Genomic DNA, 72,089 nt, shown 5'->3' with positions numbered 1-72,089 from the left:
TTCTCTGCTGGGTTTGCATATCTGGAGGGTGAGCGTGTTAATAATATTGTATGGGCTTTGGAACGGTTTCGAGGTCTATTTTTAAGAAACGATCGTCTCCCTGTTGTTATTGTCACTGATAGAGACCTATCACTGATGAATGCAGTGAAAACTGTGTTCCCGGAGTGTACAAACTTGTTGTGCAGGTTTCACATCGATAAGAATGTCAAGGCGAAGTGCAAATCTTTAATCGATCAAAAAAATGCCTGGGACTATGTGATGGATAACTGGGGTACTTTGGTTGATTGTCCGTCCGAACAACAATTCGCTGAGTCCCTTCAGAAGTTTCAAATTGCTTGTTCACCTTGGCCAATGTTCGTTGACTATGTTAACGACACATGAATTATCCCCCACAAGGAAAAATTTATTACAGCCTGGACGAATAAGGTCATACACCTAGACAACACAACAACAAACAAGTATTAAAATCTTATTTTTTTTCTAGTAAGGATTATTAATAAATGGTATTTAATTGTTGTATATTTTTCATGTTTGTTGTGTATTTTAAATGTAAGGTTGAATCAACTCATTGGGCTCTAAAAAAAGTATTATAAAATAGCCTTGGAGACCTGTGTAGTGTTTGGGATGCCATGAACAACATGATCATGTTGTAACACGTTGAAATTAAAGCATCCTTTGAAACCAGTACGCATGTGGTTGGACATGTATTTAAAAAAATCTTATACAAGAGGCTTGTTGGAATGGTTTCAAGGAACACTTTAAATGAGATTGCTGCTGAGGTTGAGCGTCTACGTTATCTCGACAACGATCCCTCTTCTTGTGGTTGTGTGATGAGAAGCACGCTCGGTCTTCCTTGTGCATGTGAGCTTTCTAGGTATACTGCTGGCAGCATCCCAATGGATTCAGTCCATATGTTTTGGAGGAGACTTTGCTTTTTAGACCAAGGGTTATGTGAGGCCGAAGTCAGCATCAAGAAAGAGATTGAGACCATATCTAAAAGATTTGAGGAACTTGATGTGTGTGGCAAACTAATTCTCAAGAGATATTGCATACCCTGATCATAACTCTATGTGCTCTCCTCCGTCAAAGGTCAACACTGAAGGTGCACCGAAGAAATCGATGAAAAGAAGTCAAAGATCCACAAAGCGTGATCCATCTTACTGGGAGTATGTTGATGCTTTTCATTCTATTCAAAGCAGCAACTCTTCAGTGAAACGTACTGCATCATCTTCTGAACCGCCGAAGCCAACAAGGATCATCCCGATGTTGGATTAATTTGCGCCATTTATACAAGATTTCATTCACAACGTTGTGGATGTGAAAGTGGACGGTAACTGTGGATATCGGTCCATTGTCACTTTATTAGGTATGGGGGAAGATTCTTGGTCGTTGGTGCGCAACGAATTGATTAAAGAACTTGTTGATGGGTGGCACAGAGAGATTTGAATAATTAAGGCTGTCCCTACTTGTTGATGGGTTTTCCAAGGCATGTTTTTAGGTTTTTTTTTTTAAGAACAAACTTTAAATAACTTAGATGTGTATGTTTTCTTGATTCAGGTTAGTGTGGACAAGTGGATGGATATAACGGAGATGGGATATGTCATTGCATCACGGTATAACGTAATCCTTGTGTCGTTGTCCCGAAAACAAAGCATGACATTTTTTCCTCTTAGAAGTCAACCACCACCTGATTCTTCTGTGCACCGCATGATATGTGTCGGTCACGTGTTTGGAAATCATTTTGTTCAGGTACATTGAAGGTAGTTAGTCTAAGAATTATGTAATCACTTCCCTGGTTCATTTGAGTTAATAATGTTTGTTCACACACAACAGGTTTATTTGAAAGACCGTTGTCCTTTACCGCCTCTAGCGTTGTTGTGGTCAACCAATTATTATTCTTAGGCAAAGCAGTGGCCAACTCCATATATTAGTAGAATGCAACAGTACACAAGCTTCATGTCATTCAAAAGAGACTATGTCGACCTAAATGAAGACTGAACATGCATTGTTTATCTAATTGTATTCATTATGCAATATAATTTGTTGTAAGCCATTAAAGGATAATTATTAAGTACTCGTTACGTTAAGAAAAAAATTAGTTGGTGCAACCAAAATCAATTACGCATGTATGATACATTGTTGTCATAATTGACAACACATAATGATATGCATGCGTATTAAATTTTGAGCGTGACATGACATTGACTTAGTAGGAAACATAAACACGAAACATGTTCATGTGTGTTCTTTTGTAAAAAAAAGTGAAGCAATCTATCGATGAGAACCATGTATATATATGAGACATGGCAAACGCTAATAAATCACACATTATCTTGCTTTCACGTACTCTCCCAATTGATACACAAAGTATGACATTTTTAGGAGAAACTAGCAGTCAGACAATTGTCAACTCAAGGTTGGGTTTCATTTTTCCAAATGGATCGATTATTCACAATGATAATGGGGTTTACTTCCAAACTTTCACTCCGGTACCCATTTGAGTACCAAAAAGTTGTGATTTTGCAAGCCTAAAAACCAGAATACACAATACCCTTCAGCTAACCGACAAACAATTTTTGGATGAAATTCACTATCACCAGCCATTCACCCATACAGGTAACCGAATTCGCTTTCAATGTATGCAATTGATAAATGATGATGATATCAACACAATGTTAATGTGTAATGATCAATTTTCGTGTGTTGGTCCGATTGAATTATTATGCACCGTTGGAAGAACACCAGATGAAGTAATAAACTTACTTGAACGCACTAGGACCCCTACTCATGACGTGCTCTTGTATTATAATGGGAGATGGAACATGCCACCCCAGAACAAATTTGTAGGATGCGCGTTCACATGAAAAAATCCAAAGAAATTTGAAATTCCTTTAGGATGTATCCTCGATGAACTGAAGGATTTGATAAAGCAAGTTGCACCTAAAGGGATTCCCCCTCATGGAATTCACGAAACACAAGCGGTAAGACGATTGTTTTTTCGACAACCAGGACATTTTGAGTATTCAGATAAAGTTATAAAATATGAAATTAATGAGCTGAAAACCAACGATGAAGTGCTGAAGGTGTTAGTACAGTCTAACTACTTGAAAAAATATGGGCCAATAAAAATTTTAGCTGTTTTTACTAAACATGGTATGAAATTCGAAGACGATGTGGATGCCACATCGCTAAACGACTGAATGCAACATTTCTTTTTTTGTTTTTAATGTAACTTTTATCTGTTTGTTTACAACATGTTTGAATTCCATAATAAAATTGAATGTGTTGTTTGAATGGTCCAAATTTAATTTATTTTAATGTTCCACCTTCAGACCTTAGGTATACTTTGAAGGGTGGAAATCCTGTTTTTTTTTTTTTTTAATTTCGTGCTTGTTTTTTGAGGTGTTATTCGGTGGAATCGGTTGATGATATTATTATTTTTGGCTTCTTTGACATCCAAACATGAGAAATAGCGCCCCTTGAATGTCTTAGGCGACTCGCGCATAATTTTAAAAAACCCTCGAACATGGGTACTTGAACATGTTTGAAGGCTCCAAATCCTATTTTTTTTTTAATTTCGTGCTTGTTTTCTGAGGTGTTATTCGGTGGAAACGACTGACGATATTATTGCTTTTGGCTTCTTTGATGTCCAAACATGAGAAATAGCACCCCTCAAATGTCTTAGGTGACTCGCGCATAATTTTAAAAAACCCCCGAACATGGGTACTTGAACATGTTTGAAGGCTCCAAATCCTTTTTTTTTTTAAATTCCGTGCTTGTTTTTTGAGGTGTTATTCGATGGAACCTGCTTACGATATTATTTTTTTTGGCTTCTTTGACGTCCAAACATGAGAAATATCGCCCCTTGAATGTCTTAGGCGACTCGCGCATAATTTTGAAAAACCCCCGAACATGGGTACTTGAACATGTTTGAAGGCTCCAGATCCTTTTTTTTTTAATTTCGTGCTTGTTTTTTGAGGTGTTATTCGGTGGAACCGGCTGACGATATTATTTTTTTTGGCTTCTTTGATGTCCAAGCATGAGAAATAGCGCCCCTCGAATGTCTTAGGCGACTCACGCATAATTTTAAAAAATCCCGAACATGGGTACTTGAACGTGTTTGAAGGCTCCAAATCCTATTTTTTTTTTTAAATTTTGCGTATGTTTTTTGAGGTGTTATTCGGTGGAACCAGCTGACGATATTATTTTTTTTGGCTTCTTTGATGTCCAAACATGATAAATAGCGCCCCTCGAATGTCTTAGGCGACTCGCGCATAATTTAAAAAAAACCCCGAACATGAGTACTTGAACATGTGTGAAGGCTCCAAATCCTATTTAAAAAAAAAATAGCTAACTTACGTTAAAACATAAACATTTAGCTATCTTATTTTTAAAAATTTATAATTTTAATCTCATTCTTATGAAGGAAAGTCATCATTTTCGGAATCGGAATCGGAATGTCAGTTAATCGAAATCGGAATCGGTGTGTCATATAGAGTGCACAAAAAGTAAAGTAAACTATATTAAACAAAAAAGTGTAACAAATACAAAAAATGATGTCAACTACAAAACATAAAAAAACATCATCAATGCTCTGTGCGCTGTCTTTGTCGAGCCCTAATACTTCCATCTGCGCTGGCACCCCCCTGACGATCCTCAGGCAATCTTGCATGATATCATGTAACTCTGTCCCTGCAGTGACCATCCTAAGGTTGAGCACACACTCCAACCTTTCTGCGATCGCCTCATAGCCTTCGTAATCATCCAGTGACAATCATAAAAAACATTTATTACAAAATTTAAAATAAATAAAAATTCATCAAACATTAAACGCGCAAACAATAATCCTGCCTAGGGTAGCTTTGCTATTCTTAGCCGGTCCCAAGCCCGGATAAAAGGAGAGGGTTGTGTTAGGCTTTCGATAGCCAACGTTAAACTTTGTCGAATCTCTATGACATGGATCAATTACGTAATAATGTGAATGCTAGGTCGTTGCCCGGAAGCAACGCGCTGTATGGCTCGAGTACAGTGTCAAAAGAGCAAGGGCCGCTGCATCGCCGCCCGGATGTAGTGAAAAGTAAGCAAGGGTTCCCACATTTTCGTGAACGGGTGTGGGTAAAGAAGCTAGTTCATGACAGGAGGATTCGCTTTGGTACATGGAATATAGGCACACTTACTGGAAAATCTATGGAAATAGTGGATGTTATGGTGAGGAGGAAGATCAATTTTATGTGCCTACAAGAAACTAAGTGGACAGGTGAAAAAGCGAAAGAATTAGACAACTCGGGATTTAAGTTGTGGTATACGGGAAAAATCAGATCAAGAAATGGGGTAGGGATTATTGTGGACAAGGAGTGGAAGAAGGATGTCGTGGATGTAAGAAGGGTAGGAGATCGTATCATAGTCTTAAAATTGGTAGTGGGACAGGACACCTTTAATGTTATCAGTGGGTACGCACCTCAGGTTGGGTTAGCAGAACACGTTAAGGTAAAATTTTGGGAGGATCTAGAAGGGGTACTGCAGGATATACCCCAAGGAGAGAAAGTTTTCCTAGGAGGGGATCTCAATGGACATGTAGGTAGCGTGGCTAGAGGTTTTGAGGGGGTGCATGGGGGTTTTGGCCTAGGGGAGATGAATGGGGAGGGTAAATCCATCTTGGAGTTTTCGGAGGCTTTGGATCTTTCTATAGCCAATACATGGTTTAAGAAAAGAGAGGAACATCTTATCACTTACAAAAGTGGAGGGACATGTTCTCAGATAGATTTCTTCCTTATCAGGAAGTCTGATAGGAAGTATTGCTTGAACTGTAAAGTTATCCCGGGAGAGAGCTTGACTACCCAACATAGAGTGTTGGTTATGGATGTAAGAATTAGAGATAGGGCAAAGAGAAGAAGTCCTATGGTAGCACCAAGGATCAAATGGTGGCACTTGAAGGGTGAGAAACAAGGAATCTTCCAACAAAAGATATGGGAGGGTTGGTGTGGACAATCACAAGGAAGTGCAAATGATATGTGGAACAAGATGTCCCAAGAGATTATTAAAGTGGCTAAAGAGATGTTGGGTGAATCTAGAGGTTTTGGACCTAGGGGTAAAGAATCGTGGTGGTGGAATGAAAATGTTCAGAGCAAAGTTAGAGTAAAAAAGGAGTGTTTCAAGGAGTGGTCTAGGTGTAGAAATTCTGAAACTTGGGATAAGTATAAGATAGCTAGAAATGAAACCAAAAAGGCGGTGAGTGAGGCAAGAGCCCAAGCTTTTGATGGACTATACCAAGCTCTAGGAACCAGGGACGGAGAAAGATCTATATATAGGCTTGCTAAGGGTAGAGAGAGGAAGACTAGAGATTTGGATCAAGTAAAGTGTGTTAAGGATGAAGAAGGCAAAGTCTTAGTGCATGAAAAAGATATCAAGGAAAGGTGGAAGGCGTATTTCCACAACTTATTTAATGATGGATATGGATATGACTCTAGCAGTCTAGACACAAGAGAAGAGGACCGGAACTATAAGTACTATCGTCGGATTCAGAAACAGGAAGTAAAGGAAGCGTTGAAAAGATTGAGTAATGGTAAGGCGGTGGGGCCAGACAACATACCTATTGAAGTGTGGAAAACTCTTGGAGATAGAGGTCTTGAGTGGCTCACCGAACTCTTTAACGAAATTATGAGGTCAAAACGCATGCCGGAGGAATGGAGGAGAAGCACGTTAGTGCCAATCTATAAGAACAAAGGGGATATACAAAATTGTGCAAATTATAGGGGAATCAAGCTCATGAGTCATACCATGAAATTATGGGAAAGAGTGATCGAACGGAGATTAAGAAAGGAGACTCAAGTTACTGAGAATCAATTTGGTTTCATGCCGGGAAGGTCGACCATGGAAGCGATTTATTTATTACGGCGGGTGATGGAGCAATATCGCATGGCCCAACAAGACTTGCACTTGATTTTTATTGACTTGGAGAAAGCGTATGATAGAGTGCCTAGAGAGATTTTGTGGAAAGCTCTAGAGAAGAAAGGGGTTAGGGTTGCATATATTCGAGCTATCCAAGATATGTATGATAGGGTATCGACTAGTGTTAGGACACAGGGTGGAGAGTCAGACGATTTTCCCATCACAATTGGTTTACATCAAGGGTCAACCCTTAGCCCCTACCTTTTTACCTTAATTCTGGATGTCCTCACGGAACAAATCCAAGAGATAGCGCCGAGATGCATGCTTTTTGCAGATGACATAGTCCTCCTTGGAGAGTCGAGGGAGGAGTTGAATGAGAGGTTGGAAACTTGGAGACGAGCTCTAGAAACACATGGCTTTCGCCTAAGCAGAAGCAAATCGGAGTATATGGAATGTAAGTTCAACAAAAGAAGGAGGGTTTCTAACTCAGAGGTGAAAATAGGAGACCATATTATCCCTCAAGTCACACGGTTTAAATATCTTGGGTCTGTAATACAGGATGATGGGGAAATTGAAGGGGATGTGAATCATCGCATTCAAGCGGGATGGATGAAATGGAGAAAAGCATCGGGGGTGTTATGTGATGCAAAGGTACCGATCAAGCTAAAGGGAAAGTTTTATCGGACTGCGGTAAGACCGGCGATTTTGTACGGAACAGAATGCTGGGCGGTCAAGAGCCAACATGAGAATAAAGTAGGTGTAGCGGAGATGAGGATGCTGCGGTGGATGTGTGGTAAGACTCGATAGGATAAAATTAGAAACGAAGCTATTAGAGAGAGGGTTGGAGTAGCGCCGATTGTAGAGAAGATGGTGGAAAATAGACTTAGGTGGTTTGGGCATGTAGAGAGAAGACCGGTAGACTCTGTAGTAAGGAGAGTAGACCAGATGGAGAGAAGACAAACAATTCGAGGCAGAGGAAGACCCAAAAAGACTATAAGAGAGGTTATCAAAAAGGATCTCGAACTCAATGGTTTGGATAGAAGTATGGTACTTGATAGAACATTATGGCGGAAGTTGATCCATGTAGCCGGCCCCACCTAGTGGGATAAGGCGTTGTTGTTGTTGTTGTTGTATTAAACGCGCAAACAATCTTACCACTGCATGTCGAGCGGGGTCAAATGCCACTGGAACTGTGGGATGTCCGGCTGCATGTAGTCCTCATGGTCTGGGGCAGGTGCATGTCTGGGCTGTTCACCTGCCTGGGTCGGTATCATGAATGAGTGAGATATCTGAGAAAACCACTCCATGTAATCCGCCGATACCTGCCCAGGCACTACACAAAGGTCACCCACAGCTACTACATTGTCCGAGAAATGCATCCACCTGTAATCTATATCATCATATGACAATGAAGCGCTAACAGACGGCGGAGGGATGCTTTGAATGTATCCAAACTGGCAAAGCACCCTCTCTGGTCGAACTGTGACCACCATAGGACCCCATCTGAGCTGACCCTAGAACGATGAAATCAGCTCAAACCCCCTAACCCCTCGATGGTCACTGTGAGGCAACCAGCACATGTCTGTGACCGTCAAAGCATCACAACGTGCCTGGTACGACGCTCCTGTAATTCCCTTTGTATGAGCCTTCATCGTCAGCCACCAGGAGGAACGAGGGGACGTCTCCTCATACGCATCATCGATGACGTACTGATGCACACTCGGAAAATGCTCATAGATCCAACACTACAAAAAAAAAATTAGGTTAACATAACATAAAAACATGTTTACATCATAATCCAATGTAACATTACGAACACAAAATTTACCTGTAATAAAGTAAAGTACCCCCCAATCTACCATGTTGTGGTCCTAGAAGCTTCATCTAACTGGTCATACATATGAACCAGGGCCGCAGCTCTCCAGGCATAGCCCCCACTCTGACCCAGGTCGCGAAAAGCCTCTAGATGCACCACATGAATAGTTGTTGCACTCTTGTTAGAAAAAAGAGTGCAACCGACTAGGTGCAGGAGATAAGCACGAGTTGCTACAATCCATCGTCATGCCTGGCATCTCATCTCATAGATCTCCCGAACCCATGAGAGGCATACATATGCCCCGCGCCCTCGTACTGTCTCGGCTCTAGCCTCCTCACCGGACACCTCAAGCAACTCCATCAACAAAAATACCGCCTCGTCCACGGAAAGAGCCTCGAAGCTGTGGAAGGTGCCACTGATAGGGAGATGGAAGAGTGACGACACATCATCTAGTGTGATCATCAACTCTCTATTGGAAGGTGGAAGGTGCTGGTCTCCCTGTGCCACCTCTCCACAAATGCGGATATAAGTCCAGGATCGTCGATTACAACTGAACACTCGATCAATGGACTTAATCATGTGGCGACAACCAACCCTTCAATCGCAGGCACTGGCCTCCCAATTAACGCCACCTTCCTCTCGTGCGATACCAACTTCAACTCAGGACACTCCTGAATTGAAGTACAAATCATTCGAAATACACAAATATTAAAAAAAATTAATGACAAACAAATCAAGAAGAAAAAAGTAAGAAATTATAATACTTGTCCAGTCCAAATGGCCTGTGCGACATGCTCCGCAAATGAAGTCAGAACTCATGGGTCACGGGGCCCACTAGGGAATCCCTCATCAGCATGTGACCCCTCAACACCATCATGATCTAAGTCCTTTGCAATAGTCGCATCTACGTCCGCAATCATCTGAAGCGCATCTTCACTCATCTGAGCAACATCGTCAGCCATATGAGGGACATTCTCAATCACCTGAGGAACATCCTCCGCCATATGAGGAACATCCTCAGTCACTTGCGGAACACCCTCATCAACCGTAATATGTACTCGTCACCTATGGACAGATGCAGTAGGCCTACGCCTCTAGGGAATATCGACTGCATCATCCTCATCCTGTCTAACTCTGCCTATAACCCTAGCTAAAGCATGACCAAAACCTCGTGTTCTAATCATGATCTGCAAATCATGAAGAACACATATTTTTTTGGGTCAAATAAACTATTCATATAATTAAAAACCTACATATATTTACATAAATCTTCAGCCTTACTTTATAAACCCTAATCACACTACCCTAAGCATTGTTGACTACCCTAAACTAAACCCTACACACTCAACCACTAAACATATATCTTACACTCAACTAGGTCCTAACCCTAATACCAAATTTTTTATGCAAATACAAAAAAACAAAAATTTAACCTAATATATAATATTTAATTAATTTTTTTACTTACCACCATGAAAGCATAAATATTTGAATTATTATAAAACAAAATTTATATAAAAAAACAACTTCATTTATATAAAAAAACAAAACTTATTTTGGAAAAAATAATTCCTTCTTTCGGAAGAACCTTCTTTCGAAGAAGCTACCGGAAGAAGGTTCTTCTAGAAGAACTAATTTGTTCTACCGGAAGAAGGTTCTTCCGGAGAAGCTATCGAAAAAAGGTTCTTCCGGAAGAAAAAATTGTTCTACCGGAAGAAGTTCTTTCGGGAGTATCGGAACGGTTGCTCTTCACCATTTTCAGGCGATTTCCATGTCTTCTACCCTAAAGCCATCATCTCCTAAACTAACTAAACAGTTAACCTACGAGGGGAGGGGAGATAGGGGTTACTAACCTCGACGGCAGAAATGCAGCAACGGCACCACGAAAGCTTCGTAGCAACACAACAATGGCAGCTTCAGGCGCGAAGGAAGAAGGAACGAAGAAAAGAAGAAAGAAGCAAGAAAGGTGGGGAAGAAAAGAAAGGCAACGCATTTTGTTTTTAAATTTTAAGTTAAGGAAAATTTTTCCCATTCAAAAAATTGTTGGGTGCACTAGCAACATTGCTGGGTGCACCTAGCATGTCCCAAATTCAATACATAATGCAAAGCAGCATCCTTCATGTCAACATTGATCCTAGTTTTAGACCATTGATCCCACACACATTAATATTTCTTTTGATAAATGACTTATTTGATTATTTTTAAATCAATTCATTATCTTTTTTAAAAAGTTTAATTTGTTCTTTTGTCTTATTTTTTTTCAGTTTAGTTTTTATATCTTTTTAAAATATTTATTTGGTTATTTATATTATCTTTCCTTTTTAATTTAGTCATTTATCTTATTTTTTATTTAATTCGATCTATTTAAAATTGACTTCATTAATCATTTAAAAATAATTTTTTTATTTAATTTTCTACTATTTTCCTCCACTTCATTTTTTACAAAAAAAAATCATTCTTAAATGATTAATGACATTAATATTAAATGAACCAAAAGATTAAACTAAAAAATAAAATAAAATAAATGATCAAAAATAAGGTTTTTAAAAGATAAACGCCTAAATTAGAAAAATAAGATAAATAATTAAATTCAGTTTTTGAAAGATAAATAACAAAGTTAAATCAAAAAAATAAGATAAAAGACTAATTTATTTATTTTTTAATTTACTCTTTTATGTCACTATAATCGAATCTAATAAATGCACACTAATGTGTTAAAAGCTGCATTAATTTATTTCTCTCTCAATATCTTTTGTGTCACTATAATAGAATCTAATAAATGCACACTAATGTGTTAAAAGCTACATTATTTTTTTTCTTAATAATCTTAACAATTAGTATATACACATGCAAATAGCCTATCAAATATCATTCGGCTTGTGGATCAAACGATATGGAATGATTTAGATATTTTCAATTTCAATCCTAAATAGTATGCAAAACTCTGTTAAATAATCGGTTGAAAATTTTTGTTGCTTATAATTTTTTTTTTTGTTGATGGTGGTTTGATATAAAGTAATTTCCACTTAAGGTGGTGTCTAATCTTTGTTGGATACCTAAATATATATATATATATATATATATATATATATATATATATATATATATATATATATAAAAGGTAAATATTTTCTTTTTAATACGATTTGTTTCATATCTAAGTTAGAATTTAAATCTTAAATCATTAGTTAAGAGATATAAGTTATTATTAGTTATATTAACCATTATTGATCATAAAGATCCTACTTATAATAATGATAATTGACTCGAAAATAATGTTTTATCGAGAAAAATACTTGTGATGCAAAAAAGGAATCTTAAAAAAAGCTAACAAACCACATTTTATATGGAATCAAATATTATGCAAATTGCATGAATATTTCACTTTTCAATAGAATAAGAAAAATTGGAAAGACGACAAAAAACTCCAGAGACAACCCACTAAATATTAATCAATGAATGGAATAAAAACCTAAGAAGATGACGTATTTAGTGAGAGTAGTTTTTTACAGGAGAGGAACAAGTGAATTTGAATCCTACAGTTATGTATAGATAATCGAAGTTTAATATCATCGGACTATCTAAATTAATTATTTTAATTGTGTCGGGAAAAATATTATAATTATAAAAAAATGTTAAAGATAGCATAATTATATATATTTCTAAAAATACTTCAAAAATTAAAAATGAATCGGATAATAACTTTCTTAAATATTTATTTTGGGTATAAAATACGGTTATTTTTTTTTTATTGGAGGTCATATTGTTATGTAAGTATTTAATATAAAGTATATCTGATACTTGAATTTGATATCACTAATTCTATGCAAACATAATCCTATAACAGTTGATCGACATGCTTAGTAATAATTTTTATAAACAAATAATAAAATTAATTTCTTAGCTAGTACTGTAACATAAAGTTAAAAATGAAGGTAATTATATGAATTTTTCATTATTTATTACTAAAAAATTATTTTAAGCAAGAAAATGAATGTGTTGCAAATTTGTTATTGGAGAATTTTCATTAGCACAAGACATTCTAATGAAATTCGTTGTATATATAAAATGTTTTAATATAAACATTGTAAATTTTATGTCTAGAAAAATAAGACTTAACATAATTTTTAATATATGCAAGAATTACATTTTCACAAAGTATAATATTTTTAATTAATATATCATTGCTTTGAGTGGAATTGAAATTGAATTCCTTAAATATGATATTAAGTTTGAGTTTTATTAAAAGTGAGACACTCTGAAAGGGGTTGATCAATCAAATTTTTTGGAAAAGTTTTTTAGATACTTCACACCAATAATGCTTTTAGAATGTGGATTTGATCTAATTCAACCATAGAATTGTTCCTTACTTATATATTTTATTTTATCTCGACATTTATGTTTAACCAATGTGAGACTTCAACATACTCTTCTTTTATTCACGACTACCCGCCACAACTAAGGTGGGTTAGAAATGATCACAATAGAAGTGACTTTCCAACAAATACAATGACCCAAAAAAGTATTATGTTTTTAAATTCTTTAAAAAAAAAACTAATATAGCAAAGTAAATATACTTCTCTATATGTAAATATTCAAGACTATATGCCATCTTAAACCTCCACTCTCCTCACTCTCATTCACATTCACTTTCATTTGAATATTTTTTTTCTAGCATGCATTTGTATACTCTATTGTGCTTTGAATATAAGAAAATATATCAAAGACCAACTATGCATGTGTGTGTGCATGGGTTTGTCGTAGTGCAAATTCATCGATATTCAGCCCATGCGCCTGCGATAAACGAATGGCAAATTTCCTGCATGGGGTTACTTTTAGAAACATATTCCCGAAATGGGTCTGTTTCTAAAGTAATTCCTACATGGTGTCCTTTTTTACGTGGAACACATGCAACTCGCAGGAGCCATTGGTAAGTTTGGCGACGAGGTGACAGTTGGCACTGGTCTCGCCAGTGGTGTTAGCGCTTTCAGGTAGGTTGGACTCGCCAGTCAAACTGGCGAGTTGAGGGTAAGGGAGTTCCGAGGGTTGCAGGCAGCAGAGGCCATTTTCGAGGGTGCAGTCTGCAACGCGCAGAGGGTGCAGGGAGTCGCCAGGCTCAATGGCGAGTTGGTTGGGAAAAATCGCCATCCCCAACAGCAATTTCAATTGCTTGAGGTGCTTAAATCCCCCCTCCCCCGTAGACCATTCACACGAAAGAAAAAAAAACGCAGAAAAGAAGAAGCTTTTGTTGCTGCCTTCGTGTAGACCATCCACGCAGGAGAAAGAAGAAGGGAGTTGTTGCTAGTGTTTGTGTTTGAGCAAGCTTTGCTTCATTTGTAGTTTTTTCAGTAAGTTTGTTTAATTATTTTTTTATTTTATTTGTATTCTGATGATAATTAGTAATATATGTTAATAGTTTTTTTTTTATCTTAAGTTAGTTTTAGTTAGAAATGATAAATTAAATTTAATTTGATAATTATAGTTTTATACAGTACATTTATTTTTAGATTTAGTTTTAAATAATATCAGGTTTAGTTTTAGTATGTTATTATTTGTGTTATAAGATACATTAGATTTAGTTGATTTGTTAATATTATTAGTTTCATTTGTTAATATTATTAGTTAGAGTTCTAAATTTTATATAGTAGATTAGAATTAGTTTAAATTTTTTATATGGTAGATTAGGAATAGTTTTAGTTTTAGGAAATGTAAGTTATTAATTTTATATGATAGATTAGGAATACTTTAAATTTTTATATGGTAAGTTAGGTTTAGTTAAAAAAATTTATATAGTAGATTAAGAATAGTTTGACGTTTTGTAACTTATTAATTTTAGATTAGGTTTAGTTTAAATTTTGTATATGCTACATTACATTTAGTTTAAATATTTTATATGATAAATTTAGAATAGTTTAAATTTTTATATGGTAGATTAGGTTTGATTAAATTTTTTTATATATTACATTAAAAATAGTTTTAGGTTCCATAAGTTATTAATTTTAGATTAGAATTAGTTTAAATTTTTTATATGGTACATTACATTTAGTTTAAATATTTAATATGATAAATTAGAAATAGTTTTAATTTTTATGTGGTAGATTAGGTTTAATTAAAAAAATTTATATAGTAGATTAAAAATAGTTTTAGGTTCCGTAACTTATTAATTTTAGATTAGGTTTAGTTTAAATTTTTTATATGCTACGTTACATTTAGTTTAAATATTTTATATGAAAAATTAGGAATAGTTTTAGATACTGTAAATTATAAATTTTAAATTAGATAACAATTAAATTTTTTATATTGCGTAAGTTGTAGTTATTATGAGTTTCATATAATATGTTAAAATTAAAATAGTTTAACGTATTTGAAATAATTAATTTTGTATGTTAAATTATTTTACTCGTAAGTATTTTAAGTTATTAATTTTGTATATATATATATATTGTTTTAATTTTTAGCCGCAAATATAAAAATTATGTTATATATTAAAATTTATATTTGTATGTAATTTAATTTATTTGTAGAATATATATGAATTAGGTTATTTGTATAATATATTTTGTTATTAAAATTAAAAAAATAATTTTTTATTTATGTAAAGTTGTGTTTGGATGTGATTTAATTTATTTGTAGAATATATTTAAATTTCGTTGATTGTGTAATATATTTTGTTATTGAAATATTTGAAATTTGAAATTTGAAAAATATTATTTGTTATTTATTTGAAATTTGGAGAGTATGTGTAAATTTTATTATTCATTTTATTGTATTATATTTTATTTTGCAGGATCAATGACATCTTCGTCGTCATGCTCATCAAGTATACAAACGAGGTCTGGTCCAATTGAGGGTGACGTTTTGTGGATGCAACCCAAGCATGTTTCAGAACATGTTTGGAATGGGGAACCAGACAGAAAACTACACATCAGACGAGCAATCCCGACGTATCAAGGTGAAGAACAAATACCAGAGGAAATTGTTCCTCTGCTTCGGCAATGTGGGTTTTATTGGATAATTAAGATGGGATACCTAAAGATAAATGCGGCCTTAATTAGTGCGTTCATTGAAAGATGGAGGCCCGAAACCCACACGTTTCACCTGAGATGCGGAGAGGCTACCATTACTCTCCAAGATGCGTCAGTTTTATTAGGTCTTCGTAACGACGGGGCACCACTAATTGGTTCAACAAATCTTGATTGGGCCGACTTATGTGAAGAATTATTAGGAGTCAGACCACATGAAGGCGAACTTGAAGGCAGTGTGGTCAAATTAAGTTGGTTGGCTCACCATTTTTCTCACATAAATATTGATGAGGGTAACGTTGAACAATTACAAAGGTTTACCCATGCGTGGATCCTTCGATTCATAGGAGGTGTCCTCTTTGTTAACAAAAGTAGTAGCAGAGTTTCCTTAAGATACCTACAATTTTTACGTGACTTTGAACAGTGCAGCACATATGCGTGGGGACCTGCCGTGCTTGCGTATTTATATAGAGAGATGTGCAACGCCACCGATTACAAAGTTAAATCAATCGGAGGTATGTGCATCTTAATCCAAATGTGGGCATGGGAACGATGCACGACTTTAGCTCCAAAGAGGACGCCTCCCGTTATAGAAAATAAACCACTCGGACACAAGTTTGTCGTTTAAAAAATTAGATTTGAATTAAAAATATTTAATGATGGAACGTGTTGAAAATGATGATTTCATTTTTATTGTAGGTAGCTGCGACGTGGAAATCAGCATATTGGCAATGATGATCTTAGAGTTTTCCGTCGCAAATTGGATCTGATGAAACGACATGAGGTAAGAACATTGTAATGTAATGGTTAAATGAAATTTTAATATGTTATGTTTGACTGAAAATTGACAAGTGTGTTGTTATATGCAGTTTGTCTGGGAGCCATACACAACAACTGTGATGGCAGCGCTGCCTCCAATTTGTGTGGTTGGAAGTGTAGCCTAGTTCGCGGTGGTGCCACTGATTTGTTTCCATGTTGTTGAGTGGCACCAACCCGATAGAGTTTTACGACAATTTGGATTGCAACAACCTATTCCCGGGTTTCCTTCGCAACCGCAGAATCTCCATGGCATAACGCTCAAAGGCAAACAAGATGAGAATTGGTTCCACCTGTTGGACCCAATCATTAGTCAGTGGAACAATTCAGCTGAGTTTAGGGTCGACGTTTATCCTCGATAGGAGGGCCTACTGGGTTTTAACTCGGACTACATGGTATGGTATAGGCATAAAACAAAGATGTTTGTCGACCCAAACAATGCAAACACAGCTGCATTGGTATTTATTTGTTTTTCAATGTTTAACTTCTAATTATTTTCTTAAGCATGAGCATTAATTTCTTGACGCTAATAATTGCAGGGTGAAGTTGTGGAGACTTTACAGTATATGGTGTCACCACAAGGGAGGAACACATGGACAGTTGATGATCTCGTGCCTTACGTGGATAAGTTAGCGATTATATCAAAAAAGCAAGAGAGAATCATTGAGCCAGTGTCACATGGTCCAACATCAGAGCGTGAATTCCCAGCACAAGAGTTTAACATTCTTCAGTCAAGTGTTGAAAATCGGGGCATAGGAAAACGAAGGGAGCCTGTTGAAGCGGAACAATATTCCCAACAAATGATGGAGCGTGGTCATGGAATGTATTACACGCCAGTAACATTTTTCGAATATCCTTCACAGATGTATCAGTATCCTTTTGTAGGTCATCATACTGATACTTCTGAGAGCTCACATTCGTTCGGTGGTGTTGCGAAAACACAACCTCATTTTTCATGGCCCACTATGACTCCTTCACAGCAGCACGATGCCCCCATGGCAACACCTAACGCCCCATTTGCTCCGCAATGGAATGTACCCAGAGCAATACCTAATATGGGCGACTTATTAGGTGTTGATTTGCGTCAGGAGTTTTCTGCAGAGGCTGAGCAAGCAGAAGTGGGGAGACAACGCAGCGGCAGAAGAAATCCTGATCGTCAAGCGCGAAGATGGGATCAACCATGTGGCATATCCTCACGACATCACGGACACCATAATGACTGATTTTGATGTCTCTGTGTAAATTTGTTGTTGTTTGTAAGACATTTGATTTTGACAATTAATCTATCGCATCTCATTTATTATGCCTTACTAATGTATAGAGTTTATGTGGCGCATCAAACTATAATAATAAACTAAGTTTACAAATAAAACTAAAATAGACAAACGAAAAATAAGTAGTTTTAGTAACTAAAGCTGAACACCAACGCCATATGTTCTCTTTTACGGTTAGGGGTTTAGGGATTAGGGATTAGACTTAGGGGTTACGGTTTAGGGATTATGGATGTGGCTTAGGGCTTGGGGTTAGGGTTTAGGGGTTTGGGGTAGGCTTAGGGTTATGGTTAGGGCTTAGGGTTTAAGGCTTATGGTTTTGGATTAGGGGTAACGGTAAGGTTTTAGGGTTATGGTTGGTGCTTAGGTTTTGGATTAGGGGCTGGGGTTAGGTTTTATGGATTAGGGTTATGTTTTAGGGTTAAGTTTTATGGATTAAGGATGTTTCCTAGGGCTTGGGGTTAGGGTTTAGGTGTTTGGGTTAGGGTTAGGGTTAGAGCTTAGGGGTTTAAGGGATAGCTTTTGGATTAGGGGTTAAGGCTAAGTTTTATGGATTAGGGATGTTTCCTAGGGCTTGGAGTTAGGGTTTAGGTGTTTGGGTTAGGGTTAGGGTTAGAGCTTAGGGGTTTAAAGGATAGCTTTTGGATTAGGGGTTAGGGTTAGGTTTTATGGATTAGGGATGTTTCCTAGGGCTTGGGGTTAGGGTTTAGGTGTTTGGGTTAGGGTTAGGGTTAGAGCTTAGGGGTTTAAGGGATAACTTTTGGATTAGGGGTTAGGGTTAGGTTTTAAGGTTAGTGTGGCCTAGGGCTTGGGGGTAGGGTTAGGTGGTTGGGTGAGGGTTAGGGTTAGGGTTAGGGTTGATGGGTTTAAGGGATAGCTTTTGGATTAGAGGTTAGGGTTAGGTTTTAGGGTTAGTGTGGCCTAGGGCTTGGGGTTAGGGTTATGTGTTTGGGGGAGGGTTAGGGTTAGGTTTAGGGGTTTAAGGGATAGCTTCTGGATTAGGGATTAGGGTTAGGGTTTAGGGTTTAGTGATTAGGGTTAGATTTTGTGGATTATGGATGTGGCCTAGGGCTTGGGGTTAGGGTTTACGTGTTTGGGGGAGGGTTAGGGTTAGGGCTTAGGGTTTAAGGCTTGGGGTTAGGGTGGAGGTCTTTGGGGTAGTGTGAGGGTTAGGGTTAGGGCTAAGGGGTTAAGGCTTAGTGTTTTGGATTATGGGTTATGGGTTTGGGTTAGGATTAGGGTTAGAGCTTAGGGGTTTAGGGATTAGGGATTAGGATTAGGGGTTAGTGTTAGGATTAGGATTAGGGATTAGGGTTTAGGGATGTGGCTTAGGGCTTGGGGTTAACGGTTAGGGGTTAGGGTTAGGGTTTAAGGCCTAGGGTTTTGGATTAGGGGTTATGAGTAGGGTTTATGGTTACGTTTTTAACTAATGAATTCATGGAACCCCACAAATAACTAATGTACACAAACCAAAATAAGTAATGTTTTTAACTGACAAATTGATTCAACCCCAGAAATTCAATACATTCAAGAGAACTTAAACAAACACTTATCACTCGACTAACATACATAAATCAATGATTTGAACAACTCCCACGCTCAGATTGCATTGGACAGCGACGCCTATTATGCCCTTCGACTCCACATCTACTGCATTTTTGTCGGTGCTCAGATGGTTCGACCCAATCCATCTCATTCCTTATCCTTGTTGATTTTCGCCAACCTTTTGGACGAATTGTAGTTGGGTCAGGGATAAGTGTCCATGCGTCGTTAGAAGGAGGAATAGCCGCTTCATTCCCAAGAGGCCACCATTGTGGGGAGTAAGCTTTTAAGATGTGCTCATTTGTATAAACATCTATATATTGGTAGTAGTTCAGGCTCACGTAACCATAAGCTGCAATAATATGTGAACATGCATAGTGAAACGCTGAATACCTTCCGCATTGACAATAATGACCATTCAAGTTAACTGCCCACTTTTGTCCGCCACGTTGCGTAATAGGATTGAAGGTCTCCTCTACTTCAAACCTTGTGGAGTGGATGTCATACACGCGAATGATGTGTGAACAAGCTTGTTCTTGATTTTTTCTAAGTTCTTTAACAAGCTTTGAACAATATACTTGCCCTTCATTTAACTGTCTCTGGGCTTGGTGGCCACGCTCAACAAAGTACTTTCGACACCTACTGTACGTTGATTTGACCAATGCTGTTATGGGAATGTTGCGACAATCCTTCAAAACCTTATTGATACATTCTGAGAGGTTGGTTGTCATGTGGCCATATCGACGTCCTTCTCTATCATAAGCCATCGTCCATTTTTCCTTTGAAATGCGATCAATCCATGTTGCTATGGCTGGACTCAGTTCACGAAATTTTTCTAAATTTTGATAAAAAAATGTGCTTGCAAGGAGTGTAGGCTACATAAAATTAGTTATGAATAACAATTTTAAGTATATATGAAAGTTAAATAAACGTGACCATCAAATATGAAATCTTACCCAATTTCTTCAACATTTCTTTTTGTTTTGCATTATTGAATTTCCGATTGAAGTTTCTTGCTATGTGTCGCATGCAGTAGACATGATAACCGTGGGGAGGTTGCCAACCAAGTGCTTTGTTAGCGACAACGGACTTTATACTCGCGTGTCGATCAGATATCAGACAAATACCATTTTTATCTGTGACGTGTTCACGCAAGTGTGCCAAAAACCATGACCACGCTGTCAACGTCTCACCTTCAACAACCGCGAATGCTAGAGGAAGGACACCACCATTTCCATCTTGTGATGTGGCCATTAAGAGGGTCCCACGATATTTGTTGTACAAATGTGTGCCGTCAACTTGTATGATTGGCTTACAGTACTTGAAAAGCCTCTTTACATTGGCCAAAAGTCCAAAAAACTCTATGAAACTGACGCTGTTCGCGACTAACCGTATTCCCAACGATAAAATCGTCATGTAGTACTTGAAAATATGATCCAGGAGAATGATTTTGCATGTGTGTTAGCCACGACGAAAGTTTCGCATATGACTCATCCCAATCGCCATATTCAATTGCAATGGCTTTCTGTTTCGCCAACCACACTTTTTTGTACGACACCTTGTACGCAAATTCACTGTTAATTCTCTCTTGAATCAAAGAAATTTTTATTGATGGATCTTCTCTGACCATGCCTGTCAATAACATAACAAAATTTAAATGACAATTAACAAAAAATGAACATAAAATACGTACCTACTACACAAGTGGCAATTAAATCTGAATCAAGTTTCTCGTGATCTTGTGTCATGGTCATATTCAGACATGTGTGTGGTCCACCCCTTTGTGTGACTTTCCACGTATCTGTTTTTTTAGATAAAATTGCCCTCATATAGAAAGGGCAAGGACACTCTGCATTTTTATTCAAGCAACAAACCACATACTTGTTCGATTTGCTTTCAACAACTTTGAAACTTTGATGCACCTTCATAACATATTGTTTGACTGCATTTTTGACCACATCTTTACTATCAAATTCCATGCCAACATATAATTCTTGGCCAACATTAAAGGTCGACGGCATCTCCAAACCGCAAATGTCCTCCTCATCAGGATAACTCCAGTTGATATTGTTATAATGTAAAGCATAATTCCAAAATGGATTTTTAATTCGTTGTGCACCTAACAGTTCAAAATAAAAATTCAAATATTACTTATTTAGCATTAAATTCAATTGTCATCAAATAATAAATGTATTGTCTAATTTTTTAATTCAGCAAATTATACCTTCTGCTGGGTGAACAATTCTTACTGGTTGAGGAATGTTGGTGACTTCATCGTCTGTATCAGATATACCGTCAACATTGTCATCTTCGTCTAAAGACTCTTCAACGTATGAGTTAGACACAAGATAATCATCATCATCATCATCATCATCGTCTTCGTCAATATTTAAATTGCTCATATTTGTTGGCGGTTGTGTCTCATCATTAGATATATAATTTCCACATGATGTAAGCGAATTTGCAGAATGAAACATTGAACCACCAGCCACATCCTTTTCTATGTACAATTCCAGAACTCACATTTGGTCTTGTTGTTTAAAAATTTCCAGCATCGTTTCAACGTCTTCGTCATCACAAATTTGCAAGGCAATATATTTTCCTGACACTAAAAATCTACAACTGATAGCAGAAATAATTTCATTATTTTGTAACTTTACCTTATCTCCAATTTTTTTCTTCAAAGCATTGAAACTAATTCCACGTTTAATTTGAATCGCTTTTTTACTGCCTTCAAATATTACACCATCATTATCTTCATATACCCTTCCATTGAAATACAACACTGTTATAACCGAATTCATCGTGTACCTACAAAAATAATATTTTAACACGTCAAATAAATTATAAAATGGGTATCACAAAAAGTCATTACTGGAACTTCAAAATAAAACTTTATTTTAAAAAAATTAACTTCAAATCAATTTCACATTAAGACACTTTAAAAAAAATTAACGATTTCAATGTAGTAATTTTGAACTAATCAAGATGTAATCAAAATTATTAACTTTAAATAAATTTCACATCAACACACTTAAATAACACAAACAATTTTATAAGAATTTAAATCCAAACTAATAAAATGTAATCACAAAAGGTCCCTTTATTGGAACTTCACATTCAATTTTTCTTTTAAAATAATTTAATTAACTTCAAATTAATTTCATGGGACACACTTAAAAAAAATGAATAATTTCAAGATAGTAATTTTAAAGACAAAATAAAAAAAATTCATGAACGAAGTTAATAATATAAATAATTAATCTTAACAATAATAACTTCAAAATGAAAATAGGTAATTACAAAATTACTACAAATATATTAAAATAAATATGATACGAGAAACAACAAAGCATAATCAAATAAGTTATTATGGTGTCTTTCGTTATATGATTTGACGGAAAAAAATATAACAAAAAATTAGACGTATTGTTATGGTGTCTGTAATTTGTAAGTGTCTAAATATCAATAACATGAATCATTTGTACAATATCTCAATTAGGCGGGCATATAAATAATTAATCTTCACAATAATAACTTCAAAATGAAAATAGGTAATTACAAAATTACTACAAATATATTAAAATAAATAACACTTTCAACTTGAACGCTTATAAATTTTTAACACACCAACAAATGAACCTAATCTAATTAAAAAAATACTATAACTTCATATTAAAAAAACACCAACATAAACACACTTCAAAGAAGACTCATAAATTTTTAAGATAGTAATACAACATAAACACCAACACCAACTTAATATAATTATAAAATAACTATAAACTTCATATTCAAAACAATTTTTTTACTCTACATATTTTCTTCAAATAAATATGATGATATAATTGTTTTTTTAAAACAAACTTTTATTTTAACCCTCACAAATTTAATTCAAAAAAATACAACTTAATTACAAAAAATTATAATAAACATTTCACATTCATACTTTTTTCCAGCATCAAAGAAATTACTTCATAAAAATAACTTTCATGCAATACACATTTGAACTTTATACCTTAAAGTTGTACCTTAAACCTGGCTTTAACAACGTTTTTAGGAATGAAAACAAATTAGGATAGTAAGCAATTTGAAACTCAGTATTTTTTAAAAAACGCACATAAAATATCGACGGAGCTGCGCTTTATAAAGGAGATCAACTCGCCAGTAGCACTTGAAACTCAGTATTTTTTTAAAAACGCACATCAAATATCGACGGAGCTGCGCTTTATAAAGGAGATCAACTCGCCATTGGGAATGGCTACTTGAAGCTCAACTCGCCAGTGCTACTGGCTACTCCAACTGCAGCGCAAATCGCCAGTAGCACTGGCGTTTTCAACTGCTTAAAGCTGCCACCCTTCCTGCAACGCTTCCTGCAACCTACTCTGAGCAAACAGGAACCCTAGCTCAACTCGCCAGTTTGACTGGCGAGTCCAACCTACCTGAAAGCGCTAACACCACTGGCGAGACCAGTGCCAGCTGTCACCTTGTCCCCGAACTCGCCAATGGCTCCTGCGAGTTGCATGTCTTCTACGTAAAAAAGAACACCATGTAGGAATTACTTTAGAAACAGACCCATTTCGGGAATATGTTTCTAAAAGTAACCCATTTCGGGAAATTTTCCTAAACGAACCATGCAATTTTTTTTACATTTGATTTATTTAAATTCTTTTCATAAATTACTTTGAATTTCAAAAACTTACCGGAACAATTACAAAATTTTGGGATTTTGCTTTTCACTATGTTACTGTTTTTTCAATTATGGGATTTCTGACATTAATGTTTTTGACTGTTGTATCAATTACGTTTTAACTCCCTTATCAATTATTTTAATTACATTCTAATTAGCATTAGTTCCAAAAGATCATAAGGTGTAGACGAGCACTATACATACCACCCTTTCTGACCAAGTTTTGCACACTCAAGAAAAACATCTCTCTTATTTTCATTGTTCCTTCTTTATTCCTGGATTTGAATTTTTGCTATTGCCAGTTCTGTAGCATCAACACCTTTGGCATAGGAGACTTGCGTGTGATACTACAGATAAGTCTTGTAGGACAGTTCTCATACACACCTTAGGAAGATATTATTTATGACTTTCAACATTGTTTCCAACATATATAAGGTTTAAAGAAGTTTTTTATACCTATAAAATAAGGTGTTTTTAACTTCAGTCCCATAAATATTTTTGTTGAGTTTGATCCTTTAAAGATATTTTTGTTGGACAAGTGGCCTTAGAAATTTTAAGAGGAGGGGGGGGGGTTGAATTAAGATTTCATTGACTATTCCTAATTGAAAATTTCCTTTACTTAGATATTCCCTAGATTCAATTATTTCTTTAATTATAAGTTACTCGAATAATAAATAAGGAGAAGTAACCTTAAAGAAATATAAACACAACAGAAAGTAAAAGAGATTAAGGGAAGAGAGAATGCAAAACCGGATTTATACTGGTTCGGCCACAACCCATGCCTACGTCCAGTCCTCAAGCAAATTCCACTTGAGCGTTTCCACTAACCTTGTAAAATCCCTTTACAAGCAATGAACCACAAAGGACTTTCCTCCTTTGTGTTCAGTGTTTACACCAAGAAGCAAATTCAACTTCTTGCAATGAACCCCAAAGGACCTTCCTCCTTTGTGTTCAGTGATTACACCAAGAGGCAATCCCACCTCTTGTAATGAACCCCAAAGGACGTTACTCCTTTATGTCTAGTGATTCAATGAAGTAGACCCTCTCTTGAAAACTTTTACAACCAAGAGTCGGTCTCTTGAAAAGCTTTTTGTAAGAATGGAGGAGAGGAAGAAAATAGAGTAGCACAAGTTTTTGCCCAATGAATTTTTCTTGACAAAGCAAGTGTTGAACAAAAACTCTTATAAAGATGTTGAGAATAATCATATTGAAATTTGTGTCATGGTCACATATTTATAGCCATTTGATGGCCCTTGAAGAAACCATGTTAAAAGTTATGACTTTTGGCAATTTTTTCAAAACCAGTCACTTTAAAAAAATTGTGACTCTTGGGAATTTCTTCAAAACCCAGTCACTTTAAAAGTTGTGACTCTTGGAAAATTTTCAAAACCAGTCACTGGTAATCGATTACCATAAACATTACACAATTTATTTTATCAAAAGTTATGACTCTTCATGTTGAGGTTTGAAATCCAACGTTCAAAAACCACTGGTAATCGATTACACTATTTTGAAAATATTTTTGAACGTTACAAGACAATGGTAATCGATTACATGCCCATGGTAATCGATTACTACTTTGAAAATCAGTTATAAAATGTTTTGGGCTTCTGGTAATCGATTACTACCTTTTGGCAATCGATTACCATAGAGTAAAAACTCTGGTAAAAGATATTTCTTGAAAAATTCTCTTGGACAATTTTGTGTTGTTCAATTTTTTCTTTGAAAAATTCTTTTTAACTTACCTTGATGCTTTTCTTGAGGCTCTTGCATATCTTGAGTCTTCACTTGAATCTTCTTGATTCTTTAATCTTGTTTGAATGGATCTTTAATAATCTTTGGCATCATCAAAATAATCTTGGAAGCTTTGCTTCTACAATCTCCCCTTTTTTGATGATGACAAATCCTGAAATCAAGAGAATATATACAATATTTGATCTATTGTTCATTCATCTCATCCCTTTCTCCCCCTTTCTTTTTGAATTTGTGCTTGATTTAAAACTCAGTAAATAATTTTATGTCTTGATTTCTAAAATACCCATTTTCTCTCCCCCTTTGGCAACCTCAAAAAGCCAAAGTGCGTGGAAATGAAATAAAATAACAAACATCTATCATATGCTAACAGACATAGCAGCAAGACAAAAAGCTCAATGAACACCTATTTATATAAGTCACTAACATCTAAAAGGCCAAGTTCTCTTCTAATAGCAAAGAATGTTTCCTTTTGGAGAGGTTTGGTGAAGATGTCAGCAAGTTGATCTTTAGTATCTACAAATTCTAAAACGCAATCGCCTTTAAGAACATGATCCCTTAAAAAATGATGCCTAATCTCTATATGTTTGTTCTAGAGTGTAGTACTGGATTTTTGGATAGATTAATGGCACTGGTATTGTCACACTTAATGGGTATGTGATCAAGAATAATCCCATAATCAGACAATTGTTGCTTCATCCATAAGATTTGTGCACAACAAGTGCCAACAGAAATATATTTTGCTTCGGTAGTGGATAAAGCAACACTATTTTGCTTCTTGTTGTGCCATGAGACAAGAGCAGATCCTATAAATTGGCAAGTTCCACTAGTGCTTTTTCTATCGGTTTTGGATCCGACAAAATCTGAATCAGAATAACCTATTAAGTTGCATGTAGAGTTTTTAGGATACCATAATCCTAGGTTAATAGTTCCCAAGAGATATCTGATAATCCTTTTTGCTGCACTCAAGTATGATTGTTTGGGATTGAATTGGAATCTAGCACACATGCATACACTAAACATGATGTCTGGTCTACTGGCAAATAAATACAAAAGAGATCCAATCATACCTCGATATTGTTTCATGTCTATAGATTGACCAGATTCATCTTTATCTAAGTAACATCCAGTGCTCATGGGTGTGGCCATGTGCTTTGAATTTTCCATCCCAAATCTTTTGATCAGTTCTTTACAGTACTTGGCTTGGTTGACAAATATTCCTTCGTTGGTTTGCTTAATTTGTAACCCAAGGAAGTAGTTTAAATCTCCTATCAATGACATCTCAAATTCGCTTTGCATATCAAGAGAAAATTCCTTGCATAAAGAATCATTAGTGGATCCAAAAATAATATCATCAACATATATTTGAACTAATAGAATATCATCATCCTTTTTCTTTATGAACAGAGTGGTATCCACTTTTCCTATAGAAAAGTTTTTCTCTATGAGAAATTTGGTTAGTCGTTCATACCATGCCTTAGGGGCTTGTTTTAAACCATATAGTGCCTTTTTCAATCTATAAACATGACTTGGCTTATCTGAATTTTCAAAACCTGGGGGTTGTTCTACATATACTTCTTCTTGAATTAGACCATTTAAAAAGGAACTTTTAACATCCATTTGATAAATTTTTAAATTCATAATGGATGCATAAGCTAAGAGCATTCTAATGGCTTCTAGTCTTGCAACAGGAGCATAAGTTTCTTCATAATCTATTCCTTCTTCTTGATTATATCCTTTTGCAACTAACCTAGCCTTATCTCTAATGACTATGCCATGTTCATCTAACTTATTCCTAAATACCCATTTTGTTCCTATAATAGGGTAGTTATGAGGTTTCTCAACTAGTTCCCAAACATTATTTCTCTCAAATTGATTTAATTCTTCTTGCATAGCAACTATCCATTGATCATCTATTATGGCTTCTTTTAAGTTTTTAGGTTCTATCATAGAAACAAATGTCATGTTATTGCATAAATCTTTGAGAGAGTGTCTAGTTGTTACCCCTTTAGGGATATCACCAATAATACTGTCAAGAGGATGATTTCTGGAAGCTTTCCACTTCTTTGGAAGATCATTGTTTGCTTTAGTTTCAGAGTCTTGAGAATTCTCATTGCTTTCATCTCTTTTCCTTTTAGAATCCTTTTCATGAGTTTGCATCTCTTCTAAGAAATCTGAAACATCATCTAACACATCCTTTCTTTGAGAAATAACATTAGACTCATCAAAGGAAACATGAATGGATTCTTCAATAGTCATAGTTCTCTTATTGTATATTCTATATGCTTTACTATGCAAGGAATAACCAAGGAAGATTCCTTCATCCGACTTGGCATCAAACTTTCCTAAGTTTTCCTTTCCATTATTTAATACAAAACATTTGCAACCAAAGACATGCAGATGTGAAATGTTTGGCTTTCTACCATTGAATAATTCATAAGGAGTTTTCTTTAAGAATGGTCTTATTAAATGTTGGACAAGTAGCCTTAGAAATTTTAAGAAGGGGGGGGGGGGGGATTGAATTAAGATTTCATTGACTATTCCTAATTGAAAATTTCCCTTACTTTTCTTAACAAAACAAATGTTGAACAAAAACTCTTACAAAGATGTTGAGAAATTGGTTGTTTGAAATTTGTGCCATGATTACATATTTATAGCCATTTGATGGCTCCTGAAGAAGCCATGTTAAAAGTTGTGACTTTTGGCAATTTCTTCAAAACCAATCACTTTAAAAAGTTGTGACTCTTGGAAATTTCTTCAAAACCAGTCACTTTAAAAGTTGTGACTCTAGGTAATTTTTTCAAAACCAGTCACTTTAAAAGTTGTGACTCTTGACAATTTCTTCAAAATCAGGCACTGGTAATCGATTACCAGAATGGTGTAATCGATTACACAGTTTATTTTATCAAAAGTTGTGACTCTTCATGTTGAGGTTTGAAATCCAGCATTCAAAAACCACTGGTAATCGATTACAAATATTGTCTAATCGATTACACTATTTTGAAAATATTTTTGAACGTTACAAGACAATGGTAATCGATTACATGCCCATGGTAATCGATTACTACTTTGTAAATCAGTTATAAAATGTTTTGGGCTTCTGGTAATCGATTACTATATGGTAATCGATTACCAGAGAGTGAAAACTCTGGTAAAAGATATTTCTTGAAAAATTCTCTTGAACAATTTTGTGTTGTTCAATCTTTTCTTTGAAAAATTCTTTTTAACTTACCTTGATGCTTTTCTTGAGGCTCTTGCATATCTTGAGTCTTCTCTTGAATCTTCACTTGAATCTTCTTGATTCTTTAATCTTATTTGAATGGATCTTTAATAATCTTTGGCACCATCAAAATAATCTTGGAAGCTTTGCTTCTACAATTTTTTATTTATTTTAGTCTCTACTATCAAGTAAATGATGATGTCACAATGATGTTGACAAAGTCTATTTACTAGTCATGTCATCATTGTATCTTACAAAACAGTCTTGTGTAATTTTTTTGTTTGTTAAATTATGCTTTTAAGTTCGTGTAAATTGAAAATAGTTGATGATGTCACACAAGTTAATAAAAAATTTAAGAACACATTTTACCAAAAAAATTACATGTGATTATCGATTTTTTTTTCAGAATGTACAAGAAAAACAAATTACCCAAACATACAACTCCCCCAAATATTTACACAAACATACATAAATACTATTCACAGTGTAAATTCGGGTTGGGGGAACCTAAATTTACACTGATTTGTAATTTTTTTTTGAAAAACTAGTTGAGAATTCAAGTCCCCCAACTCAAATTCTCAACATGGTATTTTGTTTTTGATTTTTTTAAATATTTTTTAAAAATATTTTAAAAAATATCTTTTAGAAATATAAATAAAGGAAAATAATAAAATTAGAGAAGATTATGGAGTTAAAGAAAATTAGTTAAAAATAGTACAATGTAAATTAGTTTTGAAGATCTACATTAGTTAAAAATAGTACAATTGAAGAATGTTTTTGAATTTATGAATGATGTAAAATGAAATACATTGATAGTAAAAAAAATTAATTTGCTTGACTGGAACTTCTAGGACGGTGGGGTCACCAATTTTTTGAATGACCAACTAGCCCACAGATCGAACAACATTTTGGTTGACCTCTTTCTCTCTCATCCATATTAGTTCATATTCTTGTAGATTTTTGTCGACCTTTTTTTGTTTCTCCTCATGGCTGGATTGGCACATAAGTGTGGTCCTTCATATGGTGGCCAGTAATCATGATGATACATGCCTGCTAACGAGACTTTGTAGGCACTTGACACGTAATCCAATGTGTACACTGGACTAACATATTGCAAGTAATCTATATTGATGTACTTACATGCAGTAATGACATGTGCACATGAAATATGTAGCTTTTGAGGCTTCCCACAATCACATGTTCTTTGATCAAGCCTGACAGTGAATTTCCCCATTCGACGCCTCTTTCTCGTATTCACTCTTTCCTCAACTTGAAATTGAAATCTTTGACAATCAAACTGTTGAACGAAGTGAGTGTTGGACTTAGTTTCTTCTTCGGTGATGAACTTGGCTGCAATGAGTGTGTAAACTTGTCTGGAGGCGATCATTGCATAAGCCTGAGTCCCACGGTTAACAAAATAATTTTTTAACTTCTCATACGTGGCTTTGACCAAGGAAATGATTGGAAAATTTTGAATTTTTTTTAGCACAGAGTTCAATGACTCTGCTAAATTAGTGGTCATGTGTCCCCACTGTTTTCCCTTATACAATGCCAAGGTTCATTTCTCCCTTGGTATTTGATCAAGCTAGACAGTGTCGTGTGGGTTGTCTTCTTGTAACACTCAATAATGACGAAAAAAACTCTGGTTGAGTCATGGTATACCCTGTAGTTTGAAAAAAAATGTAAGTCTGAATGTTAGTTTAATGTTAAATAATAAAATATTGTTAATAAACAAAATATCTTACCCATACTCAAGACGCTTTTTATTTCGTCCTCATTTTTGAAATGTTTTTTGTAATTTTGACCAATGTGTCAAATACAGAACACATGTGACAAGTTGTCTGTTGTCCACTCACTGTTAGGTTGTTTGTATGCACTTTTGATTTACTCGTTCCTATCAGAGATTAAGCATATACCATGTTGTGGTGTCACGTGTGTTCTCAAGTTTTGTAAAGAAAAGTGTCAACCATCTACTGTCTCACCCTCGACAATGGCAAATGCCAATGGAAATATGTTGTTAGCCCCATCTTGTGCAACTGCAATTAATAGTGTCCCTTTGTATCTTCCATATAGCCATGTTCCATCGATTTGCACAATGGGTTTACAACATGCAAACACATCAATGTATGCCTTAAATGACCAAAAAAATCGATGGAATATGACCTTGTTTGGAATTGGTTCAACTTGTCCAGTGTAAGAATAGTTTGAATCCTAACAATTGTGCCAAGGACAAAAAGTTTCAAAGCTTGTAGGTATTTGGGAAGTATGTTGTATAACTCTTCCCAATTACCATATACCTTCTCAAGGGCCAATTGTTTTGCTAGCCATGCATTATGATATGTAATGGTGTATCCGAACTCTTGTCTAATGAATGCGATGAATGTAGAAATGGTTAGTTGCTCGTTTTGTTCAACCATCACAAGGATATTTCTGCCTATAAGTTTTGAATCCATCTTGTTGTGTGTAATGGTTGGCATGATGCACATGTGAGGCCCTTCTATCATTCTAATTTCCCAAACTTTTAGATTTTTTCTTTTAGACGCTCTAAGTTTCCATTGGCACCCCTCAATTTGGCAACATAAGACCCATGTATCCTTCGCACACCTCTTGTGTTTGAAAGTGACATGGTTCTTAATGTGCCACATTTTTGCTGTGTGTTTGAGGTCCTCCAATTGACGAAATCACTGACCAACATATAGCTCACCATCTTGCGAGTCAGATTGTTGTTGTTGGTCCAAAAAATGCCTATAGTCGGGGTTGTCAGCCACTTGGTTGTCACCAACATTAGCATTATTAGGATATGGACGATAGAAATTTTCAGTTGATGTTGGTTGGAAAAGAAATTATATGCCATTATCGTCATTGATGTTGTTGTTGTCCGCTAAAATTTCATCTTCGTTGTCACTGAAGTCACCAACTACTTCATCTGGCAACCCATTTTGAGCATGATAGTCATGTAAAATTTCGTTGCTTTGAGACTAAGCAACATGGATATCAGTAGTTGGGTTAGTATTTAGGTGGGAGGGCTCATTTAGTTGGGGAGTCATCTCACAATAGTTTGACGATCCATTAAGAAGTTGTGTGTATGAGCTAATGTGGGTATCAAATTCGGTGGGTTCAAAATGAGGGATGTAATAATCATTTGTGGGTATGTATGAGATTGGTGTGTAAGAAGATCGACCTTCATGGTAGGTTTGAGTATGGTAGTCAGTGTATGGCATTTCGTGAATTTGTGGTGATTGAATGGTTGTTTCGACATTGGTGGTAGAAGAAAGTTGTTGTTTGTATTGTATAAGCAATTGAAAGCCACTTAAGCATTGATGTCGGTTATAGACATCGAACATGCCATCAATATCCTCATCATCACTGATGGTAACAACCTGGTAATTGAACATGTCGGACCCAACAGAAACGAAGTATCGATAAATGACTGCGGTTATGGTTTGACCTTGGTTTAGGCCCATCTTACGCTGGATTTTTGTTTTCAAGGCATTGAAGGTCATGCCTTTCTTAATTGAAACAAGTACATTATTTCTGCCCTTAAACTCTACACCATCATCATAATCGGCTACATAGGCTACGACAGGGACGTTTTCATTTCTGCTTGCCATGGTGATAATATGGTGTGTTATATGTGAATAAGATTTGGAGATTAAGAGTGATTTGAAACTTTTGTTGTGAATTTTTTTCTATGTGTAGAAGAATACGTTTGGAGACTAATTTATAGTGTCGTGGTATGAGAATTTGTTATCGATAGATCCAACGGTCGTCATCGCACCAAAAATTCTAACGGTCAAGATTGCCTCTATAGTGACATGAGCAGTGTATCGATAGTTTTTGCGGTCAAAATTGCATCTACATTAATGTGAATAGTAATTGAATAGTATACTAACGCACACAGTGACGTGAACAATGTCTCTGCAGGATTCCTGATGTGCAGAGTGACATGAACAATAATTGAACAGTATACTAACACGCACAATGACATAAACTGTGTGTCTACAGGATTCCTGATGCACACAGTGATGTGAACAGTATTACTTACGCATATAGTGACATGTACATTGACGTTGCAGGATTCCTGACGTGAACAGTACCATGAATAGTACCATGAACAGTGACATAGTTTTTTCACACCTATAAAAACCATCTCAAACGGCTTATTCCATATAGCTTATTACACACATATGTTCTTTTTGAATATCAACAACTAAATTTTCAATCTTTTGATTATGCAAAGGGAGAATGGAGGCAACGACATTGTTATGGAAACAAGATTGTCACAAAGCTTCAAAGATACAAAACATGGTAAGTACTAATTAAATGATATTATAAACTTTTATTGTCATGACAATTATAAAAATGTAACTTTTGTTTTATAGGGACAACCACCAATAATCATTTCCTATTGTCATTCGATGCCCCCTCCTCATCCTTTAATTGAGTTATTGCTTACTCATATTGGGTTTGTTGATGTTGCAAAATTACATCACTTCAAAATTGATCAACATCTAGTGACTGCAATTGTTTAGCGATGGAGACCAGAGACTCACACTTTTCATCTTCCTGTTAGAGAATGCACAATTACATTGGAGGATGTAGCACCAAAGCTTGGCATAAGGGTGGATAGTAGGCTAGTCATTGGTGCAACGCACTATGAATAGGAGGGGTTTTAATGCCAGACAAGACGGGAAATTGGGTTCATTTGATGTACCTCACTATGTTGGCTAATCTTGAACAAGTCAGGCACTATAGTTGGGGCTCTGCTTGTCTAGCAACACTATACAGGGAAATGTGTAGGGTCACTGACCCTGATGCCAAAACCATGGGCAGTTGTGCATCATTGTTGCAATCTTAGGCATGGTATCACATGCCCTTCAATGCAGTAAGAGTTAATCGGACACCATCGTATCCGTTGGTTACGAGGTAATATAAATCTCAAATTCATTGTTATATGATTAGGATAGTATGTATTAAATTAATAATTTTTCATTTATTAGATGGAGTGACGGTGGATTAAGCTTTGTTGGTACACCACATGGAGATGTCATCGGTTATAGAATGAGATTAGACCACATGATAGCCGAAAAGATAATAAATAAACTATGGGTTACGTAAAAATCATGTTGAGTTTTATGTTTATAATAATTAACTAATTATTCCTTTTGTATTATTTCAGTTCTTGTGGAATCCATATCTCCACTTTTTGGATGCTTTGAAGTCGATAACTTTCATAGACTCCTCCATATGGACAGCTTGCATCCCTCTAATTTGTTTCTCGATAGTAGAATGACAATAAGTGGATAAAGTTAAACTTCAATTCAGCCTCCAACAAGGCATACCAGATCCCCAAAAAACCATGGACAAACTTCACAAAATTGACATGCGAGGTCGAACTGACACAAATTGTGTTGAAAAACATACAAAGTGGATAAGGTATTGGCAACAACATCAATCAATGGTTTTACAGGGACATCTGATTATAGGGTATGCAAAGCATTCTTAGGAATACATGGCGAGGTATCAAAGTAATATTTTTTTTTAAAATATGCAACCACCAAGTGGATCGTCAATGAATTTCGAAACTGGTCAATCCTCAAGGGCAACAATCATCGTGCAACCACAATGTAATCCTGCATACACACCAATTCCCCCCATGACAGATTATGTTCCACCCACATACACACCAATTCCCTTCATGACAAATTACATTTTTCCTAGTCCTTCGAACATGGACTACACTCCATCAATTGTCCAACTAGATGATTTCTTGAGCAATGTTTATGGAATTGATTATGGCACGCCAACATCAACTTGTGAATGCATTCATAGCCTACAGAATGAAGTGGGTAACTTTACTCCACCAAGTTTCAATTTGATGTTTAGCTAAGATGTTGAAGAGAATAATCCATCATTTCATGATATACCAGATCAACGCCCATGTCAGAATCCAGGACGTAATAGGAGACACCCTCTATATGGAACAAGACCCAATTATGGGGATTAAGTAGTAAAATTTGTTGTATGATGAAAATATCAATCTCCAATTAACTTATGTTGAACTTTTCGCTTACAATATGTTTATGTTCCTTTAATTTTACAATTTATTTAAGTACCTTCATGACAAACGAAAATGACAACTAAACATCATACCAACACTTCAAAAAAATTCCAAATACATAATAAAAACTAAGAAGTAATTAAAAACAATACAACAACAACATATGTTAAATAGTTTATTCTAATTTCATGGAACTATTCAACTTTTGCTCCATCTCCATCCAAATTAGGTCATTAGCGTGAGATAGTGATAAAGTATGAACTTCAACTCTAAGTTCCATACATATTACACTTAACATGTTTGTGAATGTATTAAAAATACACCAAACGTCTTCTTCATCAGTAATTGGACATGTTGTATACTCAACATGTCCATTCATTTCATGTATAGGACAATGATACCAAATTAAAGTAATTGTAGACGAAACATCAACATCTATAATTGATGATTGTATTACACTGGTTATGTCAGCCATCATCATTGTTGCATACAACAACATAGATTTTGTGTTGTCACTGGTGAAAACTGTGTTTCCACTTGAATTGCGGGTGATCTCGCCATTGACATAAAAGAATACACAATTGGGGCTGAACTCATTTTTGTTGCACTATTCTTTTTTGGCTCAGTGACACTTTGATGTAACTATGCAAAGTATAGGGTGATATCATGCAGTTAAATATATAATCAATCACAGGGTAATGGTAGGTGTGCTTTGGAAGCTAGAGGCATGACAATAAAACAATCGTGTAGAGGAGTTTTGGAATCTCAAGGCATTACAGTAAGGCTGTCATTTTAATGGCAATTGGAATCACGAGGCATGACAGTAAGATGGTTTTTTAATGGCCTTTGGAATCTCGAGGCCTCACATTCTGACCAAAGCCATGTGCAAGACAGGCTCGCATTCCATTTATCAGGTTCACATGCCAAGTATCATTGCATGTGACTGTATAGTGAACAACTGCACACAACCGATGAACCCTATGTGATCGATTAAAGGTGTTTTTTTTTATTAATGTGGGTCACCGCACATTATCAGTGCATGTGACTGAACAATAAATGCCTACACACAATGGATAAAATCCCAATTAATTATGATTTGGACCCTTGAAACAATATTTAAGTGGCCATATTATGCAAACTTTTAAAATTATGTCCAATACATTACTAATATTCGTGACACATTTTTTCCTTAGTTTAAATGTCAAAAAATCCAAAAAAATATTGTGCACGAGTGTCATGAACAACGACCTCAAATTAAGAGAACAAAATAAAAAAAATTATGTTTTGGACCCTTGAAACAATGTTTAAGTGACCATGTTATGCATTTTTTTAAATTATGTCCAATACATTACTAATATTAGTGACACATTTTTTACATAGTTTAAACATCAAAGAATCCAAAAAAAAAATATTGTGCACTAGTTTCATGGACAATGACCTCAAATTAAGAGAACAAAATCAAACAAAAAAAACTATGCGTTGTACCCTTGAAACAATTTTTAAGTGGCCATGTTATGTATTTTTTTAAAATTATGTCCAATACATTACTAATATCCGTGACACATTTTTTCCTTATTTTAAACGTCAAAGAATAAAAAAGAAATATTGTGCACCAGTTTAATGGACAACGACCTCAAATTAAGAGAACAAAAAAATAAAAACTATGATTTGTACCCTTCAAACAACGTACTCACCCTTATCACATCTCTAGGCCATTTACTAGTTCATCTAAATGCACATTTAACATTAGTGAGTCACCTAATTATAAAAAAATTCTATAAATACCACTACAGCTAAAGACATTCATAGAACTTTCAAATATTCATCTCAACCCCTACCACAATGTGTCACCCAACTGCATACGTTTGTGTTTGCTACAACCAAATCTACAACACTAATGAAGGCACCACCTTCATTAGTAACAACACAAAAACTTTCATGGTCAACAAGGTCATAACCTTTACACAATTGCTTGAACTTCACCAAAAACTAAACATTGAACCACACTAACATATCCGACATCTCCACTTTTGATGCCCCATATTTGAGTCAGGACAACCTTATATGTACACATCTTTTATTTTGCGAGATGATTTTGATGTTCGACAAATGTTCAACATTTTTTTACAACAACCCACCACTACCATTTGTGGAGTTATTTGCCATAATTTGTGAAAACAATAACCCACCAAGCAACCAACATGACTCAACCTCCAATTTTGAGGACCTAACAGATTATTATGGGAGTTGTTGGGTGAAAAACCATGGTAATGATAATTACTCCTCTTTCGAGCCCGAAGGAAGTAACATGTCTTCATCCCACGAAAAAATGTTCAAACGAGATTGGTAATCTGGGGATGATTCATGTCTTAGTTTTTTATGCTTTGAGGTTTTCCCGTGGTGTCCTATGTCAGTGTTCAGTGATCACTTTACGTAATGAAATAAATAATTTGTTTAAGTTTACGTTAATAATTTCCAGTTTACCCACTTCTACTGCAATAGGTACCATGGAAAAATGATAGTCGAAATTGACAACACTTTGCAATTTGCACACGTCTCTTAAAAAACTAAATGTTTCACTGACAGAACTGACATAAAATTGACAACTCAATGTTTTTTTAGTCTTAAAGTTGTATTGGACGCCTGCTGCATCAGGTACTAGGGAAAAATCATACTCGAAATTGACAACACTTTGCAATTTGCACACGTCTCTTAAAAAAATAAATGCTTCACCAACAGAACTGACATAAAATTGACAACTCATTTTTGTTTAGTTTGAAAGTTATATTGGACGTCTGCTTCATTAGGTACCAGGAAAAAATCACACTCGAAATTGACAACACTTTGCAATTTGCACACGTCTCTTAAAAAAATAAATGCTTCACCAATAGAACTGACATAAAATTGACAACTCAATTTTTTTAAAGTCTGAAAGTTATTTTGGATGTCTGTTGCAGCATGTACCATGGAAAAATGACACTCGAAATTGACAATACTTTGCAAATTGCACACGTATATTAAAAAAATAAATGCTTCACTAATATAACTGACATAAAATTGACAACTCAAATATTTTTGTTTGTCTGAAAGTTATTTTGGACATCTGTTGCATCAGGTACCATGGAAAAATGATATTCGACATTGACAACACTTTACAATTTGCACACATTTCTTAAAAAAATAAATGCTTCATGAACAAAAACTGACATCAAATTGACAACTTATTTTTTTAGTCTAAAAGTTATATTGGATGTTTGCTGCATTAGGTACCTCACACTAGAAATTGACAATACTTTGCAATTTGCACACGTCTCTTAAAAAAATAAATGCTTCACCAACAAAACTGACTTAAAATTGACAACTCAATTTTTTTTAATCTGAAAGTTATATTGGTCGTCTGCTGCATTAGGTACTGAGGAAAAATCAATATTGGATTCAAAAGAAGCCTCTAGCAGGAACACAATTCTAACCTTATGAGATTCCAATACACATCAACGGGGAAAAATGTTCATACAACTATAAATAACACTAAACACCCTTAATACAACCACACAATTCCACACAACATACCTTCACAAACCAAATTCAATCTCAATACTATGGCATTCTTGGGAGAAACAAGCAGTCAGACCATTGCTAACTCGAGATTAGCCTTCAAAGATCAATTAGTGGATGAAATCTACTACTGACAGCCATTCAAAGATGCAGGTCAACAATATTTTTTTCAATCTCTACAATTGAAAAATGATGATGATGTTTACACAATGTTAATGTGCAATGAGCAATACTCGTGTGTTGGCCCTATAGAATTATTATGTACCATCAATAGAACACCGGATGGTATACTCAACCTACTTCATTGCACTATTACTCCTACTCATGATGCAATGTTGTATTACAATGGGAAGTGGATCATACCATGTCAAGGCGGGTTTTTGGGTTATTCCTTCACTAGAACAAACCCAATAAGATTTGGCATTCCTTCAAACTCAAGGATATCATCAAGCAAGTTGCATATTTAGGGATTCCTCCTTATGGAATTCATGAATCACAGGTGGTTAGAAGATTCTTCTTTCTACAGCCAGATCATGCTAAATATTCAAAAAAATTAATCAAATATGAAATAACAAAGTTGAGAAATGACGAAGACGTGTTAAAGGTGTTAGTAGAATCCAACTATCGAAAACAATTCTATCCAATAGAAATTTTAGCTATTTTTAGCAAACCAGTAACTCAAATGGAAGGAGACATGTCTCCTGCACAACATCTTTCAGAATATCATTAGTTTCGTCATATTTGCGTTGCAATTGTATTTTTTTAGTATGTTTTGTTATTCTCGTCCCTCATCTCAATCACCATAATGTTTAATTTTATGTGTATTATATAACATAGATGTAGTAATTATTTATTCATTGTGTTTTTTAATTTATTTTAATACTACTAATTAATTTTCTTATTTTTAATTAACATACATAACAAAACAAAACCGCCAATGACACATAAATTTAGCTTTACAACAATTTACAACATGTTCAAATATCTTAAACTTGTAATTTATTTAAATACCTATATCTTAACTAAAAAATTGTATCATAATCTTCTCTAATTTTATTAATTTCCTTTATTTATATTTCTAAAAAATATTTTAAAAAAATTATTTTTTTGAAAAAAAAACAAAAAACCACGTTGAGAATTCGGGTTGGGGGGACCCAAATTCTTAATTGTTTTTTCAAACAAAATTTACAAATCACAGTGCAAATTCAAGTCCCCCCAACCCGAATTTACATTGTGAATAGTGTTTATGTATGTTTGTGTAAATATTAAGGAGAATTGTATGTTTTGATAAATTGTTTTTAGTTATATGTTACGGAAAAAAATTTGTGATTATCTTGTCAAATTCATTGATGATGTGACAAGTCAATGGGTTGTTAACATTGTTGTTACATCATCAATGTTACTTGACAACATGACTAAAACAAAAAAAACTAAATCTTCAAATGATCAAATCCAAAAATTAAAGGACTAAAATAATAAAAATAACCTATTTTATAAGAATCAAAATCTTATTTATGCCAAAAATAAATACTATCTTTGTAAATATATTGTGTAAATAAAAATATAAAAGATAATATTTAGATTTGACTCCTTTATACAAAATTGAATAGAGCTTAAGTACATGAATAAGTCTTTTACTATTTCCACCTCCCTTATTTGCTAAATACACTACTCCCTTCTTATCCCCCCCACCCCCCCCTAAAATATCCTGGGAAATACACTTAAGTTTCATTTCTTGCCCCTACCCCTCCAATAGGGGTGTTCACGGGTACGAGTCACCTGCAAACTTGAATTGATCCAAACCAATCCAAACATTTTGGGTTGGATATTTTTTGTGTTTGGGTCAAACCTGATCCAACCCATTCAAACCCGTTGAGTTTTGGGTCAAATCATAAGTTTTAATATTTGGACCCAGTGACTCTTTGACCTGACTCATTATTGTTGTTGTTATTATAAATTTTTTAATTAAAAAAATCAATTACTATTATTACAAGACTTAGCAACTAAGAGTGAGACCATCTCTTCTTTTCTCAGTTCTCATGATTTCACTCAATCACTCACAAAATTAGGATTTCGACTCCTAATTGGTTATGGAACACCTACTTTGCTTTTTAATTTGTTTCAAACTATTTTAGATTAGTTGAAGTTTCAATTGCACTACTATTTGACTATTTAAGAACATTAGAATTTTTAAACTATGTTGTAATAGTTTTAGTTTTTGGGTTTTAAGGCTTCTTAGGTGTGGTGCTTGAACTTGTTTATTATTTTTTAACTTTTAAATCATGTTTAACATAGCATGTTAGTCTATATGGTGATGATAACAACAATATGATTTCTCCACTAATCTTTTTCATTTCCACCGCTATTTGACTACACATAACAATTATAACACTACCACAAAAATGGTATTCTACGACGCAGGTTTTATGATGGTTCTACAAACACCGATGTAGGATGTGTCTTTGAAGGGAATCCGCACTGCCTCTCTCTCACTCCTTATTTTCATCTTTTTTTTAATCGCTCTCTCTCTCTCTCTCTCTCAGTTTTTGAAAACCCTAAATTCCTTCCCCGCCCCACCCCTGTTGCATCCACTCTCACAATGCATTCCATACTCTTTTCCCACTCCTCTCAGATCCAATTCTCCTCCTCACTCTCTCTGTGTTCGAACCTCCATTGTCGTGGAGACCCCCACGGATGTGCCGATGAAGCTCAACAAGTACACCCTCACTTGTTCTCGTGCACCCTAGCTTCTCCTCATTTTCACCCTCACTCTACCTTTCTCATACACCCTTTCTTTATGCTCTCGCTAAAAAAAATGTCCTCACTTTTGCGTTTCCTCACCATTGTGAACCTCACTTGCAAAAATGGGTGCAGGTGCAGCTGCTATGATGGCAACAACAATTGCAGTTGTGGCAGGGTCAAAACAAGAGCAGATTGATGCTTCTCAATAGTCTCCAAAATAATGATTTGTATCTTTTCTTTTCATTTCTTCCTGTTTTACATTGGGTGATGGTAAGTTTTTGTAGCTTAGTTGAAGATTCCCGAGTTTAAGTGAAAGAAAGAGGCCATATGCGAATTATAGTATTGTAAGATGGTGATAACCTCTTCAAAGTCTTTGCAATAAGATTACATTGAATTTATACAGTTCCTGAAGTTTTAGATGGAGCTATGGATGGATTTCTTAGACAAAACTAAAGTCTCAACCAAGTAGTTTGTGAATTAGATTTTGTAAATCTTATTTTGCCATGAAATGAGTTATCTTTGAAGTAATATGTGGTGTTTGAACTTTAAATATTATTGATAAGATAATTTTTCCAAGTACATATAGGAAAAGGGTTTGGATTAGGTTATAATGTTTTTAGAAATAAATATAAAATATACACTCAATCGTAATTGTTGTAAGGGGAGTGGATTCACACAGTCCCTTTCTGTCAATTGAGCTAATTGTCCTCACATTGTCAATCTAATTTTGAATAAAAGGATATTTTGACAATTTTTTTTATAAATTTATTATTATCGGGTTATTAAACAATTTGGGTCTATTTTCTATTAGCGGGAGTAACATGAGCTTTTCGATAATATTAAAAATAAAATACCAAAAAGCGTTTCCAAACATTTTTCCCATATAATCACTTTACTTGTTTAGCAAGACCTTATCTTGTATGTGCCATGGTTTGACTTGGGATACCTTTTGAAATTAACCCTATATATGTATGCAATAGGCTAAGGTGATTAAGGAATATCCAAGGCATCACTCAAGAAGAGCGTTGATGACCTTAATGGCAGCAATACAAGCCACAACTTATGCCTTCTATTTTGAGACAGATTTGAGTCAACGAAAGTTGGGTTCAGGTATTAGGCTTCTAACAACACTTTATATGGTATGTTAGTTAATTTCATAATTAGTGTTGGATGGTGAACTAATGTTACACCAATAATTAATGGATGATTTATCATGAGACCAAAATTTTGTGGTAGGGAATTGTGGCCACTGGATTCGTGAACATTGCCACTTCATGGTGTGTACGAAACAGAGGTCCACTGTTTGCATCTATTTTCTACCCCTTTTGCCTTGTGGTTGTTGCTTTTGCTAGTTCCCTATTATTTGAAGAACACCTATACTTAGGAAGGTATGCACTATGACCTAGCTTGTTCATTTAAATATGAATATCAATGTGACAATAACTTATGAGAAATATATATTTCTCTTCCATCATTTTATTTACATAATTATTTCACACCTAGTTCGGAAAATTGTTGGTAAGTGATAACTTTTGTATAGAAGTACCAAAAGTACAACTACAGTGCAATGGAGACCACCCGCCCAATTAACGACACTTAGGTAATTAAGTCTTCTCTTATATCAGCTACTAATTACAAGAAATAATTTTCTTATACAAATATGCCACTATTGACAAAACTATCAGGAATATTTGAGATTAAAAGCAAGGGTAGAAGTTTTGCAACGTTCTCAAAGGTAATTATAAAACTTTCATGCTATGTTTTTAGACTTAAAGTTGATATTCTATATATTCTGTCTTTATACTATATATATATATATATATTGAACATTAAGATTCTATTGTAAAAAAACATTAAGATTCTAAATAATATGTAGGAACCTACTCGGGGAAGATCTTGCCCAAATGAATACAAAGGTAAGCTTCAATTTCAATAATCAGCATTCTATGTTAGTTTGCACTTCTCAAATATCGTTTTAGTGCAAAACAAAAGGAGGTTTTGGGGATATCTAGTTATTTCTAAAGTATATTACACTTGTTAAATTTCTTGATTAGCTAGCTTGGATTAATTAGTGTTCTTTCCATTAACAAATGCTTTCACATATCTTTTCTTTTTTCTCTTTTAATTTCTCATATAGATTTTAACATATATTTTACAATTGTTTTCATACTCAATTCATGCTTGACCAGATTTCTGATCTTCATCATTGGGTAGGCGCATGTTTCTTCTTCCTTAGAACATTTTAAAGTATATTACACTTGTTTTACATTCTAATACCATCCTATTCGTTGGTGTAACCTTGGCTTTTACAAATTCAATGCAGGAAACATTGCTTATTGAAACCAAGAATGTGTTAAGGAGTAAGGTAATAATTATTTCCAAATCAAATGCAAATTTTTATTTAAAGTTTTGATTAGATTATTAGTTGTACCTTGAACTTACTCATGTGTATAAGTGATTTCATTTATTACGACACACCAACAAGGACGGTTGGCAAAAACCATCATATAATACAATATGGTGATAGTATTATACTTAAGTTCATTAATAATGAAGATGATTTTTGAATAACCGTCTTGAAATTGTAAGTTCAAGGACGGTTATTCAAAAAACCATCTTTGAATTGTTATGCTTTTTTTTATCTCTCTCTCTAATCTTCTCGAGTACCACACTGACCCTTCATTTCTCTCTCTCTCTCTCATGGTTGCCTTCTCTATCTCACTTTCTCTTGGTCACTCTCTCTCTTTGGTGGAGGATGGTGTGGGTCTGGATGTGGATGCCCTCGACAGCGTCAACGAGGAGGAGGGATGTAGGGACCCTTCAGCGGTGCCTTCCCAGTCCACAGTCGTGGCATTGTAGGCAGCACAAAGGGCGGGAACGGCGCCTCATGGATGGTGATCAGCTTCACCTTCGGCATCTCAGAGTAGCTGAACTAGAACTCGAACAACACTTCAACATTGTGGAAGAAAAAAAAGCGCCGCAACCATGGTAGGTTACCAACACCAAAGAATGCTTCTCAGTTTTTTTTCCTCTGAACTTCATTTATAGTTGTCATAACACTGTTCCGTTTTCTATTTTCTCAAGTGAAGTACTCTAGAGAATCCGACAATCCCACCATGTGTAAGTTCCGTTACCCTTTCTTAATTTGGCAAAATTGTTAATACATGTGATTTATTTTCTGTGGTTATTAGATCATGTGGGTTATGAAGCATAGTATTTTGTATTTTTGTTTCATATGAAGGTTTGATTTAAAGAAATTTGACCAAATTCTCAAGTGCATTGTTGGAAAAAATTACACTAGTGCCTACACGTGAAGTTCGGTCATTTGATTTTGGAGATCGAGCTAAGATAAGGATGTACTTCCCCAATGAGGGTTCCCAATTGACTCCTCCACATTGTTCTATAGCATTCTACTAGAATGGATTATTGCCCTATGGTATTTATTAAATACATGCACACCAGAAGAGTTATATGTTTAGTAATATTTATTGGAACGCTTTCCATCTGGCTACAGTAGGATCAACTTATTTCAAAGTTGTAAGGCATTAAAGCATTATCTCCTCTTAATTTTATTGTTGTGTTAGCTTATGAAACCATTGGTGCATCGTAATGTATTTCCTATGAAGAACTTCCAAACTGGAGTATCAATGTTGAAGTTTGGTCCAACCCTTTTCCTTAGCCATACAAAAGAAAGGAAATATGTCCAATTTTAAATGTGAACATAGTCATTATCAAAATAATATACATGAATTCTCGACAATATGAATTTGTGATTATAGTGGCATATTAGAAGTGCTTAAGGGTTATGGTTAAAAGCACCTGATCCTTCAAGATGTATTCATTGGCAGACTCAACATAAACAACCCTATATTTTCAGATTAACATTTTGCCCATTTAATGAAATCAAGGTTTCATGTGCTTGATTAATGTATGCCTCCCAATTTATTAATTAGATGTAGCTTTCTAGCATATTTTTCTTCTTCTTTCTTTCTTTTCATAATTACATAAGCATATATTTCTAGGAATTTGAGAGAGATGTTAAAATTAGATGTTGCAGAGTACATGATGTCCATTTGTGGTGATTCTGGTCTAAGGGACATATCTTCACCTGGAAAAAGTGGTAACATCTTCTTTCTTTCTCAAGATGATAGATTCATGATAAAGACACTGAAAAAATATGAACTAAAGGTTTGCAATGACATTTTTTTCTTTCTTCATGGATCAAATTTTTTTTATATTAACATATTGTGTTGAATTGATCAACTGGTATCTGAATTCGACATTTGTGCAGTTGGATACATAAGCGTATTAGATGGCTGGCATATAGACAGTACTATAGAGTGATGTACAGTTCCATATATACCTACTACCCATTTACCAAACCCCATAGATACCAAGAATACTTTATAGTGCCACTAATCTGGTGACAAATTTTAAGGACAAAGTTTAATGAAATCCAATGCCAAAATGGCTAATTGAGACCATTTGGGTGGGTATTTTTTATAGAGAAGTATTTTTTTAATCTTGTATGGAGAAAAGATGATTGCTTATAAGTCTATCTTTGACAATCCATCAACACCAGTAGGACTTGCTACTGCCAGTAATTTGATTACAATTTTCAAGGACAATATTCATGAAATCCAATATAGTGAAGGCCATATTATGATGGACATTTCTAGATAAACATGTTTTTATGTAGAAAAGATACTTCTAGACCAAAATACATGATGGCTTATCTTTTTGGCTCTTGTAGTTCCATAGACACCAATAATACTGCCGATGCCTATAATCTAATGACAATTTTTAAAGGCAAAGTTCATGAAATCCAATGCCAAAATGGCTAATCAAGAATGCGCTTTAGATGGGCCTTTTTGGTGAAAAAATGTTCTTATGTTATTTAAAAAGTCACTTTTAAAGAGAAATCAATGGTTGCTTATGTTTCCATCTCTCACAGTAAATAATGAATTTGATTTACCCAATTAAATGACAATTCCATAGTTCCTGGTTATACATATATATTTTCACTTGTAGGTAATGCTCAATATGCTTCCTAAATACTATTATCATGTAGGAAGTTATGAGAATACTCTTATTACAAAATTCTTTGGTCTTCATTGAATAACACTAAGAGGTGGTAAAAAGGTATAACAAGAAGAAATCTGGGCTTAACTCAACCCTAAAAGATAGCTCATAGAGTGAGGGTTACCCTCACCTTATATGCTCTATCTTGACACTATCTCTAGTCAATGTGGGACTTGGGTATTTTCTAATTCACCCCCTCACGCCCAACACTCTTTGGGCTTGGTGCGTGGTCCTTTTGAATGGATCTAGGATAGGCTCTGATACCAAGAAGAAATCTGGGCTTAACTCAACCCTAAAAGCTAGCTCATAGAGTGAGGGTTGCCATCACCTTATATGCTCTATCTTGACACTATCTCTAGTCAATGTGGGACTTGGATTTTTTTCTAATTTAACAAATATCTATCTCTAGCTTCTTCTTTTCAATTAGTACTACAGATATGAATAACCTTCGTTTCCACCTCACCTAGTGAGAAAAGGGTTGGTTGTTGTTGTTTTTGTATAAATATTTCTTTCTTTCTTCATTGGTTGTTGTTTTTCATTAGGTTCGCTTTGTGGTCATAGGGAATATGTTTTGCAGAGAACTTCATATTCACCGTCGTTATGATCTAAAGGGGTCTACTCAAGGAAGATATACAATCCAAGATAAAATTAATACCAATACAACATTGAAAGATGTTGATCTAAAATATGAATTTCATATGGATAAAAAATTACAAGAATCCCTATTCAAGTGAGTTCCTACTTTTTAAGAGCTACTTTTGTTAAAAGTGATTGGTATGCAATTTTTTTTCCGTACAAGGGAGTATTTGTTGACAATGTTCTAGAATATAACAATCCTGTTCTTCTAGAGCATATAATGCCTATTTCAATGGAAATTCTTAACTGTTATTGCTCTAACAAATGCTTATGGCATTCAACAACAATCATTTTACTTTATTAGTGGATTAATAATACTAGTCACAACATTGATCATGGTTGTGATAGGGTGTTTCGTTGATCCCCTGAAACCACAAGGTTATGGGACTAATTTGCATGAAATTCTGGTTGGTTGCTATCTCTACTCGCCATAATTGAAATAGATGACCTTTCAAAGTAATGCAAAGATATATTGGATTATTTGTAGTTTGAATCAAGCTTCTTGTTTGATCCAGCTATTATGGCTTTTACTGATTATAATATCTAGTTAATTTCCAAGTTAACAACTTCAGAAGTCATGAAAGTTGTGCCTTTTCATATTTTCTAATTGAAAAGATCTAATCCTGAACTTTACATTAGAATCGGCAAACCAAAAATGTTACCATGGTAGAGAAGTTGCATTAGATATAATTAGTGTAGGGTGATTAGATTTGTTATGAAACTGTTAGCAAAGGTTCCACTTCTTTCAGTGAATTTTCTTTTTCTTTCCAATAGAGAAGTTATAATTCATGCATTAAATAATGACTAAATGGAATTCACCTAACTATCAATTACTCGGACCCTCTGGGTTATGATTGATTTACTTCCATACCGGCACACTTAGCCTAGAACGTTACAGAACTGATTTGTCACTGTTTGTTCAAGTGTATATGCACTAAAGTATTTATCATGACAATTTTGTTGGACTACTTATCGACTGAAGGATTAATAAGCTTTGCTTCTATGAATAAAAAATACGCTTACCTTCTAGTTTTGTGGGTTATGAAGCATAGTATTTAAGCCTAGTTTTGTTTTAAGTATAATTAATGCTTGAGTAGTTAGGCTAGTGCAATATACACCTGAATGATTAAGAATTAGTGTTTTTTAATGATTGGTGAGTTAATTTGAAGCATGTATTTTTTCATCCATTTGATATGGTTTTTGTAAGACTTTTTTATTCAAGTTAAAATACTCCTAATCCCTAAATCCTAATACTATGCTTCTTAATAAAAAAATTTCTTATAAAATAGGTCACCTAAGGTTGAGAGTATGGATAAAAATGGATACTAAAATTTAATGAATTAAATTTTATAACATATTTGTTGGATCAAGTGGCCTTCGAATAATTAAGAAAGGGGGGGGGTTGAATTAATTATTAATGTGCCTTGACTAATTAAAAACTTATCCTTCTTAATGTTACTAGATTCAACTAAGTTATGTAATTTAAACAATAGTAAAGCGTAAAAGAAAAGTACACAGTGGAAATTAAAGAGTGTAAGGAAGAAGAAGACAAACACAAGAATTTTATACTGGTTCGGCCATAAACCGTGCCTACATTCATTCCCCAAGCAACCTACGGTTCTTGAGATTTCTTTTCAACCTTGTAAAATCCTTTACAAGCCAAAGATCCACAAGGGATGTACTCTCCCTTGTTCTCTTTGAAAAACCAAGTGGATGTACCCTCCACTTGAACTGATCCATAAGAGATGTACCCTCTCTGGTTCTTAGCATAACATTCCCCAAGTAGATGTACCCTCTACTTGTACCACAAAGAATGTACTTTCCAATGTGTTGGGACAAAGAATTCTCAAGCGGTTAGTCCTTTGAATCTTTGTAAAGGGAAAACAAAAGATATCTCAGGCGGTTAGTCCTTTGAAATCTTTTGCTTAAGGGGAAGGGAAGAATCAAAAGAATTCTCAGGCGGTTAGTCATTTGAATCTTTTGTAAGGGAGAAGAGAGACACAAAAGAATTCAGGCGGTTAGTCCTTCGTTCTTTTGGCAAACGGATAAGAGAATGAAAAAGATCAACAGCACAAGTTTTTGAATGAAGAACTTTTCTTGGAAGAGAAAGTGTTGAACAAAAACTTTTAGAAAGATGAAGAGAAATGAATCAGAAAATTATGTAGAAAGAGTTGAAAGATATTGAATGATGTTGAGAGAGAAGATTGAAAGATAAATTTTTTTTTTTAAATTCATGCCATGGTCACATATTTATAATCTCTTGATGACTCAAGTCAAAGCTTGTGACTCTTGACAATTTCTTTAAAACTAGTCACTTAGAAAGTTATGACTTTTGAAAAAATCTACAAAAACAAGTCACTTGAAGAATTGTGACTTTTGGAAATTTATTTTTCGAAATCAGTCACTGGTAATCGATTACCATTAAGGTGTAATCGATTACACATCAACATATGTGACTCTTCATTTTAAAATTTGAAAATTAAAACATTTAGAAGCTCTGGTAATCGATTACAAGTATTGTGTAATCGATTGCACAAGTTGAAAATGTTTAAACACAAGTTGTAACTCTTGAAATTTGAAATCTTAACGTTTGAAAACACTGGTAATCGATTACCAGAGAGTAAAACTCTTTGGTAATGATTTTGTGAAAACTTCTTGTGCTACTCAATGTTTTGAAAAACTTTTTTAATACTTATCTTGATTGATTCTTCTCTTGATTCTTGAATCTTTAGTCTTGAATCTTGATTCTTGAATCTTGAATCTTGAAACTTGAAACTTGATTCTTGAATCTTGATTCTTTGAAACTTAATTCTTGAAGCTTTTTGACTCCTGATTCTTTGGAACTTGCTTAACTCTTGATTCTTTGGTATCATCAAAATAACCTTGGAAGACATTGCTTCCACAATATTCTCCAATTTTATTTATTAGTTTCAGTTTTTTTTTCCTTTATCTCACCTGTTTGTTTTGTTTTGTTTCTCCTTCTATTTTATTTGAATTATGAAGGTTGTTGAAGTGAGGTCTAATGGAAAAGTATCAACTAGAAAAATCAACAGGAGACAATTGTTGAAGTCAAGTGGTAAGTAAAATGCATCTATGTCTATGCTTGAAGTTGAGATACTTAATACTCTATCGCTAATATCTTATCACGTTCTGTTATTCAAGCTATATTGTTATGCTCATTTCACTTTTGATGAGCTCAAGATTCAAGGGAGTTGCTTTTAAACATAATTATCACTACAAGGAAAATGACTTATACTTACAGACAAAAATTATCATTAGAAGTCCAAAATCCATAGGTAGATGTATAAAGGACTTTGTCCTACGGGCGTTTTAGGCGTCAACTTTGGAAGGGTATACAGTGACAGCTAATAGTCTGTCATCATAGATTTTACCTATGGATATATTTTTACCTACAGTCAAATTTGACTATCACTATAGGTAACACCTACAATTTCAAATGTGTAGGTAAAAGATATTAATTTATACCTATAATCTCTAACTGTAGGTAAAAGTCAATTTACTTGTATCTACGGTCTTCTTTAGGTAAAGGCCATATAATAATAATAAAAATAGTTCATAATTACACTCTTTGTTGATTATAATTTTTAATTAAATATATTTTACTTTTTCTTTTAGAAAAATAATATAATTGAAAGAAAGATTATTGAAACTTGAAATAGAAGGAACCACTAACAATTTATACACTAGAAAGTTGGAACTTAAAATATTTTCCTATAACTTTTGTTTGAATTTCCTGTGTACTTGAATTTCACAAGTCAATGGGTAATGACAATCATATGTATAATTTAGAATTTAATTAACAACCACTGAAGAGATTTAGAATATGTCTTTCCAATCAAAGCATTCTCACATCTTCACCATCTAAACCATGTTCCTGAAATAACAAAATTTTCAACATGTTAATTATTAAATGTCAACTTATTATATACATAGATAGTACGGATACATTACAAGCTATACCATATGCTAACAAAAATGATATTGTCAATATATTAATTATTAAATTTCAACTCACCTCTAGTTCAGATCGTTTGTAGTTTGATGATTTTTACTAGTAGAACCATTTGTAAGTACCTAAATTAGAACAATGTTTTTTCTTTGTAAAGTATCATATCATAGTTAAATCTTTGAATAAGTTGGATTATATATTGATACCTCTTGATCTATAGCTTCTAAGACTTGATTAATTTGTGGATCTTCTGCAAAATGCACTTTAAGGACAACAACAAGGTTTTCAAGCAAATTCTCCAACTTTTGAATTCTATTGTTTGCATAAGAGCTTTGAGATGAACTTGCTTGATGTGGAAGCTTGCCAAGACAACGCACACGTCCTCTTTTTTCATGTCCTTTGACTTTTAAATATATATCATTTTTCCAATTAGTAGAATCTTGGGTGCTTTGTAAATTTTGTGAACTCTCTGCTTCAATCATTTTCTTTTTTAGTTCATCCTACGCAAATACACTTTATAAATTATTATCATGCATCAATATCCTAAATACTTCAATGTCACTAAACAAAACTCATCTCCTCTTTAGTTACTCCTCCTCACACCATAACCTTCTATTAGAAAATTGAGCAAAACAAAGAGAAAGTATTGAAATAAAAATTAAAATTCTTACAATTATAGTAGCAGCTTTTTGAGTAACAATGCTTCCATCTTTTCGAGTTCAAGTGTAAATATAAATTTCTGTCCGAGAAGGTTGCACTCCCTTAGCCTTTGTTGTCTAACATTAGTTAAAGAAATCAATCATCCTATTTGTATTAAGCAACTTAATATTAAAAAAATATAAAAAAAGACAAACCATCTCATGAGTCCGTCTTGGAAGATTCTTGGTTCCCATGCAATGCAAGTCCTCATATTTTGGGTGATTTCTTTTGTTAATGTTATTTTCTATAACCAACAAATATGAAAAGTCAATAATAAAAATAAGCATATAATATATAATTGTTATGTTAGCCAAAGGTTGGTGACATTGTCATGTATACCTGTCGTTTCTCAGAACACCAATAATATACTAAATCACGATATTGAGAAGGATCAACCCTTGGATCTGGGATGTGAGCAACCATTTCCTCCTTAATTTTGCTCTCATCATATCCTTTTGATTTCAGTTCATATTTAAATTGCCTCCATTTCAAACTCATGTCATCAATCAATATTTCCTTTGTTTGTTCAGTTAATTCAGGAACAAATCGAAACTTACTCTATTATGAGTATCATTAACAAACAAAAAATATCATTTTGTTAGACATTACAAAACAAAATTTTACAAGAAGCAAAATGAAACAACACTTATAAAGTTTTATACTAGACCTGAATCAATTCAACCATGTCAGTAAATGTCACTAGCACACATCTTGAAATATTAGACAAATATTCATCAGGAGCTTTTATTGTTTTGAGAACTTCCAAAAATGTTTCTTTCTCCTTTGAAGTCATTTGGTAACAAGCTCTAGGAAAATATTGTTTGTCTTTACTTGGATGCATCTTTGGATGTAATTGGCTTCTAATATTCATATCAACAAGATCATAGTGTGCCATATCATTGTCCTTTGACTTACCTTCTAATTGTAACAACATCCCAATAATGTTATCACACACATTTTTTTCTATGTGCATAACATCAAGATTATGACGGAGCACACTATGTTGCCAATAAGGCAATGTGAACAAAATACTTCTCTTTTTCCATGGTGACCAATCCCTAACTCTATGATATTCTATCTGTCTCAAAGCAAAAGCTTCACTAGATAAATCAGGTGGAGCTCTAAACTCTTGGGTTCCATCAAAATCTCTTTTATTGTATCTCCACTTATGATCGGGATCTAATCAATGACGATGACACATATAGCAAAACTTTCTATCATAACACAACCACTTTGAGCCAATCTCAAAACCACAACATGGACAAGCATATTGGCCTCTAGTGCTCCAACCAGACAAATTTGCATAAGCAGGAAAATCATTAATAGTCCATATAATTGTAGCACGCATTTGGAATGACTCTTTTTTACATGCATCAAATGTTTTTACCCAATTTCCAATAATTCCTTTAATTCTTCCACAAGAGGCTGCATATAAACATCAAGGTTCATACCTGGACCTTTTGGACCAGGAATAAGCAATGAAAGTATAAAATTAGGTTGCTTCATACACATCCATGGACGAAGATTGTACAGAATCAAGATAACAGTCCAAGTGCTATGGGAAATTGTCATAGTTTTGAAAGGATTAAAGCCATTAGTAGCCAAACCTAGTCGAACATTACGAGTGTCACAAGCAAAATCAGGATATTAACTATCAAAATCCTTCCAAGCAAATGAATCAGCTGGATGCCTTAAGAGTCCATCTTTAGTTCAACCAACCTCAAGCCATATCATAGAACAAGCTATTTTTGGTGATACAAAAAGTCTTTACAGTCTAGGCATAAGAGGGAACCAATAAAGAATCTTTGTTGGTATCTTTTTTCTACATTCAACATCATCAAAATTGCATTTCCATCTTGACAAATTGCATTTAGGGCAAATTTCAGCATTAGCCAAATCCTTCCTATACAATATGCATTCGTTGGGACAAACATGAATTTTTTCATAAGATAGACCTAACCCTGAAATAATATTATTTGTATCATAAAGTGATTTAGACAAAGTATTTTTTTTTGGTAATGTATCGCTTAACAACTCTAACAACATCAAAAAACTTTTATCAGTCCACCTATTTAGACACTTTAAGTGATACGGATGTACAAGGAATGACAATTTTGTAAACTTCTTACAACATATTTAAAGACTTTGCTCTGCCTCCCTTAACAACTGATAGAACTTATCTAAATTATTGTTGTCTTCAGATTGTTGAACATTAGGCTCATTCATGAATGCTCAATAATCTTCATCCTCCATATTTATATATGTATCATCACTCTCATTAGTTGCATGCATTGTGAGTGCATCATGAACCAATGTGTATCCATATCATGATCAAACTCTCCTTCTACTTGAGATGTACCCAAAGAACCAGATGGGCCAACTTGTTCACCATGAAAGATCCAAGTAACATATCCTTTTAGAAACCCATTACTAATGATGTGCTCATAAACATCCATATGAGAGCAACACTTACAATTGACACATTTGGTACAAGGGCATAAAATTTTTCCATCCTTTAACGATTTCGCAAATGAAAAATCAAGAAAATTTAAAGCTCCTCTAATATACTTCTCTTTATTAAGAGAGTTGTAGGCTATCCAACTCTTATCCATTTGATAAAATAAACTGAAAAAGTAGAATGAAATTGACATAATAAATTAGTGCTTAGTATAACTAAAATATCCATGTATAAATCAATCACAATCGTGGCAACAACTATAAAATTAATAATGTTAACGGTGAAAAGGGTAAATTATTTTAATTGACCAATTGACAACAAAAAATGAAAAATAAAACACAAGAATACAACCATAACTTATATTTTAACAAGATTAATTTAATGACGATTAAAAAAACCTAACATGATGACAAATAATTTTGAAGAACCAAATTGAGAGTACTAGATTACTTGCTTAAAGTGGCATCAAAATCTAACTCCTTGTTGTAGTTGAATCCATCATCATACCCAAATTCCTCTTTAACGAGCTTCACCTGAGAAACCAACCATTGGGCTATAAGTTGTAAGTAATATCAAAGCCTAGCTAGAAGGTTTAGGAAAGGGGAAAAATGTTCCAATTTATATTTAATCGTAATACCATTAAATATATATTGTTTCTCTACATGTTGCTGCCCTTATGGCTGTTAGGCTAGATTTAACTCAATTAAAATTTGACTTTATATATAATTTGATTTGGTTTTGATAAATTATTTTAATATTTTTCTGAAATTAATTTTATCACGATATAGCCCAAATAGGTTTAATTCTAAGTGAGTGTGGCCACCTAACTGGCCCAATTTGTTGCTAGCACAGGACCAACAAATAGGCCTGGGCAGGTAATTAAGCAGGGCTTCGTCAAAAGATGGTGACAAAGAATCTTTAAAAAGGAAATAAATAGTTGTATGAGGAACAATTAATGATAACCATAAGAAAAAGGAGAGAAGAATGTACTACAAGATTGAAACCTTTTATCTGAGTTTTTTTTTTAAACATTGAAATTGACCAGATCACGTGAAAAAAAATCCAAACGGTCAAACAAAATAACAAGAAAAAGTCGAGGAGGGATTTATTTTCAGTAATACATTTTTTAGAAACTTAATTGAAAATTGAATCAATAAAAACGTAGAGTAATAGTTCAATTATTTTATTTAAGTACTTGTTAAAAAAAATTAAGTATTTGATAGTTTAATTAAAGTTTTTTTATGCAATGGTAACTTGATCCGTCGCACTGACTAATTTCATCTAATTTTAAAACATTACTCATAAAATATTATATAAATATACATTTCGGAATTTAATAATTCTTCTACAGTCTGGAAAATTTAAAAGTGAGATCTACGGAGAGAAAGAAGATCTCGAGGGACACATGAGAGGATAGTGGGAGAGTGACGGTGCGGAGTTTGGAACACCGTGAGGGGAATATGCAGCTAAGTTATGCCTAATCTTTATCTATCTAATTAATTAATACATAATTATTTTTCTCATTACTTACACACGAAAAGAATAAATTATCTTATTAATTTATAATATTTACTATTTATATGCTAAAAAACTATAAAATAATCTTATTTTTTGTTTGAATCATGGGTGCACTACATTATTTGTCACATAAACCTGTTATATATTTTTATTTATTTATTTATGTTACATATTTTCCTTAATGTCACTCAAAACCGTTAAAAAATTTAATTCGGCTATTAAGAAGTATGACAAGCCTTATTATTTGCATTGCAACAACGGGTTAGGGATTGGATGTTGTTGGAAATTTGGGATTTGGCATGGAATCGATGATACCAAAGGCAAAGGGTGGAGTTTTTGTATGTTGCCTAGGTTTCTCACTTTTTCTCGATGGGATTTAGGGTGTGTGATTTCGTGATCGTGACTCGCCCTGCCTTCTTTTATTGGTACAGAGGGGGAAAAAAAGAAACAAAACATACTAATAACTGACTAATCATGCAAAAAAAGGATACCTAAAGCATCATCAGTCACAAGGATAGAAGAAATCGTAGCAGGGGGAGGCCCACTCAACTGTAACAAGTAACAGATGTAGCATCCTAAATTAGAAATTAGTGAGAACAATCTATTTGAAAAATAAATTTAATAAAATTTGTTATATATATATATATATATATATATATATATATATATATATATATATATATAAAGACATAAGAAGAATAAGAAAATGAGATATGAAAATAAAAGATATAAAATATAAAATTTTAAGATAAATATTCGTGATTTTTATAAAATATAAAATTTCAAGACAAATCCATATGATTTAATAATTAAATTAAGAAATGTATTTCTCAATCTTCATTTGTGAATAGTTTCGCAGTTGCCATTCCACCCACTCCAAATTTTGATAAACTCTAAGTTTAGCTAAGAAGTCAACATAAAAATTCCCTTCCATCTAAGTATCAGTTAGGATCACCAACCAAGGCTTTGTTAAAATATTCTGAATGTAACGAATTGGTTCCTAAGGATGAAAATGAGAGCATTGGTTTTGTTTATAAGAAACAAAGTATAAGTGGAATCTGAATATAAAATGACCCACTTTGCTTTCTTTACAAATCTGAATATAACATTTTCTTACCACAGTTTTAGATTTACCTAACTAAAGTAAGAGAGTTCTAGTTTTGGATTTACCTAACTGAAGGAAGACAATTTTTACATGAAAGCTTGAGTTCTGGTAAAGTGCTTACTTTTAATTAACTATCTTATGCTCAAACCTACCATTACATGACAAAATGTCGCAAGCTTTAAAAGGTCCCCACATGGTAGCATGCTCTGCCAATTCACTTCTTTTTCTTCTGCTACTTTAAACCATGCACCTAAAACTCACAAAGTTTCTAAAGTTCCTTATGGTGATTTCAAAGAACTATGGGTCCTTCACAACTTTCAAATTGATTGGTGATGCCAAGATTCAAGTGCAAGTGAAGAAGCCCACACTTTGAAATGCATGGGAAAGACCAAAGATATTAATGCCATACACTTATTTGGTCATGAAATTTGGCTACTTTTTGTCCATCGTGGCAAATTGGTTTCAATTGTAGTGTTGTGGATATCTTAGCTCATAACAAATGCTATAGGCTCATAGTCAGAGCCACATAGACACATTAATATACTATGATTGCTGCCACACAGACAAATGTAAGGTGAGGAATATCAAATAGGCCCTAATTGTCTGAGATAAAGCTCGAAGCAAATCCCTCCAATCATTGAGATAAAATTATACAAAATGGAATAAAAGGTGACCTAGTGCACAAGGTTTCATTTTGAATTACTAATAGAACATATCAATAATAGGTTGTAAATGCATGATAGGTCTTGAGAAAATATCATAGACTATATATATATATATATATATATACACTAGAAAGGAAGGTGAGACTCAAACCTGTTGTCCCTAGAGAAGACAATAGTTATAAGTTAACTTAATTTTATGATTCTCTAAAGCTACTTTGTTCCTTTTTCCTTAACATTACAATTATATGCTCTGTGTAATCCTGCTATGTATATGTCACGACTAACTTGAAAAACAAAAGCTCCTCTAATTTGCAGTATCTACAAATCACAAATCATTTCCATATCAAGAAGCATTACAATTAATACCAGCGCATCCAAATTCTTGTCCATGATACCAATTATATAGTGTATTAAAAAGAATAAGGTAAAATGTGTTTTCATGGCTATAAGTTAATTTTGAGAAAACAGTGCGTGCTAAAGTCAATTTTGAGGGACCAATGAAGTACATATCAACTATATATATGCTCTAACCAATTATCAAGTAGTGCATCCTATGATTGACTCCCAAGTAAATTGAACAAATTAAAGATGTAGAAATCAATTTTCAATGATATGTTATTGCAGAAATCAAATTAAACATATAACACCACCCAAGTTAAGGAACCAAATTTAACTGACAATGAAAAAACTCAAACAAGACATCATGAAGAAAACACAATCAATGAAAAATTGTCAACAATCTCATCAACAGCTTCTGCATTCGCTGATAATCTAGTCTCATATTAGAAAAACACCTTAGCCTCTGAGGTGAATTTTATGGCTGACACAAACAACAAGGTAACAACCTCAGTGGTGAAGTCACAAATCACTCACAACTCGATTCATTCATTCATCCATTCACAAATAGAAATTCTACTAGTTCTCAATTTTTCACAATTCAATGCTTCAAACACAAATAAAGTATGGAGAAATTGAATAGAAGATGAAGGCATTCAAAGGAAACTAAAAAATGTCTCACACAAACACTAATAGGTGAAATTAGAGGTGAAGATGTAAGTGAGATACCTGAGGTTAGGGATTCTTCAGCTCCGCTAAAAAAATCATTGTGTCAAACCTAGGGCTTTTGCGGAACTCTGTGAGAGAGGAACAATTTTGAATAAGTTCAAATCCAATGGTTTTGAATGTTATACGAGATAAACGAGTTTGAATGCTAAGAGAGAGAGAGAAAGGGAGGGAGGGAGAGAACTCTATGAGAGCAAGCATACAACGAAATAGAGAGAACTAAGAAGAGAGCAACCAAGAATCGAGAAAATAGAGAACTTACTCTCTTTTGAGTTTTTGAGAATAGCAAAATTGTGAATAGAACTCACTCTCACTCTCACTCTCTGTGATAAGTGTGAGAACTGAGAAGAGAGCTCACTTACTGCAAAATGAAAAGTTGAGATGGCGCAAGTATTCACGACGGGTCAATACTGTCAGTTCAAAATAAGAATTACATTTTTTAAATATTTTCTATTCTATTGAGTAAACAATTCATGATAAATTAAATTAATCCATAAAAAGAATAATAATCTAAATTTAAATTAATTATTAAAATTATTAATTAATATATTTTCTTTAATTAATATATTTACTAAAAAAACAAGAGACTGGTATTTAAATTCAAACAATTTTTGGAGTTTTACTTACACAAAGTAATTGTAGGTAGAAGTTTTTTTTTTGTTTTAATGAATTTACCTACACCAAAAATCGTAAGTACAAATTGCTGAGTTTTACCTACATTAATTAGTTGTAGGTAAAAGTATTTTTGAGTTTTACCTACACTAATTTATGTATGTAGGCAAAAGGCGTCCGTAAGCATAGGTTATTTTTCTTGTAGTGTATGGTATAATTTGCATAACAATTGTTTTTTTATGGGCCAATGCATTTCGTCTTTGTGCAATGATACCCCTTAATGTCAAGTGTGTTCACCTATTTATATCATTTATTAATTTTTCTAAATTCTATGTCCAGTTTACTTCACATGATCATGCTTTTATTTGTTTTATAAATGTTTTCTGATAATCATCTTATATTTATTTTATTTCTTGTTTAAAAATATAAAGAAAATAATATTTTTGATATTTTTATTATATCTATATAATTTTTTTAATAATATTACTTTTATTATATCTATAAAGAAAATAATATTTTCAATTTTTTAAACTTTTTTTAAAAAATATTCTAAGATGGTTATTTGAAAAATCATATTAAAAAGTGTACATTCTAAGATGATTTTTTAGAAAATTGTCTTAGAAAGTCTATTTTTTAAGACGATTGTGGAAAAACCGTCTTAGAATTCTCATCTTTTTATTTGTTTTTTTTTAAACACATTGTTGAAAACCATCTTAGAAAGATACCATTGTAAGATGATAATTAGCCTAAAAATCGTCATAGAATGATAGCTTTTCTAAGATGATTCTTTTTGGAACCGTCTTAAAAATGAAGGGACAATTCACAACGTTCGATACGATGACGGTCAAAAATCGTCGTAGAATGCTTAAAATAACCGTCATAGAAACACTTTTTCTCAGTCGTGTAAGTATTTCCACAAGCTTCAATCCTTGACTTAAAATTCTTCATTCTTCCCTGACTTTTTTCTTCTTCCTTTCATGGGCTATTGATTCATGCTTCTGGAATGCACTTTTATTTTTAATTTTTTTAATCACCATAATTTGGATCTTTAATTCTCCAATGAGCTAGATCTTAAGTATTCTCATATGTTTCAATCCATTTCTTAAAACTCTTCATCCTTCTATAGTTTATTTGTTCTTCCTTGCATGGACTATTGGCTCATGTTTTGTTTGTCAAACACACTTTTATATTTTCATTTTTTTAATCATTATAACTAACTTGGATTTAGGAATATCTAATTTTTTTTTATCTTTCTCCGATTCTTTGGTTTTTCTTCTCTCATTCATGGACTAATCAAATTAAGTTTGAAATATATTCACTAATTAAAATCTTATATTGTTATATGAATAGGTGGAAAACATTACTATAGAGTGTTTGTGTCATCAACAAGTGATCACTACCGTCAATGGAACCCTGTCAGGACTGACAATTAATGCTCGAGAGGGTGACATTGTTGTCGTTCACATATTCAACAAGTCACCCTATAATCTTACTATTCATTGGTATACTTTTTCTCCTCCCTCTCATATCAATAATGAAATAATATTAAATCATATAGAAAGCATGTGGTACGATAAAAACTATTATAAAAAACACAACACGGTTTTATCATAAGAGTTAATAATATATTATTGACTTTTGTTATTTGCTTCATATGTTTATACGCATTTTTTTTACTGTCCAATTTCATTCCTAGAAGCAAAGAGTTTTGTTTTTTATTGATTAAAAGTCGACCATCCCTCTCATTTATCTTTTAATATTTAGGAAATTCAGTCTTAAGTGTTTTTGTAAATTAGAAACATGAAACATATTTTGGATCAAGTGGCCTCGGAATAATTAAGAAGGGAGGGGGGTTGAATTAATTATAAATGTGCCTTGACTAATTAAAATCTTATCCTTCTTAATGTTACTAGATTCAATTAGGCTTTACTACTAAGTTATGTAATTTAAACAAAAGTAAAGCGTAAAAGAAAAGTAACAATGGAAATTAAAGAGTGTAGGGAAGAAGAACACAAACACAAGAATTTTATACTGGTTTGACAACAACCCGTGCCTACATCTAGTCCCCTAGCAACCTGCGGTTCTTGAGATTTCTTTCAACCTTGTAAAATCCCTTACAAGCCAAAGATCCACAAGGGATGTACCCTCCCTTGTTCTCTTTGAAAACCCAAGTGGATGTACCCTCCACTTGAATTGATCCACAAGAGATGTACCCTTTCTTGTTCTCAGTATAACAATCCCCAAGTAGATGTACCCTCTACTTGTACCACAAAGGATGTACCCTCCAATATGTTGGGACAAAGAATTCTCAGGTTGTTAGTCCTTTGAATCTTTGTAAAGGGGAAACAAAAGATATCTTAGGCGGTTAGTCCTTTAAGATCTTTTGTTTAAGGGAAAGGGAAGAATCAAAGAATTCTCAGGCGGGGTCCTTTGAATTCTCTTGGAAAGGGAGAAGAGAGACACAAAAGAATTCAGGCAGTTAGTCCTTCGTTCTTTTGACAAAGGCAGAAGAGAATAAAAAAAGATGAATAGCACAAGTTTTTTTATCAAAGATCTTTTCTCGAAAGAAAAAGTTTTGAACAAAAACTTTTAGAAAGATGAAGAGAAGAAGAATTAGAAACTTATGTAGAAAAAGTTGAATGATGTTGAGAGAGAAGATTGAAAGATAAATTCTTGATTATTGAAAGAGATGTTGAAAAAGATTGTTATGAAATTCATGCCATGGTCACATATTTATAATCTCTTGATGACTCAAGTCAAAGCTTGTAACTCATGACAATTTCTTTAAAACTAGTCACTTAAAAAGTTATGAATTTTGAAAGAATCTTCAGAAACAAGTCACTTGAAGAATTGTGACTTTCGGAAATGTATTTTTCGAAATCAGTCACTGGTAATCGAATACCATTAAGGTGTAATCGATTACACATCAACAAATGTGACTCTTCATTTTGAATTTTGAAAATCTTAACATTTTAAAACACTGGTAATCGATTACATGATTATGGTAATCGATTATAGCTTTGTAAATCAATTTGAAAAACAATGTTGGCTACTGGTAATCGATTACTACCTTCTGGTAATCAATTACCAGAGAGTAAAACTCTTTGGTAAAAGATTTTGTGAAAACTTCATGTGCTACTTAATGTTTTGAAAACAAAATTTAGTACTTATCTTGATTGAGTCTTCTCTTGATTCTTGAATCTTGAGTCTTGAATCATGAAACTTGAAATTTGATTTTTGAATCTTGAATCATGAAACTTGAAACTTGATTCTTGAATCTTTGCTTGAAACTTTGCTTAACTCTTGATTCTTTGGAATCATCAAAATAACCTTGGAAGACATTGCTTCCACAATCTCCCCCTTTTTTATGATGACAATCCTGAAATCAAGAGAATGCATACAAGTCTTGTTCTACCGTTCTCTCCCCGTTTCTTTTTGAATTTATGCTTAATTTTAAGTCTTGAAAAAAATATAACATCTTGGTTTGTTAACTTGATTTCTTAAAATACCCATTTTTCTCTCCCCCTTTGGCAACATCAAAAAGGCCAAAGTGCGTAAAGCATACATAATTCAAAAACATACACAAAGCATGCTTTGTAAAATAAACATAAAAGATTCTAAACCAATCATGAAACAAAACATGAATAAACCAAATTAAAATGAAAACCACATAGTCATATATCATAATTCATAAACATTGAGTCATACTAAGGAAGTATTAAAAGAAATACTAAGTGTTCAAATGTCATAATAATATAGCCAAATACACGGCTAGAAATCAAAGTACTAATAATACTAAAAATTAATAAAGTCTAAGACGATGGTGGTGGTGGTGGTGGTGGTAGATCAATGCATGTGCGAATGAAGGTGACATCTTCTTCAACCTTTGTGATCCTTGAGTCCATCTTGTCGAAACACGTGTCCACTTGTTGTTCCAAAGCATCAAACGTTTCACCAACATAAGTTTGGAGTCCATCGAACCTGTCCAAAATACTTTGAAGGAGAGAAGAGTCTCCTTCAACCAGTAATTGTCCCTCATCATCATTTGGTTAAGTACCCTTTTTTACCCAAGAGCCATCACGCTCTTTGCTGTAACCAAAGGATGCAACCACAGCAACACCGATCAAGAAAGATCTCTTGATTGGAGCATAAGGTTCAGAATCAATAGGGATGCTGAAATGTTGAAGGAAAAGAGTGACTAAATGTGGATATGGTAAAGGAGCATTTAATCGCAATGCCTTATGTATGCAATATCAGACTAAATGTGCTCAATCAATTTGTCAGCCGGTATGAAAAGCCCACATGATAATAAGATCTTCTTCAGAAACCTGTGCAAGGTTTGAAGATCTTGGAATAAAATATTGACAATAAGATAGTGAAGGATGCGGCTTTCAAGAGCCAATGAACCGGCAAGAAACCTTTCGGTCATATTCGCTTGGTTGGTGCAAACCAACCAGCGAGCATCATGCACAGAAAAATCAAACTTCCAATCATCGTCCAATGTACCTTCAAATGGTACATTGTCGCTAGATAATTGGGTCATATCATAGAAGAAGGATTGGTCAATGACCATCTTTATCCCATAAACTTCTGAAATCAAGGTACTTTCTTGAATTTTAAGGTTCGAATAAAAAACTTTTACCAATTCAGAATACACAGGCAATTTTAGAGACATAAAGGGAATGAGATTTGAGTTTTGAAATACTTGAATGCATTCAAAACTCTCATCAGAAAAGAAATCCATATCTATGAACTTAGGGTCAATGATAGAACGAGAGGAGAATAGTTTTGTGTACCGTATATGTTGTTCTTCTGATGAGAACAATGAGGAGGAGGAAATGGAGGAAGGAATTGGAATATCCTAAGCCTCGGAGTGTCGTTGGCTTCTACTCGAAGAACCTTTGTGCTTCTTTTATGGTTCTGCCATTTGAGAGATTATTTTCAAAATTTCAATCGGTTGAAATGAAAGAGAATGAAAAAAATATGAAGTTTGGGCTTTGTGGGGACTAATTTGGACAAGAAATGAGTGAGTTATGGCAAAAGGAAGAATTAGGAACGAGGGTTTCGCGAGAGCAATGGAGGTTTTTGATTTCTGATTTCGAAATCTGAATATATAGGAGCAGGGACGCGTTGTAATCGATTACAACATTTGGTAATCGATTACACTCTTCCTGACTTGTTGTAATCGATTACAGTATTATAGTAATCGATTACCAGAGTGTTTTTTAGGAAAACTAAGTGCTGACAGAATTCTTAGAGTGAAAGGATTTGAAAAGGAGTCAAAGTATCTTATATTTAAAAAAATCTTATATAAAAATAAATATATATAACATATAAATAACTATATGAATAATCACATATCATACAAAAATCATGCAAGAATCATATGTACTATCAACTATCTGTTTTAATATTAAACTTCATGCTTCAAGAAGGAAAATAACTCAAACAATCAGATAAGCACATAGCAATCAATCAAGACAAACAAATAAAATTTTGTTAGTCATCATATAAACAAGTTAATTGAAATAAAAATTTCAGTCAACTAAATTTAAAAGAGAATTGTTTTGATGTTACCTTTTTCATGATTCAAGTGTCTAGATCTTTGAAGGTAGAAGTCAGACTTTTGCTTTTGTGCTTAATCTTCTTGAGTGATGTTCTCATCGCTTTCATAGTCTTTGGATAGAAGGTTGATCTCCTTCTCCGAACCATCGGATGAGTCATTGTCATCCCAAGCAATATACGCCTTCTTGGATCTTCTTTCTTTATAGCTTTTCTTCTCATTCTTCTCGGGCCATGACTCATTTGTGGGGCAGTTTGCTTTTATGTGACCAGGTTGATTACACTTGTAGCATTTAAGTGTAGGAGAAACATCTTGAGATCTTTTGCCATTGTTGAAATTATGGCTTCTCTCCATTCTTCTATTTTTGACGAATTTATGAAATTTCTTCACAAAGAGTGAGAAGTCCTCTTCATCATCATATTCTTCTTCTTCTTCTTCTTCTTGCATTGAGGAAGAGGCTTTGAGTGCTATGCTTCTTTTCCTTTTGTCGGTTTCTTCATTTTGATTGAGACGTTGGAGTTCCATTTCATGTTCCAGCAATTTGCCAAACAAAGTAGCAAGAGACATAGAGGAAAGATCTTTACTTTAAAAAATGGCAGTTACCTTGGGCTGCCATTCCCTACTTAAACATCTTAAAACTTTATTAATTAAATCTTCATTAGGGAAGATTTTTCCTAAGGAGGCAAGATGGTTGACTATGTGTGTGAATCTTTTCTGCATACTTTGGGTGTTTTCATTAGGGTTCATCCTAAACAATTCATATTCATGTGTAAGGGTGTTGACTCTAGATCTTTTCACATCAGTGGTGCCTTCATGTGTAAGTTGGAGAGTATCCTACATCTCCTTTGCATTTGAACAGTTTGAAACTCTAAAATACTCATCTATTCCTAGGGCTGAAGTGATAATGTTTTTGGCTTTAAGATTATATTGGATTCTTCTTCTATCCTCTTCAATCCACTTATCTCTAGCTTTTTGTATTGTTGTACTAGTGCTTGTATCTACTATGGTGGGTATGTAAGGTCCTATTTCTATTGCTTCTCAAATGTTTAAATCTATGGCTTCAATAAAGATTTGCATTCGGGTTTTCCAATAGTGGTAACCCTCACCATTAAAGATAAGTGACCTATGGATGGAGTTTCCTTCAGGAAATAGAGAATTTGAAGAGGCCATGAATCTTGAAGTTGTGAAACTTTCTACAAGAAACTTGCTCTGATACCACTTGTTGGATCAAGTAGCCTCGGAATAATTAAGAAGGGGGGGAGGTGAATTAATTATTAATGTGCATTGACTAATTAAAATCTTATCCTTCTTAATGTTACTAGATTCAATTAGGCTTTACTACTAAGTTATGTAATTTAAACAAAAGTAAAGCGTAAAAGAAAAGTACATAGCGGAAATTAAAGAGTGTAAGGAAGAAGAAGACGGTTCGGCAACAACCTGTGCCTACATCCAGTCCCCAAGCAACCAACGGTTCTTGAGATTTCTTTCAACCTTGTAAAATCCTTTACAAGCCAAAGATCTCCAAGGGATGTACCCTCCCTTGTTCTCTTTGAAAACCCAAGTGGATGTACCCTCCACTTAAACTGATCCATAAGAAATGTACCCTCTCTTGTTCTCAGTATAACAATCCCCAAGTAGATGTACCCTCTACTTGTACCACAAAGGATGTACCCTTCAATGTGTTGGGACAAAGAATTCTCAGGCTGTTAGTCCTTTGATTCTTTGTAAAGGGGAAACAAAAGATATCTCACGCGGTTAGTCCTTTGAGATCTTTTGTTTAAGGGAAAGGGAAGAATCAAAAGAATTCTCAGGCGGGGTCCTTTGAATTCTCTTGGAAAGGGAGAAGAGAGACACAAAAGAATTCAGGCGGTTAGTCCTTCGTTCTTTTGGCAAAAGGAGAAAAGAATAAAAAAAGATGAATAACACAAGTTTTTGATCAAAGAACTTTTCTTGAAAGAAAAAGTTTTGAACAAAAACTTTTAGAAAGATGAAGAGAAGAAGAATCACAAACTTCTGTAGAAAAAGTTGAATGATGTTGAGAGAGAAGATTGAAAGATAGATTCTTGATTATTGAAAGAGATGTTGAAAAAGATTGTTATGAAATTCATGCCATGGTCATATATTTATAATCTCTTGATGACTCAAGTCAAAGCTTGTAACTCTTGACAATTTCTTTAAAACTAGTCACTTAAAAAGTTATGAATTTTGAAAGAATATTCAGAAACAAGTCACTTGAAGAATTGTGACTTTCGGAAATGTATTTTTCGAAATCAGTCATTGGTAATCGAATACCATTAAGGTGCAATCGATTACACATCAACAAATGTGACTCTTCATTTTGAATTTTGAAAATCTTAACATTTTAAAACACTGGTAATCGATTACATGATTATGGTAATCGATTACAGCTTTGTAAATCAGTTTGAAAAACAATGCTGGCTACTGGTAATCGATTACCAGAAGAAAAACTCTTTGGTATAAGATTTTGTGAAAACTTCATGTGCTACTCAATGTTTTGAAAAACATTTTAGTACTTATCTTGATTGAGTATTCTCTTGATTCTTGAATCTTGAGTCTTGAATCTTGAAACTTGAAATTTGATTCTTGAATCTTTAATCTTGAAACTTGATTCTTGAATCTTTGCTTAACTCTTGATTCTTTGGCATCATCAAAATAACCTTGGAAGACATTGCTTCCATAACATATTTTCTTTTGGATTTTTTAGAAAAGATGGTTAATTGTTGTGTTATCATGCCACGAAGTAAAATTATATATATATATATATATATATATATATATATATATATATATATATATATATATATATATATATATATATATAAGGTAGAATCTTAAAAAAAGTATTAAATTGAAAATTTGAAAAGACTCTGTGAGTATAATAAACAACTGGCTAAACAAAATTTATATTAAAAATCAAAGCAGTTATTTAAAAAATATAAGCATATGAGAATTATATATGGAGATGAAAGAAAGTTTAACATGAAAGAAAAGCTTTTTTAAAAGAAATTATTAACATTTGAGACATTATTTTTTTCTCTTTGTAACCACTTTTATACAACTTACATAATTGGATTGAAGATTTATATTGGAATCAACATGATATAAATTATCTAGGCATGGATGATGCAATGGTGTGTAAAAGTTTAGTCTTAGGTTATGCTCAATTGTTCTGTATTGGTGTTAGTTTTGACATATTATTATCATTGTCCAGGTACACCATGGTTTTTATACCACGTGCCACAATACAACAATACATCCTGCAATTTTAGATGTTAAAAGAGCAACAAATAAGTTTTATGGAGATATTGAAATTATAGCAACAAGACATTCAATGGGAGGGGCAATGACTTCATTTTGTGGACTTGATTTAACGGTAATTATAATTTTAGTTGTCTTGGCATGATTAGGCATTATACAACAAGGTTTGATGGTCTCAATCTCCCTTCAATTTTTTCGCACAAGTATTGTCTATCACTACAACAAATCTGTTAAATAATGGAGGTTATTTTTCCGTTTAGTGGAGGCTTTTACCCTCCGCAAAATAAATTACGGAGGTTTTCAAAAACCTCCGCAGTTATATTCGCCACAAGCAATTAGCGGCGGTTTTTGAAAACTTCTGGTATCAAGAATATTTTGCAGAGGTTTTTTTGTAGAGGTTTTAAACCTACGCTAATTGTGGAGGTTTATTGGAAGAGGTTTTTATACCTACACTAAATATGGAGGTTTTTTGTAGGAGATTTTAAACCTATGCTAAATGCAGAGGTTTATTAAAAGAGGTTTTAAAACTATATTATGGAGGGGTTTTTTTTAAATCATGCTAGCAATAGATGTTTTACAATTGATTTTCTAATTCTCCTTATTTTCTTGTATATAATGATTTTGTATACTCATTTTAGTTTCATAATCTTCATGTATTATAATTTTTCATTTTCTTATGATATCAATAAAAAAATGTAATAAAAAAACTCATAATGAGGACGTAGAAATTATATTTCAATAACCAAAATAATAGCATATAGTTCAAAGATTTATAATTCAAATTTCTATTGTAAATCAAAGTATGACATAAAATCCATAACAAAGTAATATTAGTCTTGTACTAAACTTTAAATCCAAAATACATTATAAGCAAACTAAGGGTTGCTAGCACTAGAAGATCCTCTTGCATCCAAAGGTGTATTAGGAACACTTGAAGCATCATTTGGATGAAATAAGAAATGAAAAAAACACTTAGTCACATATACTATATACAAGGGCGTATCACACATACTAAATCATAATGACCATCATTAAAAATAATCAATTCTAAACAATTGTTTTAATATTCTAAACTTATGCATGGTTATTACTTTGGTCATGTATGTTTACTTAAAGACCTAACTTGAGATAAAGAGTATTAAGAGCTAGCCAAAATGAATAAAATTCTACCTTAATATTGTTGATTAACTATAAAATCTACCTATAAAACTGTAAATTAATTAGCTTAATAAACACACGTACCAATTACAAAATATATTTCCTTACTAATATGCGTGAATAAATTAATAAACTATAGACATATGTAAAACAGTTTTAAGAGTAAATTGTGTATTATACTAACTAGTTTTAGGATACCTCACATATACATAATGATGTATGCATATTAATTACTTACATGTGTTTGATCAGGAGTGAAATAACTAGCTAATTCTTCAGGGATCCTTCCTTCCTTCATTATCATGTAGGCCTTAAAAGCTGATTCTAAATTGTTGTATTTCTCTTGCCATTGGTTTGAAGATGGAAAGGCAACACTAGATGAAGAAGAGCTCAGACTAGAAGCTCGAAGTCTTGTGTTCCTGAATGTATTAGAAGGAATAGCTCCTCATCCCATGCATCGCACTCTCCCAGAGTGCTCTAACCCTACCACTCTACCAACAACATCAAGAGGAGAAACTTCAGATTCATCAACTATGCTTTGAGTCAATACTACTTCAATTTGTTCCTGCAAACATGTAATAAAATGAAATATAAAAGTTTTAAGATTAAGCACAATCCTTGAAAACAATGTTACTAAAGAAAAACATACCGCTATAGTCTTTGCTACTTCATTTACAAATGATCCATCTTTCCTTTTATGAGTTTCAATATATAATTGTCCACGACTTGGTAGCTTCCCAGTTTCTAACAACTAAGATAAATAAAGAGTAAGTAAACATTGAACTTCTTTAATTAGTAAAAGTTAACATTTAGTGTCATTACCAACTCATTTCTTCTTCTAGGATTAGCTTTGGATCCACCAGTGTGTGGAATAACTTGCTTGCTTTGAATTTCTTTATTTCTCCTACAAAGTTCCTATATGCAAAGCAATTTCAAGTTTACAACTTGTAATAGTAATCATATAATTAGCTATAAAAACAATTCAATAATTAAAACAATCTAATTGTACCAATGTTGATGGTTTATGACGATAATGAACAAAACGAGCCCATTGATCTTTATCTATGCCTATCGGCACATTTTTTATGATTTCATCTCTTGTTTTGGTTGGATCATTGAATTCATTCCATAAGCTTTGCCTATTTGCAGCCCATTTTCTTCCCATACTCAATTTGCAATACCGTTTTGCACCAGCTTCATTAATCTTAAAATAAAATCAAGGCTAAAAAAAAAAGACAAATTTATCAAATATCATATGCAAAATAATATATATATATATATATATATATATATATATATATATATATATATATATATATGTATATATATGAAAAATAGTAAAGATAGGGTTTCTAAGTGGTGTAGATATAAAAAGTTATATATAACTGATTGACATACCTTTAAAATTGTTTCAAAGCAATCATCAAAATATGCTTTAGGTACGCCTGAAGGTCCAGACCATCTATCATAATCCATAGGAAATAATTTGCAATCAGCTACTAGTGTTCCAAGAAATCCTGCAAGCAAGGCTTGTGCTTCACCAATTGCTTGGCCTTGGTCATCAAAATTCACAATGATGCTTAACTCCCTAGGTAAGCTATTGACTCCCCTAACTTTCACCTTAATCTTCTTGATCGTTTCTTCAGAGTCTTTAACAATAAAATAATTTCTCAATAAGAAAATGTAATATACTTCATATGATGATAATTACAAAAATAAAAATAAAATACAATACTTGTATACCTATTGCCTCAACAGTCCACCAGTGTGTAGACTCACGCCCAACATGACGTCTAGTTGTTTCATCTTCTTGTGGAACTTCAGATGTTGATACATGAGAAAGAGGGACATTACCAGTTGGGACTTCAGGAGCTTGTGTGGAATCACTTGGTGGGGAAGAAATTTCAGGATTCATTGCTGGAACTTCAGATGTTGATACATGAGAAAGAGGGACATTACCAGTTGGGACTTCAGGAGCTTGTGTGGAATCACTTGGTGAGGGACATTGTGGTTGAGGTGCTGATTTTTGTGGATTTCTAAAACACTTCACCTTTGGCATGACTACATATTCATGACAACAATATTAAGAGAAAAATAAATAAAGAATAATAAAATTTAAGATGACATACTATCAAAATTAAAGCAAGATTAAAATAATTAATAAATGAAATAATAACAACATTTATAAGTCAATCAACTATATCATATTTAGACAAGTGTGAATTTCTTACTATTTTAGGAGTTACAATTCAATCAACTATATCATCATTTAGATGGTTTGTAGCCAATTGTACATATTGATAATCAAGCCTAGAAAATTGTTCAAGTTGTTGCTCTTGGTATGGCTCATTTTCATATGCATTTTCTTCTACTTCTTCTCCCATGTCATATAAATCTCTTGGCTTTATGTGTACAACAACACTCCATCCTTCATTGACTACATCATCTACATAATACACCATTTGTGCTTGAGATGCTTCAATGTATGGTTCATGTTCTTCACGATCACCAATATGAATCAATCTATCAAAGTTAACACAATTAAAATTCCAACAATCCTTTTTATACCCTCTATCTCGTGTAGTATCAGCCCATTTACATTTAAAAAGAATAACAGAGAATCGACCATAGTAGTTAATCTCAATGATATCTTCCAACTTCCCATAATAAGGTAAATCTGCATGCCTTAAGTTGCCATCAACGCTACTTGAAACACATGATGTGTTAGATGTTAAGAAAACACCACTGTTTTGTGTTTTTAATCCTTCTTCTCGAGCCAAGGTTCGAAATTTGAACCCATTAATATTATATGCAGTAAATCTTGCTGCATTGTCCAAGGGTCCTCGTGCTAAAAACTTTAGATCAGTAGACATTTCATTCATTGTATCTGGATTCATAATCTAAAAA

General features: G+C 33.8%; 4 protein-coding genes and 1 long non-coding RNA gene across 5 annotated transcripts; 2 read left to right on the top strand and 3 right to left on the bottom strand.

Moving 5' to 3' along the window:
* The first annotated feature begins 15,496 nt into the window (after positions 1 to 15,496).
* LOC114383856 (serine/threonine-protein phosphatase 7 long form homolog) lies at positions 15,497 to 21,624 on the top strand. The gene is made up of 3 exons (XM_028343581.1): positions 15,497 to 16,345; positions 16,430 to 16,490; positions 21,581 to 21,624. The coding sequence occupies exons 1-3, from the start codon at positions 15,497 to 15,499 to the stop codon at positions 21,622 to 21,624; spliced, it is 954 nt and encodes a 317-aa protein (XP_028199382.1).
* A 9,355-nt stretch (positions 21,625 to 30,979) lies between these two features.
* LOC114383855 lies at positions 30,980 to 31,470 on the bottom strand. Its single transcript, XM_028343580.1, has 2 exons — positions 31,315 to 31,470; positions 30,980 to 31,228 (listed from the first exon to the last, which is right to left on the bottom strand). The coding sequence occupies exons 1-2, from the start codon at positions 31,468 to 31,470 to the stop codon at positions 30,980 to 30,982; spliced, it is 405 nt and encodes a 134-aa protein (XP_028199381.1).
* A 12,542-nt stretch (positions 31,471 to 44,012) lies between these two features.
* Positions 44,013 to 45,053, top strand: LOC114383100. The gene is made up of 3 exons (XR_003660401.1): positions 44,013 to 44,363; positions 44,465 to 44,495; positions 44,617 to 45,053. It is a non-coding gene; the product is annotated as an uncharacterized LOC114383100 (long non-coding RNA).
* Positions 45,054 to 50,949: 5,896 nt separating this feature from the next.
* On the bottom strand, positions 50,950 to 52,338 carry LOC114383854. The gene is made up of 5 exons (XM_028343579.1): positions 52,090 to 52,338; positions 51,918 to 51,998; positions 51,808 to 51,839; positions 51,270 to 51,564; positions 50,950 to 50,988 (listed from the first exon to the last, which is right to left on the bottom strand). Exons 1-5 carry the CDS (start codon positions 52,258 to 52,260, stop codon positions 50,950 to 50,952), a joined length of 618 nt encoding a protein of 205 aa, XP_028199380.1. The 5' UTR covers positions 52,261 to 52,338.
* A 2,328-nt stretch (positions 52,339 to 54,666) lies between these two features.
* Positions 54,667 to 70,393, bottom strand: LOC114383853. The gene is made up of 6 exons (XM_028343577.1): positions 70,192 to 70,393; positions 70,005 to 70,097; positions 69,832 to 69,933; positions 69,665 to 69,747; positions 63,250 to 63,355; positions 54,667 to 54,753 (listed from the first exon to the last, which is right to left on the bottom strand). Exons 1-6 carry the CDS (start codon positions 70,345 to 70,347, stop codon positions 54,667 to 54,669), a joined length of 627 nt encoding a protein of 208 aa, XP_028199378.1. The 5' UTR covers positions 70,348 to 70,393.
* Positions 70,394 to 72,089: the final 1,696 nt, after the last annotated feature.

This window comes from Glycine soja, chromosome 14, assembly GCF_004193775.1.
Source record: "Glycine soja cultivar W05 chromosome 14, ASM419377v2, whole genome shotgun sequence".
Classification (NCBI taxonomy): Eukaryota; Viridiplantae; Streptophyta; class Magnoliopsida; order Fabales; family Fabaceae; genus Glycine; species Glycine soja.
Note: the sequence above shows the minus strand (reverse complement) of the source record. Positions and strands in the feature narration are given on the sequence as shown.

Bases quoted from the DNA above. Each gene is read 5' to 3' on its own strand.
- LOC114383856 (XM_028343581.1), top strand. From the start codon at position 15,497: ATGACATCTTCGTCGTCATGCTCATCAAGTATACAAACGAGGTCTGGT. The intron at 16,346-16,429 runs GTCGTTTAAAAA...TATTGTAGGTAG, and splicing joins AACCACTCGGACACAAGTTT to CTGCGACGTGGAAATCAGCA. The intron at 16,491-21,580 runs ATCTGATGAAAC...GCAAATTATACC, and splicing joins AGTTTTCCGTCGCAAATTGG to TTCTGCTGGGTGAACAATTC.
- LOC114383855 (XM_028343580.1), bottom strand. From the start codon at position 31,470: ATGGATTCAAAACTTATAGGCAGAAATATCCTTGTGATGGTTGAACAA. The intron at 31,229-31,314 runs GTATATGGTAAT...CACAATTGTTAG, and splicing joins AACAATTGGCCCTTGAGAAG to GATTCAAACTATTCTTACAC.
- LOC114383854 (XM_028343579.1), bottom strand. From the start codon at position 52,260: ATGAGTTTGAAATGGAGGCAATTTAAATATGAACTGAAATCAAAAGGA. The intron at 51,999-52,089 runs ATGTCACCAACC...ATAGAAAATAAC, and splicing joins AACGACAGGTATACATGACA to ATTAACAAAAGAAATCACCC. The intron at 51,565-51,807 runs GACAGAAATTTA...TGTATTTGCGTA, and splicing joins AAGGGAGTGCAACCTTCTCG to GGATGAACTAAAAAAGAAAA.
- LOC114383853 (XM_028343577.1), bottom strand. From the start codon at position 70,347: ATGGGAAGAAAATGGGCTGCAAATAGGCAAAGCTTATGGAATGAATTC. The intron at 70,098-70,191 runs GTACAATTAGAT...CTTTGCATATAG, and splicing joins GTCATAAACCATCAACATTG to GAACTTTGTAGGAGAAATAA. The intron at 69,748-69,831 runs GTATGTTTTTCT...ACATGTTTGCAG, and splicing joins AAGTAGCAAAGACTATAGCG to GAACAAATTGAAGTAGTATT.